General features: G+C 35.4%; 2 protein-coding genes and 1 long non-coding RNA gene across 7 annotated transcripts; 1 reads left to right on the plus strand and 2 right to left on the minus strand.

Annotated features, from left to right (window-relative positions):
* Positions 1-12,735: 12,735 nt before the first annotated feature.
* LOC113346209 (probable LRR receptor-like serine/threonine-protein kinase At1g07650) lies at positions 12,736-30,634 on the plus strand. Its single transcript, XM_026589779.1, has 19 exons — positions 12,736-12,858; positions 12,969-13,101; positions 25,450-25,521; positions 25,630-25,698; positions 25,812-25,883; positions 25,949-26,020; positions 26,142-26,213; positions 26,315-26,383; positions 26,471-26,542; positions 26,791-26,859; positions 26,953-27,024; positions 27,090-27,282; positions 27,365-27,563; positions 27,696-27,854; positions 28,386-28,504; positions 28,621-28,831; positions 28,924-29,161; positions 29,410-29,563; positions 29,816-30,634. Exons 1-19 carry the CDS (start codon positions 12,750-12,752, stop codon positions 30,218-30,220), a joined length of 2,559 nt encoding a protein of 852 aa, XP_026445564.1. The 5' UTR covers positions 12,736-12,749; the 3' UTR covers positions 30,221-30,634.
* Positions 30,635-32,543: 1,909 nt separating this feature from the next.
* LOC113346210 lies at positions 32,544-35,395 on the minus strand. Its single transcript, XM_026589780.1, has 6 exons — positions 35,081-35,395; positions 34,494-34,895; positions 33,990-34,376; positions 33,594-33,824; positions 33,296-33,456; positions 32,544-33,180 (listed from the first exon to the last, which is right to left on the minus strand). The coding sequence occupies exons 1-6, from the start codon at positions 35,393-35,395 to the stop codon at positions 32,544-32,546; spliced, it is 2,133 nt and encodes a 710-aa protein (XP_026445565.1).
* A 19-nt stretch (positions 35,396-35,414) lies between these two features.
* Positions 35,415-40,087, minus strand: LOC113346256. 5 transcript variants are annotated; one of them, XR_003358456.1, is made up of 5 exons: positions 39,876-40,087; positions 39,711-39,781; positions 39,527-39,588; positions 39,281-39,392; positions 35,415-35,631 (listed from the first exon to the last, which is right to left on the minus strand). It is a non-coding gene; the product is annotated as an uncharacterized LOC113346256 (long non-coding RNA). The 5 variants fall into 5 exon arrangements; XR_003358457.1 differs by lacking the exon at positions 35,415-35,631 and adding an exon at positions 36,993-37,394; XR_003358455.1 differs by lacking the exon at positions 35,415-35,631 and adding an exon at positions 36,993-37,488.
* Positions 40,088-72,089: the final 32,002 nt, after the last annotated feature.

A 72,089-nucleotide genomic window follows, 5' to 3' on the forward strand; every position in this document is an offset into this window, starting at 1 on the left:
CAGTGTAAATCCCATGCAATAGGTTTGTTTGTAGGGGTGTACATATTGACGCACCAGTGTATTTCCATGAAAAAGGTCTGTGTGTGGATAAGAATGATCGACTTTATGCATATGTTGGGGTGTACATATTGGTGCACATATGTAATTCCCATGAAAAAGTAGGTTTGCGTTTGATTATTAATAAACGATTTCATGCATGTTTTTTTAGGGGCGTACATATTGGTGCACTTGATGAAAAATAGGTTTGTGTGTGGTTATGAATGATCGATTTTATGCATGTTTTGCAGAGGTGTACATATTGGTGCACCTATGTGATTCCCATAAAAAGTAGGTTTGAGTGTCGTTATGAATAATCTATTTTATGTATGTTTTGTAGGGGTATACGTATTGGTCCACCTATGTAATTCCCATGAAAAATAAGTCTGTGTGTAGTTATGAATGATCGATTTTATGTATGTTTTGCAGGGGTGTACATATCGGTGCACATGTGTAATTCCCATGAAAAAAATAGGTTTGTGTGTTTATGATGATAGATTTTATGCATGTTTTGCAGAGGTTTACATATTGGTGCACCTATGTAATCCCATGAAAAAATAGGTTTGTACGTGGTTATGAACGATCGATTTTATGCGTGTTTTGCAGGGGTGTACATGCTGGTGCACCAACGTAATTCACATATAAAGAAGGTTTGGGTCTGGTTATGAATGATAAAATTTTATGCATGATTTGCAGGGGTGTACATATTAATGCACTAGTGTATTTTCCATGAAAAATATATTTGTGTATGGTTTTGAATAATTAGTTTTATGTATGTTTTGCAGGAGTGTACACATTGGTGTACCAGAGTAATTCCCATGAAAAAGTAGGTCTGAGTGTAGGTATGAGTGACTAATTTCATGCATATTTTGCAGATGTCTACATAGTTGTATACCATTGTTCCATCTCATGAACATATTGTATGTTTTATGAGTATTGAAGTTGGATTTTCTGGATTTTTGCAGATGTACATGGTTGTATACCATTGTCTCGTCTCTTGAACATGTTGAATTTCTTATGAGTCTAGATATTGGATCTGGATTTTTGCAGATGTGTACATAGTTATACACCAATATAAACTTAAAAAAATAAATAAAATGAAAATGATATAGTCATATGGGTACTCTTTTTGTAGATCTCGAAAAGAGCATTCCGAATATATAAAGTTTGCGAATTTTGGACAAATGGTTCGAAGGATAAATTGCTTTTTAAGTATTTTTATATTATTTAAAATTGCTGACATCATCATGAGTCACTTTGGACTAAATTGTAAATCAGGAAGGTTATTTGTGTATTTTCCATATTTTAAGTTACATTTGGACTAAAATGTACCTAATTAACTCGGATGGACTAATCCATACTTTTTAACGTGTATTTGGACTAAACCGTATTTTTCCAATGAAATCCTCTTAAATTTTCCCGGAAAATCTTAAAGGGTCTGCCGGATTTAAAACGAGAGATTTATATTATAAATTCTGAGTGAAATGTGAGTCTGGGGGATTCGGACAACTAAATAGTCCAAATGAAATGTAATGCTACCAAATCTCCTTGTCCCATCAATCCTACCTTGAGAATCCTGCAGCCAAACACACCAGAAATACTATCTAAATATTTGTATTACATCCCAAGTTTTTTGAATACTAAATTAATCAAATAAATTAACAAGCATGTATTTAACACAAAAAACAAATAAGTCGTATCGATACTTATTCAAATCTTAATAAGTTCTCGCAACATGATAGCAAGTCTTATATTAGAATCCAAGCTACTGAAAATATGAAGATTTGTAAATTAATTTTAGCGGGTTTTAAATTGCTTTTACGCGAGTTTTTCCAAACTATCTTCTAAGGTTTCGTGGATAACTATGGAAATTAGCTCCAGGGACTGAGCCACATGTGAGGTGGGTGGTTCCCTGGACCCACCCAAATATGTTCCTTTTTGACCGTCAATTTGTAACAAATATGAATGTTGCTGAACCTTTTTATGGCACTTATTATTATTACAAAGTCTGTTGCAGCAATAAATGTCACTAGTCTATTTGTAATGCGTATAAATTGTTAGAATTTTTGAAAGTAATAACCGGTTTTTGAATTTTATGATACAAAACGCTAATATGTCCCCACCCAGTCTAAATTTTTGTCTCCGTAACTGGTTAGTTCGGAATTAATTAATAATATCATGATTTCAGGTGAATTTTCTGAATTTTTTTTGTTGTGGTTAAAAACTAAACAAAATTCTCTCCGCTTCTGGCCCCATCGGAATGTTATTTCAACCAATAGGATTATCCTGTTTATTCACACCACCAGTATTCCCCGCTTTCCACATCACTTGGGACCTAAAACCTAGAAAATAACGAGACTTGGCTCAGTCATGTATAGTATACAATATTTGCTTTTCCCAATGTATTACGACCACCACCGTCCTGCACACAACTTGCAAATCTACTCTCTAATAACCTCCATTAGTCTCTGTCTTCTACGTCTAAATCCTTCTCTAAAGTCTTAAACCCTATTCAGTATCCTAATTCCTAAACTGTAACCCTGTTCCCTTTCTCTCTTCTCTGATTTTCAGAACCCTAATCTGATTAATTAACTCTTTTGTTTCGTTTGTTGCAGAAACTAATGCTAACTCACGGCGGGGTTTATCTAGAAAAAAGAAATCCCATCTAGACAAAGGTAATGTGAACCAAGATTTGTTACTAAACCCTATTTTATTTTTCCTTGCCTCGCTCTTCGTTTCTCTTTCTTCTCCCCACCTCACTGTTACATCTCCATTCTTTGTTGTTTTTTTCTTCTATCTTATGGCTTTTTTTGTGTCCCAGGTGATGATACACAGGTGATTGCTACTCATATTTCGAAACCTTTATTTTTCTTTCTCCCCTCTCTTCCTTCTGCTCGCCGTTTTTTTTTTATAAAAAAAAATTGGATTTTTTCTTTATGTCATAGGTTTGACTAGCCGTGTTTTAATTTACAGATGAGGGTCAACCAAATAGAACCAGGTAAGGATTTTTTAACAATGCCGACATTTTAATGATGTTAATGATTATTCATTTTATATTTTGTACATTCTAATTAGGGTTTTTATTATCACATTGTTTTGGGTTCTCTGACTGAGTTTTCGGGGTTGACAACATCAGAATGAAATTAGGTATTTGGTTTTAATGATTGTTTACATTCAAATCACGGTTCTAATTTTATGTTGTTTTGGGCTTTCAGACTTGATGATTTCAAGGATATCATATATGATTCACTGGAGCTGTTTCTAGAAATTGAATGAACAATGGCAGTTTGAGCTTGCCACAATTTAGAACTTTATGGGTAATATGGAAATGTACTTGATCCGTGACTGTGACACAGCAAAGAACTACTAACTCTACTGACAGGGACAGGGAAAGTCACCCGAATAGAAGTCCATCCTAGATTCTGACAAGTAAGTATCTCTCCTTCTTTAACAAGTAATAATCTCTCTAGAGAAGCAAGAAAATTATTTAACTGGCAAAGCAATAGAGAAAGAATAGTTTAAGCACATATAGGATGAAAAGGAAATCCTATTGCAGGTGACTACGGAAATCACTTAATAGGAAGGTGCAAAGAGCGGCATAACAAGTGGTGGGTGTGATTTTAGGTGAATATTATTATTTATTTATTTATTTATTAATGCAATACTCTAAATTTTGAATTAAAAAAAAGGGTGCAGCTTATATCTACTTGAATACATGGTATTTGGTGGGATGATATTGATCATTATCCCCAACTGACATTGATAATTATCCCCAAACCAGTATATTAAAGTGTGCTCCGAATTTGCCGAGCTTATCTAATCTATTTAGTTTAACCATTTCTGTAAATCCTTCGTTGTACATTAGTTTTGTTCTGGTTACTTATAGTTTTGGATCAATAAAGGATATTGGAATAGATAAAGCTAAATAGATTACAGTGGAATCAGTTGGAACATTGCATTGTTGTTGCTTTTTTTCTTAAAGCATGAATTTATTTGAGTTAGGCATCAGGCTTGGTTTCTTGATTTTGTTCTTCTGGACAAATTAGAAAAGCTTATCATGGAACATTACAAATGGAGTCATTTGGTAAAAATGGTAAGGTGAGCAAAACTTTATACGATTATGTTGTTGAGTTTTTTTTTTTGCTGAATCACAAATTTTTATTAATATAGAAACAAAAGCAGCCAAAGTACAGGACTGACCCGGTGGGAAAACAGGACAGACCCAACTAAAGTAAAGCTACAAAGAAAGAAAGCAGACTGGGACCAATAAGTACTGAGCCCAACAATTGAAAAAGCTAAAATACAATTTTAACAGCAAAAGAGAAAGAACTAAACACAATCATTTTAACTCAAACTCTGTGATATGTTGTATGAGGCATTTCAACTTGATCTAAAGAGGATGGCTTCCCATTATGAATAATAGTTACTCCTTGAGATAATCCTGCCCCATCTCTTGCTAAACTTTCAGCTGTAAAGTTTATTTCTTTATATCAATCTTCATACCAAATATCAGCCAGCCTGCTACTTTCCTTTAGCCATCTTGCCCTTACATACCAAGGAACCGCTCCTTTTCTGAAACTTTCCATTTCTGGATGGTTAGAGGATCTAACAATAATCTTGCTGCAATGCATTTTAGAAGCCCATTCAATGGCACAAATTACTGATACAACTGCTGCAATGAATTTTTTAGCTAAACCAACACCTCCAGAAATGGTACCCATAACCTGACATTGGTAATCTCAAGCAATTATGCCATAACCTGCAGCTCCAGGATTGCCATTTTCTAATCCTTCACAACACAATAGCATATATCCCAACTGTGGACCATTCCACTGACATGCTTTCAGTAAGACATTTTTAAAAAATTTCTGCTCCAGCTTGAAGAAGTTAAGAATATTGGTGTCATAATTTGTCAACCACTTTGTTCCATTCATTCTATAACTTCCATAAAACACTAGTTGCAGAATTCTTCTTTTAAAGCTCTCCAGATTGGGGTGAATTCCTTCATGAATCAATTTATCCATAATTCCCTTAATATGGCACATGATGCTATAATCCATACTTACTTAACAAATGTACTTTTATCTTTAGCAAATAGAAGGATATCAGCTAGTGAAGTTGGGATTTGGAAATTAAAGATTGGTACTAACCATTTCCATATATGAGTACTGAAATTGCAAAGCCAGAGAAGATGCTTCATATTATCTTTATCTTGTTGGCATATGCAGCATTTGGAAGCTAAGGAGTAACCCTTATTCACCATTTTTTCATCATCCATGTAAACTCCTTGTTGAATCTTCCAAATATTGCTGACAATTCCAGGATGCAGAAATGGTTTCCATATCAATTTAGGCTAATACATCTGAGGTTCCTTGATTCTAATTTTTTCAACAGCGGCAGTAGTGGTGAAAACACCCTTCACATCTCCACACCACACAATTATATCTTTATTTCCAATTACTGAAGGCAAAGGAGAAGGAATTAAACTTTGTAAGTCAGTGGGAATATTTCATTCTCCATTTACCAGTAAATCTTGAACCTTAAGATGAATTTTGTTCTGCACTATGACATTGTCACCTAACATTTCAATTAGGGGACTATCTCCAGTCCATGTGTCAAACCACACTGAAATCTTACTTACATCACCAATACACCATCTTATGTGATTTTTGAGTTCCATCCATGCCTATTTTAAACCTGGCCAAACTGAAGATAACTTCCACTGAGTACTCCAAACCCCATTTTTATCTTGATATTTAGCTTTAAAAAATCTACCCCAATCATCTTCTGAATTCAGCAGTTTCCACATCATTTTCATCAAAAGAGCTTTATTAATTACTATCAATCTCTTAATACCCAGACCTCCTTCATTATATGGAGTTCACACCTTATTCCAGTTTAAAGTATCATACTTTCTCTCTTCACTATCACCTGTCCATAAAAAATTTCTTATAATTCTTTCACATATCTTGATAATTGAGCTTGGCCACTTGTAGGCTGACATATTATAAATTGTAATGCTGCAGATAACAGATTTGATAAGAACCAACCTGTCATGGAAGGACAGTAATTTACCTTTACATGCTGCCAAATAACTTTGTATCATTTCCACCATTGGCCAGACTGTATCACTTTTAACTCTTCCAGGTTTTAGAATAACACCCAAATACTTGTCTGGAAAAGAAGTAAGTTCCATTTGAAGTAAACTTGAGATTTGAGTTTCCTTGTAGGTGTACAACCATCCACAAAGCACTTGATTTTTTGCTTATTAATCAATTGGCCTGAACTGTCTTGATAACTTTTAAGCAAGCTGAGAAGAGAATTCAAACTTTTTTTTGAACCATTGGTGAAGATGAATACATCATCTGCAAAAAACAAATGAGTGGGATATATCCCCTTTCTAATTACCATTGGTTGCAATTTTTTTGTTTCAACTAGTTTAGTTAATCCTCTACTTAAAACTTCTTCCATCAAGACAAACAAAATGGGTGATAGTGGGTCATCCTGTTTTAAGCCCCTCTCCATTGCAAAAAATCCTTGTGGACCCCCATTAACCATGACAGAAACTTTAGCTGAAGAGAATAGAACCTGAATCCATGAACACCAATCCTCTGAAAAACCATATTTTTGAAGAACTGAAAATAGAAATTTCCAATTTACAGAGTCATAAGCTTGTGATATACCAAGCTTAAGACCCATATTTCCACCCCTTCTGGTATGTTTCATCTCATTGACTAATTCTGAAGCTAGCATTACTTGCTCATGAATATTTCTACCCTTAATATAACTAGCTTGTTGAGTTGATACCAATTTTCCCATTAAATTACCCATTCTGGTTGCAATAATTTTAGTAAATACTTTAAAGCTGAAATTACTTAGACCTATAGGTCTAAATTGATTTGGCTTCTTAGCATTTTGAGTCTTGGGCAATAAAACTAAAAAATTTGAATTAAGACCTCTAGGTATATATTTCCTCCTGCAACAGTATTGTATAGCTTCCACAAAGTCATGTTGTATTATTTCCCAGCAAGATTTATAAAAAATACCTGAAAAGCTATCAGGACCTGGAGCACCATCTGCATTCATTTCCCAGACTGCTTTCTTGATTTCATTTGAGTCAGGTACCTTGTCAAGCTTGTTTTGGTCCTCATCAGTTACCAACTGAGGAATTATATCCAATAAAGACTCATCAACGTTAACATCTTGTAACTGAAATCTTTTATGAAAGAATTCAACTAATGTATCAGCAATTTTGTCTTGATCAACAACTAAATTTCCATCCTCATCTTCCAATTCACAAATCATGTTTTTTGTTTGCCTAATTTTAATATTTGTATGGAAAAATTTAGTATTAGCAGACCCTTCCTTCACCCATTGAATTCTTGATTTCTGCTTCATCATAACACTGTGTTGAACTTCTCTTGAATTTAATTCATTTTGAGTCATCACCAGATCAAGAAGAGCATTCTCATCATGAGGTTTTTCATCTGAAATTATCATTTTTTTCTTTAACCAAAGTTTCTGCTTCTTTAATCTTCTCATGAATATTACCAAAGACTTTCCAGTTCCATTCTTTTAATGCTATTTTGAGTCTCTTAAGTTTCTGCATAAAGACATAAGATGGATCTCCAAAAATTGGCTCTGCCCAACAATCAGTAACCATCTTCATAAAATCATGATGCTCCAACCACATTTTTTGAAACCTTAAAGGAGCATTTTTTGGCTTGGGAACATTAGCACAGCCACCCATTAAAGGAGAATGATCTGACACCACTCTAACACCTACTTTATACCCCCAATCTGCATACATTTGAATCCATCCCATATTAAAGAAAGCTCTATCTAAATTGCACAAGATTCTTTTACTGCCTTGTTGACAATTAGACCATGAATAGTCTAAACCAACATTAGGAGCTTGTATGAGTTCACAAGCATTTATACATTCATTGAAATCTAGAATTGATCTTCTTAAAGGAGAATTACCACCAATTTTTTCTTCCATTGTAAGTATTGCATTAAAATCTCCTATGATTAACCAAGGTTTATTTAATTCACTAATTAGCTGCATTTCAGATCATAAAAATCTCCTCTGCACTAACTTAACATGAGCATGAACCCCAAACACTAATACATTACCACTTTTACTGTTATCATTTGACTTGTGATTGAAACAACCGAGGGAGTTGCAATAGAGTTACTCCAAAACAACCATATATTGCTTTTGTGATCAACTGTAGCATTATGAATAACCATACTCTGCATACCAGGCAGATTTAACTTATTACAAAAAGAAGAAGAACATTTGATTTTTGGTTCTGCAATCCAAACTAAAGTGGGACTAAATTTCTTGACTAAATTAAACAATTTCTGCTGGGCGCTAGCTCTTCTAAGGCCCCTAATATTCCAGTAGAAAACTTTCATGGTTTTGGATGGAGGTTTGAACCCCCTTTTCCAACATTTTTCCTAAAGTTATACTTGGTTGGTGCTTGTTTAGAAGAAGTAACTGTAGAAATATTTTTGATTACTGAAGAAGAATTACTTGCTGCATTTACTGTATGATCTACTTTCTTTTTCCTAGAAGACTTCACCACTGAAGTCCATGTTGTGAATTGCACTGGTTATGTAGTAACTTTTCCTGTACCAGCATCTACAAACTTAACTTCACTTTTTTCTAGTCCAGTTACCTCAGCCATTTGAATAAGCTTATGATGTTCTATTTCTGCCATTATTTCTTCATCAACACTTAAACCATCATCTTCTTGATGCTCCATTTGATTTAGAACATTAAATCTACCACTGTTTAATTTTACTACTTCGGGAGTAATCTGAATATTAGGAGATATAATACTTTAAACTATTGTATCTTCTACCATAGAATTAAGAACAGAATTAGACTTACTTACTTGCATCACTTCCTTTTCTGCTTCAGAAAGACAAATATCAATAGGAATAATGGGGGTTTTTGGAGTTTGTTGTTGAATAGAAATATTTTCTGGTGTAGAAAGTTGTTGCTGAATAGGAGGCATTCTTTTTTTAGGAGCTTGCTGTTGACAAGAAGTATTACCAGTTTTAGGAGTTTGCTGCTGGCTAGAAGGATTGCCATTTTTAGGAGTTTGCTGCTGACTAGAAGTATTGCCAGTTTTGATATTACTCTGAGTATGAGCTTCACCAGCTGAATGATTTTTACCTTTTTCCATTCTACATTCAGTTATCAGATGTCCTAGGATTTTACATGTAGAACAAAACTTTGGACAATCTGGAATGAGAATATTTTGAAAGAAACCTCCATATTTAGTACCTATCCATATCTTGTTTGGAATAGATTTAGCAAAATCCACATCAACCAGAACATTTGCATAATAACCCACTTCACATTTCTCTGTTGCAGCATCTAGTTTCACAGGATTACCAAATTCTTTACATATTTTAAAGAGAATTTTCTTAGTCCAAAATTCAAGACCTAACCCTGGAAGTCTTACCCAAACCATAGCTCTAGATGTTCTTTGATTCTCTGGACGAAAGTTAGAGATCCAATTTCTTACCTGAAGAATTTGATTTGTAACGTCCCATTTACCTTCCTTGATATACTAGCGATCTACTGCGTTTGCTAATTTAATAGTGAAGAAACCTCTTCCTAATGGTATTAGTTTACATTCACCCTCTAACTTCCATTGACGATGTAGAATGATAACAACATCTACAAACTTGATTTGTTGTAGATTTAATCTTCCAATCAAAGAGAATCTCCATAGATTTAAACTTTCTTCAAATAAATCATCAGGCAATTCTATAGATGGAAATGTCTGAGAATTTATTTCATTACTAGAACTTGACATATTACCCTTATTTATTTTAACTTCAGTGATTTTTGGATCAAGATCCATGAAACCACCTGAATTAATAGTGATTAAACATGAAAGAGATGATTAAACACAAGATTGACTATTTTTTTCACCTGAAATTAATGAATCTGGACGCAGAAAACGAAAAAATTGAGATGAGAATTTTGCCGATTCAACCGCCCGAGTCGCAGAGCTCAAGTCGCCCGGTTTACATACATCTATACGAGTAAACTCTCTTCTTTATATTCCTTTCTGCTTACGAATCATTTGTGCCTTACTGTTCATTATTTGATCAAATCCCACCTACATGAGGAGATGGTACTCACTGTCTTATCTCAAATGGAAGAGCACATGGTTCTCAACCATGTAGTCGTGGGTTCGACTCCACATATAGCATTGAGATCCTTAGACGATGCACCAAAATGTATTGCGGACAAAAATGATCCAACATCTTACGGTATGTTGAACTGCACGATAAGATTGGTTCACTGGTGATGTGCATAGGGGGATCCTTAGACCATGCACCAAAATGTATTACGGACAAGAATGATGCAATATTTAATACGGTATGTTAAACTCCATGATAAGATTGGTTCACTGGTGATGTGCGCAGGGATATTTATTGTATTTGAACTTGAAGACAAGAATGATGCAACATTTTGATTTGTTTTATTAGGTTCCAGGGAAGTTTAATTTTGTTCCCTTTCTGATTAATCGAATTAAATTAGTTACCAGTCATTCACTTAAAGAGTAAAATTTTACAAGGTTGACTTTATTAGTTTTTGACACTTAATATGATCGAATTAGTTTGTCAAATTGTACCTGTGTTTAACTTGCGTGATAAACATGACTGCAAATCTGAGCCCGTACGTCGACTTCAGCTGAAATTGAGGTTCCAAGCTCAAAGATGTATATTGAGACAGGAGCATTGAAAACTCAGCTGCCGTAATTTGATCCTTACCTTAATTAGGGATGATGAATTTTAGCCCGTGCAAAGCACATGCCTGTCACCTAGTTCAACTTAAAGCATTAATTTTCTTGACCCCGTGCATAACGTCTTTTGATGCTTAGTCTGACGGTTTTAGAACGAAGCTGCTATGCTTCCCTCACTCTCTACCCCTATTAGGTGGTACTGTTTTTAATCATTGATTTCTTGGATATTGAATCCAATGATTAAAAACAGTGCCATCTAATGGGGAAAGGGAGTGGGGTAAAGAGTGGGGGATGGATATCATTTTCGTTTGGCAAGAGATGCAAAACTTTATCAGGTCAGTCAATTCCTTGAACGTGCAGTTCGGTTCCAATGCAATACAATTACACAAAGTACTTTCAACTTGGAGACTTGGAGTCAACAAAGTAAAACAGATTTCTGTCACTTTCTATCGGCCACACAAAATACCATCTATGTCCAATCTAATTGGACGTCTAAGATCGTTTCGTAGGTGAATTAAACGGCTACAGATTAGATAGTACTATTGTTCGAGTTATTATTAGCAATTTTTTTTCTTTTTTTTTTTTTGTAGCAGTTGCAAGTCACGGTCAGTAGTAGACTCAGTGCCAGTCGCACAACGGCACAAGACACAAACCCTTAGATGGGAATAAGAGAGATGTGTAGTTGTGTACCCTTGGATCTGATTGATAGAGTTCTCCACAAAGAAAAAGAACCACTTTTTAGGGACGGTGGTTTTTTTGGGACCACGGTTTTATTAAGTCAACCTCCCTATATTTATAAGGGGTGTTCTAAAATTAAGTAAATACACATTTATCCTTTATTTTAATTTAAATCAAAACTAACATAATAACTATATAAATCTAATCATATGTATCTAATCTAAATAAATCTATTAACCAAAATCAAAATCAAAATAAAAAAACAGGGGGAATCGAAAATTTTGAGTTTTGAAAAAAAAAATTATTCTCTTCTTCTTCTCTCTTTCCTTGACGTTCCTCGTTCGACTGAAAAATGCGTATTAACCATCAAAATGAGTTGAAAATGGAAGTTGCAGAGAGAACTTCAGGTAGGAATTATGTGAAAAACTTTGTCGAGCTAACCGAATCTAATGGAAATGATGAACATGAAGAACAATTTGGCTATTTTGCAAAAATAATTCCTAACCAAACCTTAGTTCGGTTACGTCGCAAAAAACATTTCCAACCGAACCCTAATAGTTCGGTTAGTTGCAAAAAACGTTTCCCAATCGAACCCTAATAGTGAGGTTAGTTGCAAAAACCATTTCCCAACTGAACTTTAGTTCGGTCATTTCGCAAAATATTTCCCAACAGAACATCAGTTCGGTTACGTTGCAAAAAATATTTCCTAACCGAACCCTAATTATTCGGTTACGTCGCAAAAAACATTTCCCAACCGAACCCTAAGTTCGGTTAGTTGCAAAAAAACATTTCCCAACCGAACTTTAGTTCGGTCATTTCGCAAAATATTTCCCAACCGAACATCAATTCGGTTACGTCGCAAAAAACATTTCCCAACCGAAATAGTTAATTATGTTAAGGGGTAATTTTAGTTAACCTAATGATACAACCTTTTTTTTTTTGATTATTTAGTTTTTTTATTTAACCTTGCACTAATCACTAATTGTGTTAATCTAATGATACATCTAATCATTACACTAACTTAATTGAAATGGATAATCTTGATATTAATATAAATATTTTGATAAAGGGTGACCTAGATTTACTTCTAATGTCATAATGGTCCCAAAAAAAAGGATGGTCCCCAAAAAATCGTTCAAGAAAAATCTCCCATATCTATTGGGAGGCCGCAGCCGCAGCCGCATCGTGTAGTCTTGCCTTATTCCAAGCCCATAAATAATATAGTGGTGTGCAATGGTTGGAGCACCCAAAGTGAATAGAATGTCGTCTGTCCGTCGTTCCCTTGATCCCCCTGTTTTGATATTTTTATTCATTTTTGAGTTCAGTTTTTATAGTTTTGCTCTCTCACAGCGATTACCAGATGCTGAAGGTATGTATATAGCTCCTCTTCTTTTCTGAATGCGGTTGCTTACCAGAGGATATCATGAATGATTTTTCGTAACTTTTTTTTTTTTAATGATACTCCATATTTAACTACAGTCGAAGCTCTAAAAGAAATAGCAAATACATTAGGAAAGAAGGACTGGGACTTCGCGGATCCATGTAATAATTCTCCGGGAGTTCAATGTACCTGCACTTTCTCTAACAACACCATCTGCCACATTACCAAAATGTAAGCTTGTTAATCTTCTTGTCTTCAACAAATCTCTGTATTCCGTTTTTCTTGTGGTAAGAAATTACATCAGAGCAAATTTGTTTGGGTATCAATAATTTATTCACCCCCCTCTTTATCAAATCCAGCCGGCAATTTTTCGTAAATGGTCGAGATTCAACATTTATGGTCACTCACTCGATGTCTAGCTATTCAGTTCATCACGATCATTCTTTTTCGTATATTACGTGGAAATGTCCGGGGAACACAAGTTCCTCTCTCTGGAAATATATATGTTGTCCAAATTATAGAATCTACGGTTAAAAATAGTAGTTTTAGATTAAATTTATGTTTCCATATTCCCCAGATGAAATAAGTTTTTTTTTTTTTGGTCAATCAACAAATATCAATTCGTTCAAATCAAAATAGTGATTATATGTTCGCTTATCAGATTAACAAAAATATCAAAATACATAAAACAAAAAATATCAAGATAATCAAGACCTTAACACAAGTAAGGATACCAATTATAAATAGATCGCTAAGAGAAAGAGAAATAAACTGCAGAGATACCCAATTTTTGATTATGTATAAGGGAGAAATGATGGTATTTTCCGGAAATAATTCCGACCATTTGATTTGATTGTATTCTTCCATGATAAGAGATGCTCCAAGGAAGGAGTATTTTACCCATAAACTTGTAGATCCAAACGAACTTGGATGCCCTGAATCCCTAGAGTATGTATTCGAAGCAATTTTGTGTTGAATCGTTGATGTTTTGAATCGAGAGTAGCAAGCTACGAACCAGCCATCAAAGATTGAAGAACTCGCCCCAAAAAATCACCTCAAAACGGCGAAGAAACATGTCGAAAGACACAAAAATTGATGTATTAACATCTTATTTGATAAATTGTTACCTAAAACTAGAAAAGAAAAGGAAGCCCTTGCTCAGTTCTGGTCCAAAAAGACCAAATCTGAGCAAGAAAGATGAAAAGGCTCTAGGATTTTTTTTTGAAGGGAAGAAAAAAAGAAAAAAAAAGTTAATATTAATTAGTTACGTTATTACTAACAACATTACATAAAAAAATATTAAAAAAAATCGTTGATTTGAATTATGGGCAACAAGTGGGGGTTTAAATAACAATTTATATTTTTCTTCTGATAAACATCAAAAAATTTCATTCATGATAAAATAGAGATTATCAGAAACATCAAGATCAAAGATCAAATTACAATTAAAAGGTACTAACAAAGAGTAATTCGTGAAGAAAAACAATGAACTACTAAGAAGAGCACCAAGCAATCCGAAAACTGAAAGAATGGTTTTGGAGATTATAATCCAACCATTTTGATAGGGTTTTATCTTATTCAAACAAAGATCTTCTCATAAAAATGTGAGAGTAATATGCCCGAAGTCTTCCCATGAAAATATGAGAGTAATATGAAAGATCTTCTCGTAAAAGAGGTTTTGAGTTTACCCCTCTAATTGAATTAATGATTTAGCTTTCCCTCCTTATTTGTTAATCCTCGCAACTTTCACCCCTAAACAAGTGTTTCTGACAAAATTACCCTTATTGTGCATGTGCGACTCAACGTCCGTGAGTTGACTATATTTTAACCCTAAGCTTTCCGTCCAGCCTCCGCTGAAAAATAATAATGGCGATTGAAGGTTTTACTTAAAAGAACTCTTCCCCTCTCCAGTGCATCATCATCTCCTTTTCAGAAATCTCTTCCGGAACCGGTTTGGCACAACGCCCCTTCCATGGGGGACATGGGATACTCGTGGGTATAGAAGTGCACTTCGAATTTCGTACCTCAACATCCTGCTGCTCATGGTGTTTCACGATCAGTATTGGAAATGAACGGAGAAGTAGTAGGACGTGCGGGTTTAAACTTTTTAACCAAAAAAAATTGAACGTGAAAAACTCTTCCAAAGTCAAAATATCCATTACCTTCATCTGTATTAAAGATCAACATCAACACTAATTTTAAATCATGTTCAAACCCATAATCCAATTTTTACCAATTCAATCTAAATATTATCGATTTAATTTCCCAAAATTTATACTCCTCAATCACCATGATAATTGCATACCTTCACACCAAGATGTCATTATTTTTTTAAAAAGAAAGGGAAAATGGCTCAAAGAGCCCAACAAAAATAAGGTTTTGAGGACTCCTATAGATTCAAGTGTCCCGAATGTGGATAAGAGGATATACCCATAACAAAAATAAAAAAATATTCTTTAATTATATTTGTTAATACCTTATTAGTTTAGTCAAAATCGCTCTTCAAGACCGATTACTCGCCAATAGCTAGACCGATTACCTTTTAAAAAGATAACTTTTACCCGTTGAAATTGAGCATAAGGCGTTTTGGGATATTAAGCAATGCAATATGGATATGGATGGGGATGGAAAGCAAAGGAAGTTACAACTCCAAGAGCTAGAGGAGCTTCGCAATGATGCATTTGAAAGCTCACGCATTTATAAGGAGAAAACGAAATCATTTCATGATAACATGATTTCTAGGAAACAATTTTGCATTGGGCAGAAAGTGCTTTTGTTTAATTCTCGCTTGCATTTATTTCCGGGTAAATTAAGATCACGTTGGATTGGACCTTTTATTGTTACTAATGTGTTTTATCATGGTGCGGTGGAAATTCGTAGCATAGCTATAGGCAAGGAACTTAAAGTTAATGGGCACCGGTTGAAACCATATTATGAGAATTTCACTTCCGAAGTGGTGGAAGGAGCTAACTTTGTGGATGCACTCCCTCTGGAGGAGGCATAGAAAGCAAGGAGATAGTCAGCATCGAGGCGATTTCCGATTCCAAACCATTTCTGATTTTTAGGGATTAAGGCAGACGTTTTTTTCGATTTGAACCGATTTTTGAGCAAAACGTGTTAACGTTTTTTCCGAGTTGGCCTTTCATGCACTAAAATAAGAAAGAGATTTTTTGTATCCCCTTATATGGGAGTTATCGAATAAAAAACCCTCTAAATACATGATAAATACGTTCAATATAACAATAATACACACTTAATTAAATGCTAGTGTTAAAATTTTAGTTTAAATTAGGTACAAATCATGATTCATGAGCAGCAATATATAAGTCTCTAATAAATAGATCCGAGTATTAGACCGAGTTTCAGCGATTTCCAAGTCTGAACTTATTGCTCCTCGCTCCAAGCTCCCCAACCGAGTAGGACCGAGGAATGATTTCAACTACTTTGCTTATTACCCTTAAATAATTAATCTAAAGCCAAAAACTAAACCTAAACCTAATCAATATTGACTATTCTTCTCTTCTTTTTCTCTATCGTCTCTTCTTCTTCATCCTTCTTTTTCTGTTGTTTATAACGACGATTAATCATTGATTCTCCGCAAGTAATTACTCCAGTTATGTAAGAATCGAAAACCCATCCCTTTTTGTTGCTTTTGATCGCATAAATTGGTTGGATCTAATCAAATTAGGGGTTTCGAAATAGTTTCAGAATTACATACGGTTGGGATCAATAATAAGGTTGGGAAAATATGAACTCCCAACCGTTTTTGAACATGGGTTTGTCTACGGTTGGGAGTTTCAACCGTACATAATAAGTACGATTGGGAAAATATAAACTCCCAACGTAATTTAACCTGGTTTTTGTTTTACGGTTGTAAGTCCCACCCGTATATGGTAGTTACGGTTGGTTATTCCCAATCGTGTGTTAAATAAAAAAAATGATTTTGATTTTCAAACCCTAACTATAAATTAGTCTAACTTAATCACTAATCATATTTAATTTAGTTAATATAATTATTAGCACTAACTAATGGAAGATATTACCATTAACAAAATTAATAGGTTAAGGGATTTTGTTGATTACTATTTCATGACTCTCTATTTTGTCATCTTGTGAGCCCTAAAAACCAAAAGTCTAGAGCCCATATAATAGGATTCAAAAATAATATTCCCTCCGTCCCACTATTAGTTGACCTATTTATTTTTTGATTTTGACCCATATTAGATGACCTATATCACTAAACAACGAGATATTTCTAAAATTATCCTTTTAATTGATTATTGTGTTAGTATAAAAAATATTCATAATTTGATAGGCATGTTTATATTCGCTATGTAAGTATTTTAAAATGCTTTTCAATGGTATAAAGTTTGCAGACATCCGTGGTGTAGTTTGAGAGATAGATCATTTCTAAATTTTACTAGTTATTATCCATAAGGATATAATTTTAAAAATTACTTAAAAATACTCTTTTCCCTTCCTTGCCATAAGAATTATGCAAACTTGAACTAGGTAATCTATTAGTGGGACGGAAAGAGTATCTAAATATAATGCGGAGGTGGTGATGGAGGAAGGGGCAGGGGGAGGAGTCAGAAAATGATAAAAGAAAGAGTTATTTTTGACAGAAATACTGGTTTAGGGGGAATGAGATCTTGTCCATATTTGGGACAAGACATGGCACAATCTGAGCAGTGGAGAGGGGAACGATTCTAGCATTGAGATTGGTAATAGGGTGAAAAGGGGAATGATCAAAGTCCTGGATTTGTTTTCCTAGTTTTCGGCTGGGTTTTCCTAGCCGTAACTGATTCTGGAAATCCAAAAAAATCAGAAAACTAATTTCGTTTGGGATAACCAAGCCGCAACATTTACTTTGGGCTTGGAATCTAAGAACTCCCAGCCGTAAACACATTCAAAAACTTCTTTTTTTTTACCCGAAATTCATAGAATCATATTTTTTACTTGGCTTGATTGGGTATACCCAGATTAATTGGGGTATACCCATTTTATTCACATCCAAACTAGTGTGCTAAGGGGTGTGTAAAAGGTGTTAAAAGATCAAATTGCCCATACTAAAAAAGCAGGATATTAATTTTTTTTCAAAAACTCTAACTATACACGATGAAATCAAAAAAAAGAATAAAAAACGAAGAATCAAAACGAATCGAAAGTCGGCAAGGTTTTTTTTTGTCGACCTTGCCGACTAAAATATAATCGGCAGGGTATGAGGTTAATACTTTGCCGACTTTTCATCTCTGAAATTACCATTTACAGGGTCGGCACGTTATTCATCCTTATACCTTATGAAATTAATACCTCGCCGACTAATCATGCATTTGTAACACCTTTCTCTGTATGTCAAAAATTCTATAGTCGGCATGGTATTTTTTTTATCGACCTTGCTGACTATAAGGTAGCCGGCAAGGTAAAAAATCAATAAGATGCCAACTAGTGAAGCATTTACAACAGTCTCATGTGTGTCAAAAATAATAAAGTCGGCATCTTCTCTATTCATCGACCTTGCCGGCCATAAGTTGTCGGCATGTTCTTCATCCGCATACCTTGCCGGCCAAAGTTAGTCGGCATGTTCTTCATTCGTCGAACTTGCCGACTTTTGATAGTTTCAAAACTGAAAGTGGTGATTTCTTCTTTAATTTTGAATATGATTTCATACATCAGCTTTGTAATCCCCTTTTTAGAAGTGTTTGGGTAGTATGTTTTCATTTCCGTTGCAAACAAAATATTCAAAACAAATTTTTTTCATCAAAAATCTTCCCACATGAGTTCAATCAAAAATAAAATTTCATAACTTAAATTCATAAGTTTTAATCTACTTAATTAATTCACTTAAACGCAATTAATTAACCTAATCAGAATTTTTAGTGTTAATTAAACAAGGGTATATTAACCATTTAGAAAATATATGGTTAAGGGGTGGCCTGTTTTACTTCTAAATGACTTGGGTTTTGTCTAATTAGGTATACCCCAATCAAGCAAGGATTTTTTAATCATTTAAAAGCAAAAATAAATAGTGGGTGTTCTTAGTTTTTTCTTTTTATGATGATCACCATCTTTACTATGATCTATGAATGAGAAGGAGAAAGAGAAGATAATAATTTGAGGCTTTCTTTACGATCATCGCTCTCATCGTGATGAAACTATGATCATCATCTTTGTCACAATTTATGAATGAGAAAAGAAGGATAAGGAGAGGATAATAGATTTTTAGTTTTTTTTTAATGATCTTCATCATGATTAAATCATGATCATCATGATTTGTAAATAAGAGGAGAAGGAGAAGGAGGAGATTATAGATTTAAGATTTCCTTTTTTGATGAATAGTGAAACTTAAGTAAGGGTATTTTTGACTTTTTCATATACCCTGAGTCCTCCTATCCATTTTTGCCTACACATAGCATTTTAGCCCCAACAGCCCCAATAATAGAGTTCAAAAATTAAAATAATAGAGCGAGTGAGTTTTGGTAGCGGATGTAAATTAAGTGCAGCAATGATACACCCCCGAAAGTTTACACCGCAAAGTGTACTTCGGTGGAATCCAACACCCCGCAGCGGCTCTGAACACTGGGATAAGGAGTGGGGCAAAAATGGACCCCATCCTATCTCTCACACGCAACTCCACGGTACAGGTCGCTGTGCAAATGTTCGGTGGGTTGAACATTTTTGAATGGGGAAATTAGGCTCAGGCCCAACCCATGGATAACCCATAATATGAGGCCCTTAATTAAAAAAAGTTTAAATCTAGGCCCAGAGTTTTTAAAAGACCTTGATACCCTTATGCATATTGTCAAGCCCATAATTAAATAAAATTTAAATCTAGGCCCAAAATTATTAAATCTAGGCCCGAAATTATTAAAGTACAGTGCGAAGGTGTAAACAGAAGTTACACATGCATATGGCATGTGTAACCAGAAGTTACACATCCTTATGATATGTGTAATGCAAAGTTACACTTGTATATATATGCAAATAAATAGACATCAAAAAAAAAACACAAAAAAAAAAGTTATTACTTTAATATTCATTTACAATAATTTCTTAGCATGTGTAACTAGAAGTTACACACGCATCTGTTTAGTGTAATTGAGAGTTACATATGTGTCTATCTAGTGTAACTGAGAGTTACACATGCATCTGACTTGTGTATTCAGCGTCAACTCCAGTTCCAGCGAGACCATTACCACGTTTAAGCAATTAGCTTTTATGAAGTTATCTAAAACCTGAAATATAACAACAAGCAATCAGTATTTATACGATTAAAATGAACAGTACATAAAATAATGTATATTTCAGTTTCACAAGCATCTGACTAGTGTAGCTAGCGGTTACACATGCATCTGAATTGTGTAACTGAGAGTTACACATGCATATAACATGTGTAACTAGGAGATACACATTCATCTGGCTAGTGTAGCTAGCAGTTACACATGCATATGACTAGTGTAACTAGGAGTTACACATACATATTGATATGTGTACCCAAAATCAGTATGTGTAAGTAAAAGTTACACATCTAATTAACATGTGTAACTTGCAGATACACATGCATCTGAATTATGTAACTAGGAGTTACACATGCATCTGACTTAGATATGTCAACATAAAATCAGCAAATCCATCTCTAAATGAATAACACTAGCAAAAACGAGAGGTGACTATCAAGCAATTACCAGTCATAAAATAATACAGTTAACCTTGCAAGTGAATGAGAAGCTCTTAATTAAGATATCACTGCTTCAACAGAAAGACGTTGTTAGCACTGTATTAACAGAAAGACGTTTTACAGCGCTAGTCTAGATGTACCTAAGCCATTTTCATATTATCGATGACGAAGGACATTTTAAGCAACAGAAAGTAAAGCTTCAGACAGTAATTATACTGGCAGAATAATACAAACACCTGGGAACCTTGTGCTAGCACATTAATATCGCAAAAAATGATCACACAACTGATTCAGCATGGTATAGATATGAACCCAGGAAAACAAAATGCATGTGTAATCAGTAGTTACACATGTAAACAATAGTTACACATGCATATTAGCATAAGTTACACATACAATCATCATGTGTAACTAGAAATTACACATCTAATTATTATGTGTAACTATAAGTATAACCTGCATCTAATTAGTCTAATCTGCATCCACTACTACTCCCTACTACTAGGACTTGATGTTCTTTTCTCAATTTCATAAATATAACCACTATAACATATCCCATCAAATTAGCATGTGTAACTATAAATTACATATGCATATCCCATCAAATTAGCATGTGTAACTATAAGTTACACATCTAATTTGCATGTGTAACTAGTAGATACACATTTATTTGGCTTGTGTACCTAGAAGTTACATATTTAATTAGCATGTGTAACTACTAGTTACACATCCATAGTCTGCCAATGCTAGTTAAACGTGCAAATTGCCATGCATATGGCTTGTGTGATGTGCAGTTAAACATGCATCCTAATTGTGTAATTAGGAGTTACACAAGCATATAACATGTGTAACCAGAAGTTACACATATAAATAACATGAGTTACATATATAAATAACTTGTGTATATCACAAGGTCTACTAGGAAACATCTAAATCGAATACGAGCTATAAATGTTTCCTAATTACTAAGGAAAGCATACGAGCTAAATACAATGGACTTCATTTAAGACAGGATACAGAAAGCAAAGTAGAAAGGACGCAGGTCACGAGATTTACCGGAGAGACAACATCACCGACAAAACGTGTCACCTGAAATCCACGAACATAGCTCTTATTAACAAAACTAGAATGACTAACAATTTACCATTTCCATTACTTGCATATAGGCAGACACAGGGTCATTTGGATTTGGCTCAAGGACTGCATTATAGTAAGACCAAAGTAACAAATCCATCATTAGGCTGCTATTACATCTACCAATCTAAAATGAAATTCACTAACTAAACACTCTTAAAACAAGCATGTATAATCAGCTGGTACACATAAAATGCATGTGTAATTTGGAGTTACACATGATATGAAATGTGTAACTGGGAGTTACATATGCAATATTAAGAAATGAACAAAAATGAAAAGAAAATCACACAATCAACAAATCCAAAATCCAGAGTAGTTTAGGAAGATGATTTAAATACTTACAACTATTTTCTCGGCTGCTTCACAGATTTTATCGACTTTGGCTTTTAATAATCCTTTAAAGACCATTTAAACTCTACAAAAAAAAAGAGAAAATCATTTAAAATTTTGAAAAAACCATGACATTCTCAAGAACTTAAGATTCAAAATCAAAAAGTGAGTTTTATCTTTTTGGTATGCATCGTCAATCTATTGCAGGTGTAAACTCCTGCTTCTTGAAGCTTCTTAATGTCTATCAGTTAGCATGTATAACTAGTAGCTACACATCCATTTAGTTAGTGTACCTAAAAGTTACACATCTAATTAGAATGTGTAACTAGTAGCTACACATACTTTTAACTTCCAAGTTAACACACTCAGCAATTGATATGTAAAAAACAGATCAATCTTAGCTTGCCAAGTTAGAATCACGCATACGTCCATTATAAACTCCAGCATTAATCTCATCAAGCGCACACCATGGTATCTTCAGTGGATTTAAAAGTTACAACAGCATACCGCCACTAACTGATCATACACTAGTAAAACAGATGAAAGATGCTTACATTGTTCCTAAACAACATGAACTATGAAATGTACCAACCAATCAATGAAATTTTTTTATTGAAAACTGACAAAAGGACATACCAGCAGTATTGCTCTAAGACCCTTATACATACAAAAATTCATATGTAATCATCAGTTACACATGCATATGGCATGTGTAATTGTTAGTTACATATGTAAGTCATTCGAATCTGCACAAGCCACGTCTGGATCCAATCCAATAACTACATGCCTAGCTTAAAACAAATCCAAAGGAAAGTATGTAACTACAAGGTGGAAGATTCATTCCATTCGGGAGCTACAAAATGGAATAACTTAACAAGATTAAACCATATCTGTATTTATACTTTTAAGATCAGAAATAAAATTGACGACACATTGATACCTGGTCACAATCTACTGGCGTAAGTGGTTGCTTCCCAAAATTTTCCTTTCACATAAAAAATGCCAATATCAATACAGTTAGACCATGAATAGCTGATAATACCACAAAATAACTAAGTGAAGGAAACATAATCAATCAAAAATATAACCATACCTTATGTAATCTGACCCGAGCAAGTGATTCCTTGATAGAATTTTCCATTATTGTTAGATCCTCTATATTGTTTATCTTATTTGGATCCTTCCAACAGCCGAAACAGTGCAGCCGACCGCAAACTTAATCATATAATTATCCAAATTTTGAATTTGTATAGCAAGCTGCAACAAGTAAGCAGTGTTGGATGACACAAATGGATAATTTTATAGTTCAAGAAGGCAGAGGGCCCTACATTCATTTAAACATCAGTTTGGGGGCTAGTGCAATGAGGTAAGTGAAATTCAAATAATTAAGTACATGACCGCTAATACAAACAACAACCAAATAATTGAGATGAGAAATATTTATGGAGTGACACCTCAGTCTATTACGCATTTCCGATAGTTGAGCTTGCAAGAGTCTCGACTGATTTGTCAGCACCTGTCAGTATTACATTTACTTATGACAACATGGAGTACATATTGAATTCCATAAAATAAAATAAAAATGAATGATATAGTTACTGTCATTCGTGAGGCATACCTCAACAGCTTGAGTACTGCAAAAATGGACCCTTCTCTCTTGTTTTCCTATTAAAAGGGTGATATCTGGTTTTTGGTCTGGTAAAGAAAAAATGGTGAATGGTGTTAAAAAAGACACTTGATGGTAAGTCTACAGAGTGTCTCTCGACAATGCTTAAAGTCATACATACCTTGTGCCAAAAAACTCTTGTATATTTACGTCATGGTCCAATTTCTTAAATGTGTTCTTTAGTGCCTGTCAAGGATGATGCTTAGAGTGTCAATCACCGAAACACATACGGCAAGTCAAAGTTATAAGAATCATAAAATCAGGAGGAAATATTAATACATCATGAGGAATTAGTTTACCTCAAGGCTCTCAAGCTTCTTGTTCCAACAAAATGTAAATGATTGAAGCTGTTATTGTTGCTTGAGTTCATTTTATTAATTTAAGATTAAACAAATCCAATAACTCATGGCAAAACAATTGCAGGAATAACACTTGCATAGAGACTCAACAAGAATCAGATGAGCTTGAAATAGTGAAGAAGAGCTCATTCATGCCTTTTCTCAAACATACGATGTGTACTGTCTTTGTTAATGGATAAACAACTTTTCCAGTAATTTTTGAACCTCTATGTATCACCTTCCCTGCAACAATTCCACATCCAACACAAAACACAACCATAAAATCATTCAAACACAACAAAACACGGTATAAAGTTCTAGTTTAAGCAACACCTGTATTAGTTTAAACCTACTAAGAATCATTTCAAAGATTCGTAACACCAAAAAATTGAAATCAAGCCTAAAATTAGATCGGAATTAAGAGAAAACTTAATATTACACATGTAGTCAATCAATTGAACCACAAATCCTTTACGAATATCGCCATTGAACACTTTCTCATTCAACTGAGTTGCTAAAACAGCATATTGAGACGAAACTGAGTCATAAACAAGTAATTGAAGCCGATCTTGTGATTTACCAGTAGATTTTCTATCTAAATACTCGAACTAGAGGTTTTAAGTTTGAATCGCCTCTAAGAATAGCAGAAATCGCATTATGAGTTAATTTCACAGACATTTCACTGAATTTTTATAGGTTTTGGATTACGAAATGGATGAATCTAAGCTTAAAATGATGATAAATCGATGAATAATTTCGAAATATGAGATTACGGAGATGAAATCGATGAAAAAAAATGAAGATCGGTGAAATTTGGAGACGACGAAGAAGTTTTCTAGGGTTTTTCCGCCGGAGCTGAAAGAGAAAATGAAAGGAGAAGAGAGAGAGAAAAAGAACAGATAAATGAAAATATCTACTGAGATTCCTCTTGTATATATAGTAAAGGGTAGTGTTATCATTATTAAAATTCATAATAATTAATTATGGGCCAGATCTGAAAAAAAATTGATTTTTTGGGCCTAGCAGTATCATTTTCCTAAAGTATGGAGTTGATAGTGAATGATCCATTTTGTGGGGCTTCTATATATTGAACCCATATAATAGGGTGTTCTAGTATTTTTCACTTTTTGAATTAAGTGTGCCATTATTTAGACGGTCGGTCGTGGGTTGTATTTAGTCGGTTCCAACATTCTTTGCGGTGTTGTTGATAAAACACCCCCTTCTTTCTTAACGACAAAACCAGAAGTGAGAGAGTAGAGGAGAAACTAGAGAAAAGTTGGGATACCGTGAGGCGAACCAATCTGCATTTCTTCCCAAAATTAATCACTAGTAATGGTTCTTTTAACTTAAGCTCTGAACCAGTGGAAATGGTATGCAACCTTTATTTTGATCTAACTGAATTGATGGTATTCTGGGGCTGGCTTGTGCAGAGATATTCAAGAGCAGAGTTTACCCGGCACATTACCGCCAGAGCTCGTAAAGCTTCCCCACCTCAAAATAATGTAAGGTTTCTTCTTCTTCTCTCGCCCATCTAAAGTAGAACTTAAATTGCAATATATTAGTCTTTATAATATCTTAACTAATTTTTGTAAGTGTTTTTACTTCATCAGTCAACTTAGTCGTAACTACCTTAATGGTACAATCCCTAAATCATGGGGTTCCATGAAATTGGAAGAAATGTAAGAATCCTTCATTTACTTTCTTTAATCAATTGCGTTTGTTACTATCATACAATAAAAATCAAATGCTTTTGTTTCCCAACACTGATAAAGACTGAAACAAACCAATGCAGCTATCTCACTGGAAATCGATTAATTGGTCCAATCCCAGACGAGATAGGAAACATCTCTACCCTAAGAAATATGTAAGTTTTCTTGTGAATTTAATAATGTATATATAGATGTATCTGATTGCAACTAAGTACTTTAGATGGGCGGGCTACAATCAATTTTCTGGACCTCTTCCACAAACATTTGGAGATATTTTAGGCATAAAAAGCATGTAAGTTTATCTGGTTTTTTACATTTCGCTTCTTGATGATAATTGAATTACTGTAACGTACAAGATTTTTTTTTTATAATGAATGGACGATGGTTGGGTTGATTGCTCTTTGTAATTGTAGAAGGTTTGTCGCGAGCAATCTAACTGGGGAATTTCCAGAGACATTTTCTAAGCTAACCAACTTGAATGACCTGTAAGATTTATAAAGATTTCTAAGTTTAATTGGTTAAACAACATTTAAATAGTTCTTTTTTTGTGTGGTATATGATAGTGCATTTATAATTTGTCATGCAGCTGGATAAGTGACAACCAGTTTACCGGAAAGATACCTAGTTTTAAGAATTGGAGGAACCTGACAAGACTGTAAGAATTTTAACCTTTTGAGACATACAAAGAATAATTCACCACTTTTCCTCATTTCCTTCCTTGTAATTTTTTTACTATTCGCAGAGAAATTCAAGCAAGCGGTTTAGAAGGGCCAATTCCATCTGACATCTCTGTCTTGGAAAAATTAGATATCTTGTTAGTTATTTCACTTAACTTTTTTCTCATTTCTAATATACATCCTACTTTTTCTTCAATGGGACTAGTTCATGCATCAAATGCTGCATTTTTTTTTCTTTCTTTCACAACAGTCCATCTGTGTGACTATGGATCTCTACTTTGAACTTAATAGTATCATTGTGAGTAAGTATGTGATTTAATTTCTTAAGGGTGCGAAGTACATGGAAATGATCCATTTACATGTCTTACTGAATGCCTTGATGCAGGATCATTAGTGATTTAGATGGTATAGAAGGTTCATTCCCACCACTTAATAACTTGAACTTGACGACACTGTGAGTAGACCATATGTAACTCCTTTACCTTTTAATATTCGTAAAGCTTTTATTTCTGATGATGTGAGTTAGCTTATATCTGATTGTGTTCAGTATTCTAAGGAATTGCAATATTAGTGGAACCTTACCTGCCTATCTTGGCAATATGACGAAACTTCGTACATTGTAAGTACAATTTGATGTTTTCTTTTTGTCCTTTTCAGTTTGAGAAGGAAAGGTTATATAGAGTGAAATCCATTACTCTCGATGGCCGACCCAGAGTTATACACGGCAGCGCGCATTTCTCCACTATCTCTAACTTACTATGGGTATTGTTTGATTAATGGAAATTATACTGTGAAACTCCACTTCGCGGAGATATTATTCCCAAATGATGAGTCATTCAGCAGTCTTTCGAGGCGCGTATTCAATGTCTACATTCAGGTAGCTTACCCTGTCACCTATAGAAGTTTTTCTTTCCTTGCAGTAACATGAAATTCTTTATTGAACATGCTAGTTATTGCAGGGAAAGCTAGTGTTGAAAGATTTTGATATTGTGAAATCAGCGGGTGGGGCTCGTAAGTCGGTTATTAAAATCTTTACTGCGGTTGTGACTAGTAATACCTTGGAAATTCGGTTCTACTGGGCAGGGAAAGGCACACAAAGGACCCCTGCTGCTGGATACTATGGTCCTCTTGTTTCAGCTATTTCTGTTATAAATCCGGGTACTGCACTCTGCTTATATCCTTGACGTAAAATAATCCCATCTCTGCACCCACTGGCTGTGCTAGTATGTTTAGACTCGCAAACGAAATGTTAATTCATTTGCAAGTAAATTAATGCTGTATCTTGCTTAGATGTTGTCCCTCGTTTAGTTGGTGTACCTCGTGGAAACAAAATCTCTGCAGGGGTGGTGGTGGGAATTGTCATCGCTTCTGTATTGTGCCTTGCGGCCACTACTTTGGGGGCTCTCTGGTGGAAGGGCTACTTTGGGAGGCAAAATGAGACCGATCAAGGTAATAAGCGCCAAATTACCTTAAGTTTATGATCCAAAGTTTCAGGGCTATTTTTGGGGCTAGTAGGTATCAGCTTAGCTTAATGGTCTTGAACTTGAAACTATCTAGTTTTTACTTTAGGCACGACGTTGACAGTTGACTCTTTTCGATTAAGATAAAAGTTGAGGCTATAGTGGAAAAGGTGAATCTGACTCATAATTAGATGTTTGTAGGCTGATTTTACATGTGGACAAATACTTGGCCCTGTTGATCATCCTAAAAGATAGGAGCATTAAGAAACTTTTGAACTGCAAAATATTGATATTATCATTAAGAGCTAAATTGAGATAATCAATTTATGTGAAATCAATGTTTAGGATCCTAACCAAAATTTCAGAGATTAGATTGGCGCGAAATTGAAATATCCATTTAGTTTACTGGCATCCTTTTGGTAAGAAAGACAGTTTTGAGAATTCTAAAGCATGGAATATCTGAAAGACACCAGAAAAGAATAGTTGCTAAACTCATTGCCATGTAAAATCTATCTGACAGGGCTTAGAGGTTTGGACATAAACACTACTTCCTTCACATTAAGGCAAATAAAAGCTGCCACAAACAACTTCGCTGCTGAAAACAAGATTGGTGAAGGTGGTTTTGGGCCTGTTTATAAGGTATTTACATCAGAAGCGTTGGTTGTACTTCACTATCTTGATATACTGGTACCATATGACATTTCAATGGGTAAGCAAGGGTAGTACCAATATTTTATTTTCATGTACAAATGCAGGGTCATCTTTTAGATGGTACAATAATTGCTGTGAAACAACTATCATCCAAATCCCAACAGGGAAATCGTGAATTTGTGAATGAGATAGGAATGATTTCTGCCCTACAACACCCTAATCTTGCAAGGCTTTTTGGATGCTGTATGGAAGGAAACCAGTTACTTGTGATTTATGAATACATGGAGAATAATAGTCTTGCCCGTGTTTTGTTCGGTACGTGTGTTGGCTCTTATTTGCCAATATCTACCACGCGGCATCACCAAAGACTTCATAACATTTTCTTTTTGTTGGTTGCAAATTTATAGGCGAAGAAGAGGTTCAGCTGAAGCTTGATTGGCCAACAAGGCACAAGATTTGTGTGGGTATAGCCAGAGGCCTAACTTATCTGCATGAAGAATCAAGGCTGAAGATTGTCCACAGAGACATTAAGGGTACTAATGTACTTCTTGATAAGCATCTTAACCCAAAGATTTCTGACTTTGGTTTGGCAAAACTTCACGAGGAAGATAAAACCCATATTAGCACTCGAATTGCGGGTACTCGGTGAGTTTACATATTTTTTGTCATTATTGATTACAATAGGATAACGTACCGTAACAGTTCATTTAGCATAACTATGTTTGGTATATATATCTTATATTCTCTAGGATTTAAGTAGGCATACTTTCATTCCGCCTGCACTTGAATGCTTAGCATAGATCGCTTTTGGCTCTTCATGTGATTATTGATTGCTAACTTGTACTCTAATCCTAATAATAAACATAATGGTTGTGTAATGGCCAACATTTCAGTGGCTATATGGCACCAGAGTATGCATTGAGGGGATATCTGACTGACAAAGCAGACGTTTACAGTTTTGGCGTTGTCGCATTAGAAATAGTCAGCGGGAAGAGCAATACAAGTTACTTGCTAAAAGAAGCAGACTGTGTTTATCTTCTTGACTGGGTAATTAAATCTTTTAAAGTTATAGTTTTTGTAATATTTGTTGTTTTTTTGTTTAGTGTATCAGATTTTACTTGATTTTTGTTTTTGTAAGTCTATTAGTTAATGGCTGATATCCCCAGTAGGACCATCAGAAAGAGCATCCAATCCAATACCGATTGGCTATTGCACTCAGGCCTAATATTGATTTTACTTGATTTCTTAAAGGCCTAGTCATGAAACCCTCGTTGTTGATTAATATGCTATTGCACTCAGGCTTTATTTCTTCAGAAGAATGGATGTTTGATGGAGTTGGTCGATCCAAAGTTGGAATCCATATTCGACGAGGAGGAAGTTCTACGGACGGTTAATATAGCTCTTGCATGCACGAACGCATCTCCAGCACAAAGACCTAGGATGTCTTTGGTAGTCAGCATGCTTGAAGGTCAAACTGCTTTTGAAGAATTTGTTTCAAATCCAGTAAGTGAGCCTAGCAATGATTTGAAATTCCAAGCTATTAGCGACAATCTTGAACAGAACCTGATAGATCATAGCCAAGCACAGAGTATTTTGAAAGATGTTCAACGTTCAGAGTCATCAACTTCTGCTATTGATCTTTATCCACTCGTTATGGATTCAGAGTACTGGAGTAACAGAGTGTCAGAGAGTAGAGAAGTTTGAACCTATGCATATAATCCACATGAAACAATCGTGTCTGTTGTTTTTACTTGATCAGGGATCCAGGGTCACATTTCTGTTAATTTGATGGAATTATGTGCACAATGCATGACAGTATGTTTTCTTTGAATCACTAGATTTTAAATTCTTGAGTTCCTCCTTTTTGCTCGTGGAATTTAAATTCCTGGAAGGGAGAAATAGAAGGGTTTTTGGTGGCAGGGCCATGGAGGTTATTGAGCTTACTACGGTTATTAAACAGATCATTGGTTTTGGTGGCAGGGCCATGGATGTTTTTAGGATTTTTACTATTAGTCAAGTTCCTTTTCAATGGGACACAGTTAATATGTAGTTGTTTTTGTGGAACCGTCCCTTTGCTTGTAAATACTTCTTTTTTCTTTAAAATAACCTGTTCTCTCTTCTTCTTCTTTGATAAACAAGGAACTTTTTCTTTTTCTTCTTCTTCGAAAAACAAAGAACTTTTTTATTAATACAAATTCGAGGTTACAGTGATTTTAAATTCGAAAATAAAAGAATACAAAGTAACAAGGACATAACGTAAAAGTATAATACCGAGAAATCCGATAAGAGAAAGAGAAGGATTATCGGAGTAAGACAGATATCAGTACAAAGATATGATTAAATCGGAAGAAAAATGGTTTTTCTCGGAATTAAATTCCAACCATTTAATTTACTTTCTTCTTCAGAAAGACTAGTTGGTCACCCGTGCTATGCACGGGTCAATGTCTCGCTTAAGAAAATTTAAGAAATTAACGAAAATTCAACAAACTCGTGACTCTAAAAATTAATAAAACATTTATAAAAATTGAATTCTGGTGCAAACGTGAATGGAATTCAAAATATTCTCATTGATTTGTTAGAGAAGTAGGCATGACCTTATATACAGAGAGTTACAAAAGATTACAAAAGATGTCGACATTCAGCGTAAAATAAGTAAGAAAATATTGCAAAGTAAACAAAAATATGTTATAAATATACTTTAATCCCAATACCCCCCTCAAGTTGGAGCACGAAGATTGGAAATTCCCAACTTGGCAAGAAGAGATTGATGTTGACGACCCAAGGCTTTAGTAAGAATATCAGCAAGCTGCACAGTAGTATGAACGTACGCAGGAGCAATAGTACCTTTGAGAATCTCATGACCTACAAAATGACAATCTATTTCAATGTATTTCGTACGTTCATGAAAGACTGGATTATTTGCAATATGTAGAGCAGCTTGACTGTCACAATGAAGAGATACGGGCGCAGCATGCTCAACACCAAGACTCTGAAGCAAATTCTTCAACCAAATAATTTCACAAGTGGCTGAGGCCATGGCACGATATTCCGCTTCCGCAGAGGAGCGGGAAACAGTTGCTTGTTTCTTTGTTTTCCAAGAGATAGGAGAGTTCCCAAGGAATACAAAATAAGCAGTAAGAGAACGTCTACTGATTGGACAACTAGCCCAATCTGCATCACAATAAACATCAAGAACTAGAGTGGAATCAGCACGAAGTAATATACCTTGGCCAGGACTGTATTTCAAATAACGAACAACTCTCAAAGCCGCATCCCATTGAGATTGCTTTGGATGCTTCATAAATTGAGATAATATATGAACCGCATAAGAAAGCTCAGGGCGAGTAATGGTAAGATAAATTAGACGCCCCACGAGTCGTCTATAACGAGCAGGATCTGTCATAGGTGTGTCCGATGCAAGAGCTAGGCGATGATTTTATCCCATTGGAACACTAGCCGGTTTAGAAACTATAAGACCTGTTTCAGACAATATATCAAGAGCATATTTGCGTTGACAAAGAAAAATCCCTTTCGAACTTCTAGCTACTTCAATGCCAAGAAAATACTTCAATTTTCCCAAGTCCTTCATATGAAAACAATCACCAAGATATGATTTCAGTTTGCGAATAACATCGCTATTATTCCCAGCAATAACAAGATCATCCACATAAACAAGGATATTCAATATCACGCCCTTTTTACGATAAACAAATAATGAATGATCAGATTTGCTTGCGGAAAAACCATATGCACGCAAGGCTGTGTCTAACTTGGCATACCAACATCTAGGGGCCTGTCGCAAACCATACAGAGACTTACGTAGCCTACATACCTTGCCAGTCACGCCATTACTAAAACCGGGAGGAAGGCGCATATATACCTCTACATCCAAGTCACCATGAAGAAAAGTATTATGAACGTCCATTTGAACTAACTCCCAATTCTGAATAGCGGCAACAGTTAAAAAAGTACGCACAGTAACCATTTTTACAGTAGGAGCAAAAGTTTCACTGAAATCTATTCCCTCTTATTGATGATTACCGAAGACAACCAGTCGTGCCTTGTATCGTTCAACAGTGCCATCAGAACGACGCTTGACATGAAACACCCACATGCATCCAATAGCCAATTTTCCCGGAGGTAAGTCTTGAATTGTCCAAGTTCCATTGGCATAAAGAGCCGCAATTTCTTCCTCCATCGATTTTCTCCAGCGAGGATCATTCATTGCTTCCTTAAAGGATGTAGGCTCCTTATCAGACGAAAGAGCTGCAAGAAAATGTTGATGCACAACAGAAAACGCATTGCAATTTACATAATATGTCATAGGATACGGGGTACCTGAGGAATGGATTGGTATGTGTGAAGTGTGAGGGGGAACCAAAGTCGTGTTAGTCTTCGGCTCCAAACTTTGCCATTTTACAAAATCTTTGTGTCGCACATTTTCGAATCTGGTACGTTTGCCACGACCAAGATTCACATCAACCAATTCCGTGCTTTCAGCACTACAAGTATCATCAACCAAAATATTTCCATCAGCATCTGCCAGGACACTTTCATTTTCAACCAAACTTCCACTGGAAAGATCTCCCAAAACAGACAAATTTTCAGATGTTGCTGGTAACAACACTGTCACTGGATGAAGGTTGGGTGTCACTGGGCAGTGCCTGTGTATGAAGTGGAATAAGAGTCGGCAGATCCTCAGAAGACGTGTCTGAAGGTGCATCATAAATTGACGTGCTAGCTGGAATTATGGGAGCGTATGGAGGACCTTGCTGCTACTGTTCAGGGACAGATGACTGTGTACATTTCTCAAAAAAATATCCACAGTCCGCAGAATTATGTGAGTCACCAAATTCTGTTGCATATAATGAGTGAAGACGATCCATTTCGTCGGGATCAGCTAGAGGGTAAACATCTTCAACAAAACTAACATCACGAGGCTGAAAATAATCCCCCGTCGCAAGGTCAAATAGATGCCATCCTTTCTTCCCAAAAGGATATCCAAGAAAGATACACCGACGACTTCGACTATATCACAAGGATTAATATTTTTCGCATAACATAAACATCCAAAAACTCTAAGCAGATCGAGAGTAGGAGAACGACTATAAAGCATTTCAAAAGGTATCTTAGAATCAAGCACACGAGAAGGAGTGCGATTAATCAGATATGCAGCGGTTAGAACACATTCACCCCAAAAATCAATAGGTAAACAAGCTTGAAAACGTAAAGCACGAGCAACATTAAGAATATGACGATTTTTACGTTCTACTCTAGCATTTCTCTGAGGTGTTTTAACCATGGATGTCTGGTGAATTATCTCATTCGTACGAAAATAAGTACCAAGACCCTTAAATTCTGTCCCATTATCACTTCACAAAACTTTTACTCTTTTGGTGAATTGACGATCAACCAAGGTGAAAAAGTTTATTAATAAACGTGGAACCTCGTCCTTTGTTTTCATCAAATATACCCACACACATCTAGAAAAATCATCCACAACGGTCAAAAAATGCCGAGAATTGCAAGCACGATTTGCACGATAAGGACCCCAAACGTCGCAATGAATTAAATCAAACAAATCGACTGCTTTATTTTCACTTAACGGAAAGATACTACGAGTTTGTTTAGCCCGATAAAAAATATCACAAGCTTTAAACTCCAGCTTATTATTATTACTACGACAAACTTGAGGTAGTAGCTCCATTACTTGTCGAGAAGGATGTCCGAGCCGTTTATGACATAAATCTGCCATGTCTTTCCCATGAACAACATTAACACGAGTTGGTTTCCTCATCGGCAAATGATAAAGACCCCTAATATGCTCACCCATACCAATCTTCATCCTCGAGACAAGGTCCTGTACAACACAGTAAGAGAATGTAAATTGTATGCTTAACTTTCGAGAAGACAGAAGTTGCGAGACAGAGAGTGAGTTACAAGTGAATGAAGGGACGAATAACACATTTTTCAAGACCAAAGAATTGGTTAAAGTAACTTCCCTTATTCTGGTGGCCTTTATAGTAGCACCATTAGGCAACCCAACGTGAATAGGAGTTATGGCACGAGAGAAATCAAACAGATTTTCATCACAACAAACGTGATTCGAAGCACCAGTGTCAACAATCCAAGTATAAAATCCCTTACTAATTAATCGAATAAGATTGGTAGGTGCAGACATTTCACCCAAGACAACATTCACTTTGGGTGTAGCAGGGGTATTCATGCTCTGTTTTTCACGACATGTGGCTTGCGGACGCCTAGGTTCACGGCCAGGTGGATAACCATGTTTCTCCCAGCATCGTTCCTCAAGATGTCCATGATAGCCACAAAACTGCACTTCAACGGTGATCGGCCAGATTTCAGACCTTGTGGCATACTACCACGAACATCAAAGGCCATTGGAGATGCTTCCTCAGTCCTTCATTGGGTATAAAGGTGAACCTCTTCCTCTTGTGCAATTCTTGAGTACACAGAGTGAAGAGATGGCAATGGCTCGATGGATAAAATATTGGAATGTGCGTTAGCATAATAAGATTCAAGACCCATTAGAAATTCACGCACCTGATCCGTTTCACGTCTTTTACGAAGGATTTGATTCAAACCACATTTGCAACCAGAACAAGAACAAGAAAGCAAAGCATCAAATTCATTGATATCATCCCATAATTTCTTTAACCGTCCATAATAGGCCATAATCGACTCACCAGATTTTTGTTTACAAGCAGCAACATCAGAATTTAATTGAAATTTTTTAATACCGTTTCCAACAGAAAAATGTAAACGAATATCTTCCCACAACTCATACGACGTATCACGATAAGAAATAGTGTAACGAATATTCGGATCAATAGTATTAAAAATCCAAGCTACAATCATATAGTTAACCGTCCACCAATCCTCAAGATCATCATAATCAGTTGTAGGTTTAAGTATTTTATCATTAATGAAACCGAGTTTGCGTTTTGCTCCCGACGAAACCCGAATCGCTTTAGCCCATTCTTCGTAGTTGGATCCCTTAAGAACAACGTGCGTGATGACTGTCCCTGGACCATCATTCGAAGCTAGAGAATACAAAGGATTGGAAGTACGTGAAGAAGGTGATGGTGGGATCTCTGCAACCGAAGAAGGTGTTCTCATTGTTACTCAAAAAAAATAAAAATTTGGAAAAAATATTCTGGCTCTAAAATATTATGGTGTAAACGTGAATGGAATTCAAAATATTCTCATTGATTTGTTAGAGAATTAGGCATGGCCTTATATACAGAGAGTTATAAAAGATGTCGATATACATTGTAAAGAAAGATGTCGACATTCAGCGTAAAAGAAGTAAGAAAATATTGCAAAGTAAACAAGAATATGTTACAAATATACTTTAATCCCAATAAATTCAATAGAAAAAACTGATTACAAACCGTGAGCTTGCATTTCAACATCTTCACAACTTACGGGCTTCTATTGCTTCACAAACTAACTAATTAAAACTTATGTGAGTTTAGTTTTCTCCGATTTTTAATATTTTTTAAAATTTTGGAGCTTATGCTATTGGATTTTATATACTCTTGCCTCTTTTTGTTCATCATCTAATCATTTCACGCCATGCGACGTCGGGATTGTGATGTATTATATTCTTAAAAAATTATCATCATTCTCTAGATTTTCAAAGATTCCTTTGTTTCAAATAGAATGAACTCATCGAAAAGTTACATAGAGATACTCAAATAGAATGAACTCATCGAAAAGTTACATAGAGATACTTAATGAGAATTTACCTACATAGTGCAATGAAATATTCTCTAATTCGATAAAATCAAATTTACGCAATGGAATGTTTTCGTCGTCTTTGGCAACCGCAATAATACGTGTTTGATCGGCAAAGTAGAATCTTATATTTCTCGAGACATACATATAATTATTGCTAAAAATCGAACCACAAAATCTTCCATTATATTTTGATACTAAAAATTTTTCGTTATGATTTTCATAGTGACCTTTTTGGGATAACTAAACGTATTTTTTTCAATGTTACTGTTTATTGATTGGTTTTCCTCCGAAAGAACCACAAAAAATAGTAGTAGCTAGTTACATATTCGTGGAGTAAAATTATGTTGACTGGAAGTGCACTTCTTTGTTCAATCTTGTTTCCTGCTTTCTAAGTACTCTTACCTTTTGAGAAGCTATAGTTGATCTTCGTGCGATGTCTGTTGCAAATGGACTTTGCAGTCACTCGAATAAAAATGCATTATAAAATTGAAAGTTATTATCAAGATTAAATAATTATTATTATGGAGTACCTTACATATAATATCTGATTTTCTCTATTTAAATTTTTGTTAAGGCCCATGATAAATTTGAACTATGTCAAAAAAATCACAAACTAAGGTTACTAATGTGTTATAAAATAATATATTATTTTCATAGATAATAATATACTTATAAAAAATTTCACTGATTACAGATCTATCTGATCCTAGTTAAAAAAAAATAAAAAAATTTCATAGTTTAAGAGCAACTTAAAGTATAAAAATACTTATAAGGTGCAACGAAAAAAGAATGTAAAATACACTAATGTTCATTCTCAGACCACTATTGCATTAATTTCATTTATGCTAGTATACTCGTGTCCTCTTTAGCATGTTGTTATCCCTTACTTCGTAAGCAATTTTTTTTTCTTCCATCAGAGAATTTGGAATTTGTTAAATCCGTGAATTATATAGATGTACCCGTGTGAATTATTACATTATGCCAATGAGTATATGTGTTCCCGTGAATTCAGTGGATATTATGAACTATATTTAAAGGGAACGTATGTTTCATTTGGGAGTCCTGATATTAGGTGGGAAGAAGCCCATATGCAGAGGGAAAGATTTTGGCCAAACTGCAGTCAATACATGGTCAAAGTCAGACACTTATTTTAAACACTTATTGTTCTCAATCCACCCAAAGATCCTTCATGTTTATCTATTCCGTCCCTAAAAAAACGAAAAAAACAAAAAAACCATTCTTTATTAGCTACTCATTGGTGTGATTAGATTACTAATGTCTATTTGCGTCGGATGATTAAGAATCTCTGTCTTTATCAGTTTTACTAAGTTCTAATTTGGCTTTATCAGTTTTATACGGTCATCTGAGTTTTAATTTGGATTGAAAGGGTTAGGTAATGTTTACATAAAATTAATTAAACAGTTTTGGTATTATGGGACCATTAATTCTTATTTGATCACTCCTTGCTCTGCGTCTATCTGTTTGGAGTCATGTGATCACAAACAGGAAATGCAGAGGTGCCTATTGTGTAGATCTGTAACAATGGTCGATATGAGGAAGAAGGCCAAGCCTATTTCATTTTTAGTTGGGTCTTGTTTGGTTTGTAAACCTAATTATAATTAAGGATATAATAGACATTTTATTATTTATCATCTTCTTAAAAGAGTCAAGCTTTCCTCAAAAGTTTTAGTCCCTCCCCTTAGTCCTTCCCTTCTCGAATCATAAGATCAAACAAAACGCTATAAGAACCTCATGGATTTATCGTTGTGAGTACCTCTTGTGTAGAATAGTTGTAGAAAAACAGAGAACGGTGGTCAGTAAAAGTGGAGAATCTGAGCGAGAAAAAAACACTCGTGAACTATGAAAAATACGGTCGTAAGAACATCATCTTTCCATTTGTCTTAATTAAAGCATAGAGTAAACCACCACGCTTGTGGTAGACCTCAAGTGAGTCACAATCAGAAACAATATATCTCTGCAAAATAAGATTACTCTATAGGGACTATACCCAAATGTAATGTCCAGAAATGTATATTATAGGGATTATATTTGTACATGTAAATTATGTAATGCTGATTTGACGCTTTCTGTTTGCTCATTACGCGAAGATAGACTCTAAAGTAGTCAAAAGGGTTATGCGGATCAGCTTTCAGCATCACCATTTCAGTAACCTTAAATAAACACTACTGATCTGCATCGCCAAGTTTATGTACGTAAAAATTATGTACGTAACAATCAAGTAAGTGAAATTTCGACATCTTTTACTTGGACTACGACTATCTAAAAAGATAACTGGTAAAATATATTCTGCAAACTATGGTATGTGGCCAACATAAAAAAAAATGGCATGGCATGCATTTGATTTCAAATGAAAATGACATGCACATTCATGGAAGCTCTATGCTGCTCCATTTTGACATGCTTTACGAAGTTGTACATTCATGGAAGTTCTATACTGCTCCATTTTGATATGCTTTACAAAATTGTGTTGTAAGCTTACTTTTTTTTTTTTGATCGGTTACTGTAAGCTTGCATTGCATCAGTGCTTTCTTTACCAAAAATATCAGTCAACAAAAACAGACTTTAATACGCACATTGAACGTTCTAACATTTTAACTTATATAGATAAGTATAGACCTCAGTTCCTTCTTGAGATACAATGTGTTTCATTTGAGACAACGGGAAGTATCAGATCGCAGCAAACCAGTATCAATATATATATATATATATATATATAGATGACAGATAGAAGAAGGATAGATAAGTATGACATTATTAACGGAGTGGAATAATTTGAGAGTGAATTGGAAAGAATATAAAGTTAGTTAATCTATCTTTAGCATAAAGTTTTGCTATTAATTTTTCTTATACAAATTTTATTATTATATTATCATCGAATGCCTATATATTATATTATCATTGAATGAATATACAGATTCCATTAAAGTAAATTTTTTATATAAGATAAAACTTGAGTTTGGAGAGTTTTAGATTGCTCACCAAATAGTGATCGCATGAAATGTCAAACTGTTTCATTGCTAGATTCTTCGTTCTTTTTAACAGAAGCCTTCTCATCAACCTATTGCGTCTTTTGATTTCATACCAAGATCCCCTTAATAGAGAAATAAATAAACAAAATATTGATTTCAAAAACTTACGTAAACAATAATAAGAATTTTATGCATCAATAAGCCCGTAGTAAAATTAAATAAATCATAAGTTATTGACTGAATAATTTTTACAGACCATAGTGTTTCTTCACGATTTCGTACACCGGCCGATTCTCCCATTATATAGATACTTTGTTTCTTTTTAAAAAACAAAGGAAAGAGAAGTCGTCAGAAAACGAGTAAAAGAAAAGAGAGATCCAGAATAAAGAGATGTGGAACGGCCGTAAAAATAAAAATATAGGGTTGAGAGAAAAACCTACATTATCTTAATTCTTAATATTTGTTTTCATTATGTGCTTGATCATATTCACTTTATTTCGATTTATTATATCTTCAAAAAAAAAAAAAACAGCAAATATCAAATCAATATCAAGAAAAAAATTCAAGATTACAAGAAAAAAAAACAGGATTTCACGATTCCATACCTCTCATGACTTTACTATCAAGGCCACAAATCTACAAAATAACGGTTTCAATAGTCATGAGCTCCCACTGCCACACCCATTGATCACATTCTTGATCTTTATACAAAACAAAAAATGAATTGGTTAGACAATAAAACTGTAAAGCGGAAGAGAAAGAAAAACAAAAGCAACTGAACCCTAGCAAAATAAATCGCAAGATGCAAACAATCGGATTTGTTATTGGCTAGATCCCTTTATATAGAGAGCGACCAAGGTCTGAAATTCCAAAAAAGAAAAAAAATATTTTGGAAATAATATTATCAACGTACAAAATTTTATAGAATTTTCTACAATTTTATATGGCGAATATATTTTTTGATAGCCTTATTAACCAAGAAAATATTTGCGGACAAAAAAAATATGGCGCATTTTTTGTATTCTAAGAATAGAAAAAAAATTAATTTTCTTTTGAAATGTAAAAAGAACTATTTATTTGGAAATAATATCCGTATAATTATATTTTGATATCCACATTTATTTCGATATGTATCGGCATCATATTCCAATATTATTTATTTTTGTTATATTTTGATATCCACATTTATTCTGATATCTTAGATATCCTATACCATTTTTTTTGGTCGCTTGAGTTTTATTTCTTTTTTCCCCTCTTTGCAAGATTTATTATTTGGCGATTCTTACTCCTAATGATGTTGTATAATTTTTATTTGTACAGGATTAACATACCTTTTTTAATCCCTCGAAAGAAGATTTCTTGATTCATGTGTGATCTCCACAAATAAGGTATTTTCTTTTAATCATCAATCTAAATTTTGTATTTTTTTTAATTAATAGTTAATCCAAATTTTATCAATAGTCAAGTTATTTAATACCAACAGAAAGTATAATTGCAAGTATTTGTTTTACCCGTTGTTTGGAGTTGTAATTAGGCGGATTTTATTACAAAAACTGTAAGTGAACATTGGACATTGGATTTTTTTCTTTTTAATTCATGTGATTGATCTAATTTTATGATGATGTCATGATGAATATTGCATATTTAATTTTATTTAAGTTGTTTATATTTGTTTTGTTATGTTTCCAAAATTAATAAAATTTAGTAATTTCAGTTAATTATTTGTTTTGTTATGTTTCCAAGATTAATAAGATTTAGTAATTTTAGGTAATTATTTTATAAAATGTGATTGGCTAAATAAAATTCCGCGGGCCCAAAAGATTCTGCTGAAATTCTATTGGTTGAAATTTAAAATGGTGGGGCCAGAATCAACCAGAAGCTCCGATTAACCACGTCGCTCGAAAAAACTCTATTTTTATATAGAGAATGTGCTCCAAAAGTAGGAGTGATTTGCTCAAATCTCTTGTAACTAGTGATGAAGCTTCCGTCGTCAAAGAAATCATCGATGAAGGTTCCCTTGCCTGATAAGTTGATGACGAAGATTTCGTCGTTGGAGACCATGACTATTAATCTTAAAATCCAACCTAATAATCAAGAGTAGATAAATATTAAAGCGAAGATAAACAGATAAACACTAAAAGAGTAGATAAGACCACTATAATGGTGTAGATAAGTAGAAAGCATAATACAAAAACTAAGCTAAAACTACTAACTATCCTAGAAAGCAAAAAGTAGTGAATGATCCGAGCAAAAGAGGGCAGAAGTGAGAGAGGGAGAGGAGAGATTATGGCCTAGCAAAACAACCTTCTTTTTAGCATCTTGAAGACAGTCACCACCATGGTCGCATTCTATTTTTTGGAAAAAACATATCCTGTAAGACTCCAAATTGCAACAGTACACAATGTTGCAAGATTAGGTTCAAATACTTATGTCATAAAAAATTACATATCATAAGTGCATCTTTTTTTTTATTAACTACTTTGTTTATGGATCTTTGGTGTATAGATTCGGTTAGATATTTATATATCAGCATCAATAACATAAATCATGTTTGTACCATATTATGTGGGCGCCAATGTCGACTGATGCAAGCCTTATTAGCAAGATCAGTTTTGGCTCCTGCCCAGCAATCCGTTTCATCGATTCGTTTCCTTCAATCCGTATCCACGATCCAAAAAAAAGATTCTCGAAGATCCAGATTACTTGGAATGCAAGTTGGCACAATTGTATAAATATAGGGAATCTTAACCCTAATAAAAATGAAAGAATACACTAAGAAAAATCCTAGAAGGAAAACCATTATAATATAATCGATAAAATAACTCTCCTCAGGGAGATTCATCCGTGGACGTAGGCAAAATGCCGAACCACGTTAAATTTTTTATTTTTCTTGTTTTCCTTCAATTCATTTTAACCATAATTTTAGCCTAATTTTCAATAATCATCATCAAATCATCGTGTTTGTGCCTAAAAGTAATTTTGGGTACAAACAAATCAGTTTCTGAGAAAATGTCTTTCTAACTCTATCATTATCCTATACCAAGCAAAATCAGGATTCTATATCTACCAAGCATATGACGACAAGGAACTCCGATGGCCTTCATTATCCTACAATTACCAGGAATTCTCATGTCATCGTACTTTTAATACAACTTGTGATGTTTCATCATAAAATGTATTGGCTAATGTGAGACGTTGTAATGTATACCCACAAACAACCAATTATCCCCAGGATAGCTCTTCAACTTTCAGTGCCTACTTTCTTCGAATTGCTTATTTATCTTATTCGGATCATTATCAGTGTACACATGGATATCATGTTGTACCGCCACAATCTCATTTGACTCGTGAAAACTAGACATTTTAGTCTCCCATGAGCATACACGAACCTCTCTTTGTGTCGCCTCACCCATTTTCTCTTGCAATATGCCACTATTTTAGGATAATTAGTGCCCCAATCATCCTCAAACTCCTTCAAATTTCTCTCACAGTTTTCCACGGTCATCGACCAAACCAATTTATCCATGCTTTCATGAATAACCCAAATTTAATCTCACCTTCTTTCCATTCTCCGTCTTATTTCTTTTTCTCCCCCTCTTTCTCCTCTTGAATTAGTTTGCTAAGACGTTCATCTTCCTTTTTACACGTTTACTACCTTTCTTTGCCTTTGTATTTTGGATATGATGCCTGTAATTTTTCCTAAGATTGTATTGTATGTGCCACGTGCAAAGCAAATTTTGTGCCTTAGGAAAAACTATCCTCACGATGTTTATTAGTGCTTGCTTATTGTCGGTCACTATAATCCCGGGAGTTTCATCTTCGTGGTAGAGAAGCTTCAAGGTTTCCAATTCCAAATATAAATTTCATCCTTCTCACGATACATAAAACGCCATGCTACCATGAATGATTCCTTGTTCAAGGTTTGTCCAACAATGTTCAATAAAGGCATGTTATACCTATTCATCTTCAAAGTGTTAGAGCATAGCTCGGTTGAACTCACCAAGCTTTAGTATGTCAAGTTTGGTTATCATAATTTAGTATCAAAACTCATCTAGAGTCGCTTGATTAAATACTAGAGTCAACTTCGTTTAGGTTAGACTAGAAAATCTATGAATGTTGAGACATACAAGTATTACTACGAAGACCCGAAGAATGTGAAAAAGTAGCAAACTACAAAGACGACATCATCCTTCGACTTGAGGTTAGTAATATTGACTTGAAATGTTTCATTCCTAACATATCTTTCAAGTCGTGCTATATTGAAAACATAACTGCGAATCTGTATATACTGTACATATTGTATACTACTCTAATGATGTGACATGATCATAATAGTATGATCATAGCATTAGGGAATTAGACTACGAAGTATAAATCTTATCTTTTGAACTTCGTAGATATGACATCGACATAATCTTGTGTATATTGTTATGATTATGTGAATGGGTTATGGTGAAGATTTCATCATAGGAAACAATGTTTTACATTTTTTTTAAAGGAAGTACTTTCATGAACTTGTTTCGTGCATCGAAAGGGAAATCATTAGGCCTATTGGTCTGGCTATTCATTGCAAATCTTTGGATGACCAATATGTGGGAGATGGTAGAACCGATCTTAACTTAGGTTATGTATCTTCGTATAACTAATCACAATGCCTGACTTACGATTTGGTATGTTAATTAGTATAACCGATCCTAAGTAATTACCATGTGATGGTATGATCGATCCTTGTAATTGGTGTGACTGATCCTAGTAATTGGTGTGGACGATCACGAGTGTTGTGTGACCGATCCTTGTAATTGGTAACCGGTCCTGGTAACTGGTGTGACCAATCACAAGTAATACCATGTGTAGATGGAACCGATCATTGTAACTGGTGTAACCGATCCTAGTGACTGGTGTGACCAACACAAGTGTTTCCATATTTAGGTATAACCGATCCTAGTGATTGGTAGAACCGATTGAACCCATGTATGTGATTTGGTATTTTATCAATCACATAGTAGTCTTGAAATACAAGTGAATCAATTCTAAACTTGTTTGGAAGTGTGGTATAACCGAGTCCAAGAATGCAAATCCATGTAAATATGAAATAAGGATTTGCAGTGAAAAGGTGTCAACATACTTTGAACACGAGCAGTAACTCTTATCATTTATTGTTCAAAGATATTCCTTAGTACTCAAGGTGATACTGTGCCGAAATAAATTAAGAATATTTTTAATTAAGGTTTTTGATTTTATATACATTAATTACCAGCAATTAATGTGTAGCTCTAGAAATTAAAAATTAGTAATGTACATTTACTAGTCAGAGATTTTCTATTGAGAGATTTCAGAAATATTGGACAAGTATTTATTGGAATTATGAAAATCGAATTTTGCCATTCATTACATATCTTGAGAGTATTTTCGGTTTTGGAAATTCCTTGGTGTCCAAACATCCTTGGTCTATAAATACCTAAGTTTGCATTTCTAAAAAACTATCCTAAGAGCCAGGCAAACTTCATTTCTTGTTATTTCTGGTGGAGCCGTCTATTCGGAGAGGAAAGTATCTTAATTAGGTAAAATCTCTTACGACTGCTCGTTTAAAGACTTTTGTGGGATCAAGAAGCTCTACGAGTACCATTAGTGGGAAATTAGATAATTGCATTGTTATTAGTTTTCGATTGATTTGATTGACTAATAATTGTTGAAACTTTGATTGCATCTAATTTGTTTATTTTTGAGAATCTTCTCTTCTGATATAAAATTCACTCATACTAGATCGAAGTATCGACGGTATCGTTAGAACTGTTTTTAGATCTAAAGACATCTTGTGATAATCTATTGTTAACATAATCCGTTTTGTGCGTGATTGATCACAAGAGAGTAGAGTGGCGTTGTATAGGTTATTGAAGATTAAAGAAGATTTGAAGACGAAGAAGATTTCTTATTGAATTTTATATCTTGTGAATTTATGTGCACAAAATTTGATCGACTGGGATCCAACTAGAATCATATTTATTCGATTGATTAGTTGAGTGAGATCGACATTCTCAATATATCTCTTTGAGATTTATTTTGATTGAGTGTGAATCTAAACTTGACTACTTTGGTAGTTATTGGATAGATTGATCTAACCAGAAAAAGGAGTTTATTAGATTAAATGGAAGAGCCTTTGTCAACAACTCATCTAAATCTTTAGCAAGATTGATTAGAGTGGTTACCAAACAGATTCTTCCTTTTGTATTTGGAATACGATCCAAAGGACTTGTTATTCACATGCGTGACTCTAGAAGTCGAAGGCGCAGGGATACTAACGGAACTAAGTAGCTAGGGGTAGTCTGCTCGGTCTCAACTATACGAAGTTGGTTTAGATTTTTTTATAGCGGCTTAATTTTGGGAGTACTCAAAACTGGACCAGGTCCTGGGGTTTTTCTGCATTTGCGGTTTTCCTCGTTAATATAATCTTGTTGTTCCATTTACTTTACTTTTCCGCATTATAATTTTATTATTATAATTAAAGTAAATTGCACTATATGTTAACTCGACACTTGATATTGATCCTATAAGGTTTCGGTTATTAACGTACCTATTATCAAGTGAACACTTTGTTGTCATATTATCTCGATTTCGTATCCATAGACGATCACACAAAGTGTATTGGATTTCTCCACTTGACTTTGATATATATTCACGTGTTAGGCTAACTCGGACTAACCCTGTCTCAAGTGGACACCGTGTTGAAATATTCCTTTAGTGATTGTTCAAGAGGTTTGTACACGGTGGGTCTTGTATAGGTTGTAATTAAAAGTAAAATATTGTGGTGTATTTGGGTACCCTCGTCTTTTCAATTGGTATCAGAGTAGGAAAACACGAAAAGATTTAACAGTCCGTGTATAGTGCGATCCAACCTATAATATCTGAATCTATGGCTGATTCAGTTAACGTACTATCAAGATTATATGACTCAAGGTTGTTTGAAATGAATACAAACATTGAAATTGTTGAGTCTCTTCGTTCCAAAGAAATTTGGACATTTGACGAATGTCATCTATCTTAGTCTCACAGAATATGCTTCTAGCAAAATTAATAGAAAAATCTCATAATTTGCTGAAATGGAAAAACAACTTTTAATTTAACTAATGAGATTAATATATATGAACAAAAGAAAGATGAGTCTTTGTCTAAAACGCTCAAGATCTTGGATAATTGTTGTAAGGTTCAGAATGAGGTTGATGAGTTGAGTTTCTCAAAGATCTAGAAAACTCAAAAGAAACTAATAGTTCTAAAGGAAATCAACTTATTCATGAGTACTTGATGAATTATATCTCTGAAGAAATTGATACTTGTAAAGAAAATGATCTTTATAACTCTTTTGAAGAATTTTATTGAAGATTATAATGTCTCAAATATCAATTGTCAAGCTACTAAAATTTCTTTTGGTTTGACGAAAACAAATGAAGTTTTATTGACTGAAAAATTCAGGTCAATACCTGAAAAATCCAATTCGTCAAGATTTGAACAATTTGGCATTTGTCAAAGGCTCGCTAATAGGTTTCCCATAACTAAGAATCTGTGCTCATAGTTCGGTCTTATTTGGATCCGAATTCATATCCGAATATAAGATGAATTAGACGATAAAACCAAAGAGATATGGGTCATTATCTTCCTCATCTTCCTCTCTCGGTTTCGAAGAAACCCAAACAACACACTAGGATTCAAAATTACTTCACTTCTAATTCTTGCATGTACAAATCAAGAACATAAATTTGTATCTACTTATCCTAGGATTCAAAAGGAGCAAAGGGTATCTCTCAATTCATTCCAACAAAGTTCAATCAAGGAGATTCAATACTCAACCGACCATATCGATTGTAAGTGGGTTTTCACTCTTCTTGTTGCTTCAATGGAAAATAGAGGAAGAAATACTAGAAATTTTGTTAGTAGTGAAAGCTCGACTAGGAAGTAGGAACATGATGCTCTACTCTACTATTGATGTCAATTATGATAACATTCCTAGTCTCACTTATGAAATTGCATCTCAAAATTACTTTTGTGAATTATTAATGTCTCACCAAATTCGGTTCAATCAAAGAACCCATTATGGAAATGATCTATATGGAAGTATCAGATAATAAGTATATAAATTTTGTGAATGAAATAGAATGGGGTATTATTCATGAATGCTCATTCAAGGCTACTCCGTACCATGTCAAACTATTTTATGCAAATACGCATGAAATGGACTTTGAAGGATGCACCTTCCGTACCATGATCGGTACAAAATCTTTTGAGGTTAACAAGTAGGTCATATTGGAATTGATTCTCTATCCTTAGAAGAATACCTTCTTACCATATGCGGGTCAGAGATATCGGGTCGACAACAACACCATTTCTTCCGTAATAAGTGGAGTATGGTCAGGTAATTCACTTCTCATACATAATGTTGAATTTCATCTCAAGGTGTTTGGAAAACTGGCTTATGCAAATCTTTGTCGTAGCAATATGCATAAGTCAAGATGGAAAAGAGATGTTGCTGAACTTGTATATCATCTTATCAGAGGAATCAAAAACTTTGATTTCAGTGGTCTAATAATTAGACAGATGATTACAATTCAAAGAAGTGGAAGGAGAACTCTTGGATTTGCGTGTTTGATTAAAATTATATGTATCTCTTTTGGAATTGTTTGGCCAAACTCCAGGGTAAAGATTCTAAAAAAACTGGGGGAAGGAATTCTCAACAAGATGAGAGGACAAGTGTACAATGCTTCTGCTCCTATAAGAGTTGAAGGTGACTCCCAAACACTCAAGAGAAGTCTACATAGAAAGAAAAATTGTATCATTGCCTTAATTGATCATTCTATAGACAAATATCCATACCTCACTGGTGCACTGTATGCCATCTCTGACAAGTATCAAGACACTGCATCGTAGGAAGATACTGATTTGGACATCTTCCTAATATGTAATATTATGTATATTATTGTAGTTCTGTCTTGTGAACAACTTTTAATGTTTTATGTACTTGTTAAAAACTTGTTGTAGTCACTCTGTCTATATGAGTGCTTGTTTTATGAGATGTCTGATTTCGGTTTTTCATTAACCTTAATATTCGATCTCATATGATGTAACCCTTATGATTCAGGTGGCTTTTTGTTTTCTAGCCCAAATTGGTAGGTTTTAACAAAGGTTCATGAGGTGTTCCGATTGAAACTCATATGTGAAAAGTCACAATATGTTGAATCGATTTGTGTTTACATGAGTTGTGTTTAGCATAACATATGTGTTTCGGGTTTTCAACTTTTGCTATTGAAACGCAGTAGTTAAAACCATTTCAATCTTCCTCTTGTAAAGGTTGCCTTTGTTGTTGTTCTTGCGAGAGGATGACAACATACTGGAGGAGAGTTCTTATTTGAACTTGCGCTTAATGATATATCTTTCTGGGGAGAAGAGGCTGCGGAATTTGAGGTAAAATTTTTTTTAGTTAATCGTTTTCCTGTTTAAGAAAAGCCTGTTTATATTGCATATATTTTGCTTTTGCTTAACAAAATTTCGGTACAATTGATATATTCCATTATATTGTGTATGGATATGTGTATGGTTTGATTGTTTCCGGTTAACATAAACTGGGTCCATTTATTAAGCTTATTGTTTGGTATCTTATTTATTGTTGGGTATCAAGTGCTTTTGCTTAACGAAGTTCGGTGCAATTGCGGTGCTATAATGTTTATGTTTGTTTCAATTGCTTCTGGTTAAGAAAATAATTGTGCAAGTCAATTTATTTTGGTTTTTATGTATTGTTTAGGCTTAAAAAATATATAGGATCATTTGTTTAGTCCAATTGATTCCGGATAAGAGAAACTAAGTTAATTCTGATCTTAGTTAGACGTATCAAATTGGAGGATTCGGTTATTCAAGTCTAATCGAATGCCTTGAAAAGAAAAACTAGTTAACTGACCTAGTGTTTGTCTTGTCTAAAGGGAAAGGTCTAAGTTATTATCTGAATAGTTAGAGCGTGATGAGAGAAATAAAGTTAATTTTGATCTTTATTTTGGTCTTATCGAAATAAGCGATTATACATACACAATCGCATTAACAAGAGAATTAAGTTTCTTAATCGATTTGTTAAACTATAAGGGAAAATTTCTTCGGTTAATTGTGTTAGAGCATAGCTCAGTTGAACCCACCAAGCGTTGGTATGTCAAGGTTGGTTGTCATATTTTAGTGAATCAAAACTCATGTTAAGAGTCGCTTGATTATGTACTAGAGTCAACTTCCTATAGGTTAGCTTGAAAGTATTAGGATATGAGACATTACAAGTATTGCGAAGACTTGAAGATGTGAAGAAGCAAGGAGATACAACGAAAACAATCATCCTTCCGCTTGAGGTTAGTGATATTTGACTTGAACTGTTTCATTCCCTAATGTATCTTTTAAGTCGTGCATATTGAAAACATAACTGCGAAGCATATTGAACTCTAGATAGACATAGTATTAAGGAATATAATAAGAGGTTTATTGCTTAACCATTAAACTTTGTAGATAAGACATAGCCATAATCATTTGAATGCTATTGTGATTATGTTTGGGTATGAGGTGAGGATTTCATCCTAGGGAACAATTTTTTACATGTGTTCTAAGGAAGTAAGTTCATAAACTTGTTTGTGAACCGAAAAGGAAATTTCCAGGTGTTATTGGTTTTGTTATTCATTACATATCTTATGAACAACCAATATGTGTGATTGAGTATAACCGCTCACAACTTGTTTGTGTTCTTGGTAGAACTATTCACAAAGGCCTGACTTATGTATTGGTATGACTTTTATTAGTGAAACCGATTTTAAGTAATCACCTGAGATGGTATTATCGGGTTTGTGTTTTGTCTGACCAATTTTGGGAAAGGGGAATCAATCCTAGTAAGAGGTGCATTACATCACAAAGGGCAACCGATCCTTGTATGGGGTGTATCAAGGTTTATAGCAGAAAGGGAAACCGATCCTATGGACATGTGCAACACATTTTTAGGCAAAGGGTAACCGATCCTATGGACATGTACAACACATATAAGTTAGATACCATATACATGTGGGGAACCGATCCTAGTACCTAGTCAACCGAATTTTGGAAAGCTAGTGTGACTATGCACAATACTCACATGGAGGTGGAACCGAAACTTGTTCTAGTAGAACCGTTAAACCCATGATTGTTTGTTTGATCAATCACATAGTTCTTGAAAGTCAGACGAACCAATTCTAAACTTGTTTGGAAGTGTGGCAAATCGGTTTCAAGGTTGCAAGTGTGAAAGAGAACTTACAAAGATAGGATGTCCACATACTTTGAATATGTGCTGTGAATGTTTATCATTAATTGTTCAAAGAAATTCCTTAACAGCTAAGGGAAGAGAATCCCAGGATCGAAACATAAGTAAGTTAAGAATCTTTTAATTAAGGTTATTAATTTCATTTTGTAGGGAAATTCCAGAATTAGTAATGTGCATTTACTAATTAGATTTTCCGAGAGATTTCGATCATTATTTTTGGACAGAGCATTTCCAAGAATTATGAAAACCGAATTTGCTCTTTAATGAATATCTTGAGAATATTTTCGGTTTTGGAAATTCCTTGGTGTCCACACTTCCTTGTCTATAAATACTTGAAGTTTGCCTTTCTAGCAAACTAATCCTCATAACAACAGACTTCCTCTTTTATTGTTGTTACTTGTGTAGCCGCCTATTCGGAGAGGAGAGTAACCTAATTAGGTGAAATCTCTTACGACCGCTCAGTTTAAACTCTTCTTGGGGATTGAGAAGCTATAGCGTGTACCGTTGGTGGGAAACTAGATAATTGCGGTTTATCTTTTGTTTTTGATTGATTTGATTGACTAACGGTGGTTGAAATCTGATTGCACCTAGTTTGTTTATGCTTGAGGATCTTCTCTTATGATATAAGATTCACTCAAACTATTTCAGAGTTTCGACATGGATCTTTAGACTGTTTTTAGTTCTAAAGACGATCTTGTGATAATCCATTGTTAAAAGACCCCGTTCTGTGCGTGATTGATCACAACAGATTCAAGTGATTGTGTGCAGGTTTTTATTGAAGATTTAAGAAGATTTGAAGACAAAGAAGATATTGAAGATCTGACTTGGGTTTATAATCTTTGGTGTGCACAATACTTGTTTTGGTAAAAGAGGATCCAATTAATAATCGGTTTATCCTTGTGGTAGATTGGATTGATTAATTGAGTATATCGGCATCAACACAATTCTTTGGATTAAGAGTGTTGTTGGCTTAATCTTAAATGATTACTTCGATAGTTGAACATAATATATATCTAAGGACCTGACGAAGGAGTTTATGTTAAGATAAACGGAAGAGCCTTTGTCCGAGAGTTGATACCAAACAGATTTGTTGTTCCTTTACTGTTTCGAATACGAACCAAAGGAATTGTTCCAAGTACGTGACTTATTTATAAGTTGGAGGCGTGGGAATACAGACGGAACTAGGTGAACTATAGGTTTAGTTGCTTGGTTTCAACTATACGAAGTTAGGTGTAATTTTGTGTAGCGTCTTAATCCCGAGAGTATCCAATTCTGGACAAGGTCCCGGGGTTTTTCTGCATTTGAGGTTTCCTCGTTAACAAAATCTTGCTGTGTCATTTACTTTATATTTCTGCATTATAATTGTTTAATTATAATTAAAGTAAATTACACAAACGTTAATTCCTATTTACTTGATAAGCGAATCCGATTGTGTTTGGTTAAGTCCGAACCTTTTTATCAATTAACATACTTCGTTGTTGTATTGTCTCAATCTCGTATCCATAGACGATCACAGGAAGTGTGAACCGATTAGTTGTATTGTCTCGATTCAGTCCATAGACAATCACTTTCGGAGAAAGGACTTATAGGTAGGAAAAGTTTTAGCTTGAGGTATATTTAGGTACCCTCGCCTTTTCAATTGGTATCAGAGCAGGCAAACACGAAAAGATCTAACAATCCGTGTTTGGTGCGATCCAACCTATAAGAATGAACTCGAGTTCTCATGAATCGACTTCAATTAATGTACCGCCAAGATTTGACGGAACAAACTATCTATGGTGGAAATCTTCTATGAGATCTTTCTTCAATCACGAGACTTTAATACTTGGTTATTAGTCGACGATGGTTTTATTCATCCAAAGATAGAAAATTCGGAAACTGAGTTTAAATGCTTAGTAGATTTTTCAAACGAAGAAAAGACACCTGCAAAGTAGAATTCGGATGGTTTGAATATTATTATTCATGATGTAAGTCGTGATTTACGACATCATGTGTCAACATGTCAAACTTCGAAAGAAGCTTGGGATAATCTTCAGATCGTGTTCGAAGGAAATACATCAGAAAAAGAAGCTAGACTTCAAACTCTCACTTCCGAGCGGGAAAACCTTCGAATGGATGAAAAGGACACTGTTAAAGAGTTTCATATTAAACTCTCTGAGATAATTAATGCTTCTTTCTCGTTAGGAAAGACTATTTCTGAAAAAGATATAGTATGCAAGATTCTCAGATCGTTGTCATCTAGATACGATTCTAAGAAGCATGCAATCATAGAAGCAAACGATCCCTCAACTCCCTCATGAAGCACACTCATTGGAAAGTTAAAGATCCTTGATCATGAATCACAGTTTATTCAAGGTAAAGGAGTCGCTTTTAAAGCTGCAAGAATTCTGAAAGATCGAATGGAAAAGAATAGACAGATGGATGATTCAGATGAACAGATTACAGAAATTTCTGATGATGAGATTGAACAATCATTGTCATTAATTACTAGACAGTTTATAGATCTCTTAAACAAAAGAAACAAGAGATTCGTTAAAGATACTCATCGATCATCTCGCCCACATGATCGAGTCTCTGTCAAGAAGGATCAGGAAGATGATGATGAATATCAGCCGCAGTGCTCCAAGTGTAAAGGTTTTGGCCATATTGCTAAAGACTTTCCTAATCTTAATAAATACACTGGAATTAAGGCATTGGCTGTGACTCTAGATGAGACCTCTGATTCATACGATTTTGAAGAAGAGGAAACAACTAATATTGCATTAGTTGTCAATCTTATTTCTTATTCCTCCATTAGTGATTTACCCATTTTATGAATGTACATGTCTTCTGGTATTATTAAATCATATAATGGAAAGGAAAAATAAGACAAGATGCAAAAACTGTCTTAAAAACAGAATTGCTAAGAGTTGCATATGCAATTCCAGTCAATCTCAAGATACTTCGTTAGTTCGGGGTAACAAAAGAAGAACTTTTCATACTATACTAGATCAAGAACACTCTGGTTGTTCAAAATTCCATAATGAGAGAAAATCTCATACTAATGCCACCTGATCGGATTAGAGTTCTTTCCTCACCACGTGTGCCAAATCTTTGAGTGAGGAAGAAGAAAAATCAAGGCACTTTTGTGTAGATTATGAAAATGATATCTAGTATTTGAAGATATTCGATATATTCGTATTTTTAGGAATTATTATATTTTCAGTAGTATGAAAAATATAAAAAGATTTTTCTCCTATTTTGATCATTCCTTGTCCGAACTATGGGTCGGAGGTTTCTCTAGAGAAGATGCAAGATCAGAAAGATCATCTTAAAACTAAGTCTGGATTGTCTCTTGATATTAAGGGAAAAATCAGAAAGGGAGATTGGCTTAGCAAGAAGGAAAGAGAGAATACTCTGAAGAAAGATCAGTGTATTGAGGCATTGACATACTTTTGTGTTCAATCAACGACAGAATTACATGCTCTTGCAAAATCCTTCACGAAAATTTCTCATATGCAAGAGATTTTGGTCAAGCAACAAAGTTTTCTACTTTAAGAAATTCAAAAGCTGAAGAGTAGTAATCCACCTTCATTCAGCTCTGATATGAAGGACTAAGTTGCTAGGAAAATAGAAATCAATTTTTTATTTCTTTCATTGATTGTATTGGTCTATTATGAATAAAATTATTTGATTGGTAATTTTTCTTGTGATATTTTTCGGTTTACATAGCCTGTGCTTGAATGCTTTTATATTATTGCTATGTATGTTTATGGGATGTTTGATTTTGGTTTTACTACCTTAATATTCAATCTCATATATTGTGAACCCTTGTGGTTTGGGTGACTTTTTGGTATAACAGGATTAAGTTCTATCCCATGTTGGTAGGCTTTATCAAAGAATAATGAGGGGTTCTGGTAGAAATAATATGTGAAAAAGTCATAATATGTTGAATCGGTTTTGATTTAGCATAAAAGCATATGTGTTTCGACGGTTTTTAACTTTTGCTTGCAATTGTTCAAACCGGTTTTTAACCTTTCTCTGGTAAAGGTTGAGGGTTGTTGTTATTCTTTTGTTTTGGCATAAGGATGACAACATGATGATATTTCGATATCAATTCTCCCTGGACGAAGATGCAAACATATTGGAGAAGAGGATGCGAAATTTGAGGTAACAATCTTGTTAGTTAATTGTTTTCCTGTTTAAGAAAAGCCTGAGTTTATATTATATATATTTATTGCATTTGCTTAACAAAATTTAGGTTCAATTGATGTTTATTCCATGATGTGTTTTATTCAATTGGTTCCGGTTAAAAAAAACTATTGTTATCTTGCTTTATTGTGTGGTATCAATTGTTTAAGCGTACAAAATTTCGGTGCAATTACGGTGCTTTTAATGTCTATGTTGTCTCAATTGCTTCCGGTTGAGGTGAATAATTATGCAAGTTGATTTATGTTGGTTTGTATGAATTATTTATGGCTTAGCGAAATAAAAGGTGTACGGGATGAGTTGTGTAGTCCAATTCTATTCTGGATAAGAGAAACTAAGTTAATTCCGATCTTAGTTAGACTTATCGAAGTGAGGTTTCGGTTGTTCAAGTCTAATCGAATGCCTTAACAAGAAATGCTAGTTAACTAACCTAGTACTTATCTTGTTTAAAATTGAAAGGTCTAAGTTTATGGATAATTAGAACCTGATGAGAAAAATAGAGTTTTCTTTATTTTGGTCTTATCGATTAAGCGGTTGTTTTTGAACAATCGGTTTAGCAAAGGGACTAAGGTGCTTAGTTGATTTTTATTTTTCCAAACTAAATTGGAAAAATGGTTTCGGACAATTATTTCCTTGGTAACATATCAAAATAAAACTACTTGTAGTTTCATCTTTGGTATTTGTTATCAAAACATGATGTGTGGAACCCTCGTGCCTAACTCTACAGGTTGCAAGTCTATTAGATTTGTAAGATTCTTTTCTTGTTGTCCTTTATTTTTTCTTTTCTTTGTCATTTTGTGACAAAAAGGTGGGAGACATATATGGAGTAAACAAGTGATACTGGCATTGATTTTATATTGATTGGTATTGCTAAGGAAAAGAACATTGGTGCTTGAACATTTATCTAACGAAAGAGTGAAAGCACAGACTAAGGGGGAGTAACATGTCATATGAATTGGTATATCAAAGACGTGCGGATTGAATATATACCTATCTTCCTTAAAGGGAGCATTTGCTTTGTTATTATAATGTCAACAACGACATTTTCAAGGATTAAATGTAAGCAGTTTACTGTGCTGTTGAATTCGGGAATCAAGCGTATATGTAATGAATTCTTGTAATTTGTTTATCCATATGATGTAAGAGTTTTATCACTAAAATTTACAAAAGGGGAGATTGTTAGAGCATAGATCGGTTGAACCCATCAAGCGTTGGTATGTCAAGTTTGGTTGTCATATTTTAGTGAATCAAAACTCATGTTAAGAGTCGCTTGATTATGTTCTAGAGTCAACTTCGTATAGGTTAGCTTGAAAGTATTAGGATATGAGACATTACAAGTATTGCGAAGACTTGAATATGTGAAGAAGCAAGGAGCTACAATGACAACAATCATCCTTCCACTTGAGGTTAGTGATATTTAACTTGAACTGTTTCATTCCCTAACTTATCTTTCAAGTCGTGCATATTGAAAACATAACTGCGAAGCATATTTGAACTCTAGATAGACATAACATTAAGGAATACAATACGAGGTTTATTGCTTAACCATTAAACTTTGTAGATAATACATCGCCATAATCATTTGAATTTTATTGTGATTATGTATGGGTATGAGGTGAGGATTTCATCCTAGGGAACAATGTTTTACATGTGTTCTAAGGAAGTATGTTCATAAACTTGTTTGTGAACCGAAAAGGAAATTGCCAGGTGTTATTAGTTTTGTTATTCCTTGCATATCTTATAAACAACCAATATGTGTGATTGAGTATAACCGCTCACAACTTGTTTTTGTTCTTGGTAGAACTATTCACAAAGGCCTGACTTATGTATTGGTATGACTTTTATTAGTGAAACCGATTTTAAGTAATCACCTGAGATGGTATCATCGGGTTTGTGTTTTGTCTGACCAATTTTGGGGAAAGGGTAACCGATCCTAGTAAGAGGTGCAGTACATCACAAAGGGGAACCGATCCTTGTACGGGGTGCAGCAAGGTTCATAGCAGAAAGTGGAAATGATCCTATGGACATGTGCAACACGATTTTAGACAAAGGGGAACCGATCCTATGGACATGTGCAACACATATAAGTTAGATACCATATATATGTGGGGAACCGATCCTAGTACCTAGTCAACCGAATTTTGGAAGCTAGTGTGACTATGCACAATACTCACATGGAGGTAGAATCGAAAGTTGTTTTGTAGAACTGTTAAACCCATGATTGTGATTGAATGTTTGTTTGATCAATCACATAGTTCTTGAAAGTCAGATGAACCAACTCTAAACTTTTTTATAAGTGTGGCAAATCAGTTTCAAGGATGTAAGTGTGAAAGAGAACTTATAAAGATAGGATGTCGACATACTTTGAACATATGTTGTGAATGTTTATCATTAATTGTTCAAAGATATTCCTTAACAGCAAAGGGAAGAGAATCCCAGGATCGAAACATAAGTAAGTTAAGAATCTTTTAATTAAGGTTATTAATTTCATTTTGTAGGGAAATTCCATAATTAGTAATGTGCATGTACTAATTAGATTTTCCGAGAGATTTCGATCATTATTTTTGGAAAGAGCACAATACTTTTTTTGGTAAAATAGGATCCAATTAATAATCGGTTTATCCTTGTGGTAAATTGGATTGATTAATTGAGTATATAGGCATCAACACAATTCTTTGGATTAAGAGTGTTGTTGGCTTAATCTTAAACGATTACTTCGGTAGTTGAACATAAGATAGATCCAAGGACCTGACGAAGGAGTTTATGTTAAGATAAACGGAATAGCCTTTGTCCGAATCATATCACTTGGTTGAAGAGAGTTGATACCAAACAGATTTGTTGTTCCTTTACTGTTTGGAATACGAACCAAAGGAATTGTTCCAAGTACGTGACTTATTTATAAGTTGGAGGCATGAGAATACAGACGGAACTAAGTGAACTATAGGTTTAGTTGCTTGGTCTCAACTATACAAAGTTAGGTGTAATTTTGTGTAGCGGCTTAATCCTGAGATTATTCAATTCTGGACAAGGTCCCGGGGTTTTTCTGCATTTGCGGTTTCCTCGTTAACAAAATCTTGTTGTGTCATTTACTTTATATTTCAGCATTATAATTGTTTTATTATAATTAAAGTAAATTACACAAACGTTAATTCCTATTTACTTGATAAGAAAATCTTATTGTGTTTGGTTAAGTCCGAACCTTTTTATCAAGTAACATACTTCATTGTTGTATTGTCTCGATCTCGTATCCATAGGCGATCACACGAAGTGTGAATCGATTAGTTGTATTGTCTCGACTTAGTCCATAGACAATCACTTTCGGAGAAAGGACTTATAGGTAGGAAAAGTTTTAGCTTGAGGTATATTTGGTACCCTCGCCTTTTCAAATTGTTTCCTTGATAAATTACTTTCTAGTTTTAGTTTTAATATTTGTTATCTAAAGTGGTTTGTGAAACCTTCGTGCTTAACTCTTATAGGTTGATTACAAGTCTTTTAGATTTGTAAGATCCTTTCGGTTTGTCCTTTATTTGCTCGAACCTTTGTCATTTTGTGACAAAAAGTGGGAGAAATATATGGAGTAAACAAGTAATTTTTTATCACTAAGGAAAGGACAATTGTGCTTAAACGTGATATCTAACAAAAGAGTAAATCGTTCAATGATGGGGTGAAACATATCATATAGCTGGGTAGTAATTCTTACTACAAAAGGGGAATAACAAAGATGTTCGGATTGAATATTTACCTAGCTTACTTTTAGAGGGAGTAAAATATTTTGCTATTCAAATGTCAACAACGATGGTGTGAAAATGGAAAACACACAAAAACTTGCAAGTATACAAGGTCAAGTTTTAGTATAGAAAGTAAGAATGGGATCAGTCCACAGGGAGTGGGAGCATACAAGAAATTATCCTAAGCTATCAATGGGTGCAAAGCACTATGGCAGTGAGCAAGGCAAGGTAATATGGCAGATGCAAAGAACCAAAACAGTTAACAAACCAAAGCAGTTAACACAAGATGGCAAAACAGCAAAGATTAAATGGCAGAGGATATAAAATAAAAATAGCAGGGAACCAAGGCTGTAAGCCAAGGGCAGGGGGAGTTTGTGCACTGATTTCAGTGCAAAACAGCTACAAATTGCAAGGAATTAAACAAGCAAAACAGGTAAGGAGATAAACTGAACAAGAAGCAAAGCAGAACTGAATTTAAGTGACTGTAAAAAGGGATTGTGGCTAAGCTAAGGCTTAGTATCCACCTTGTGTCCTAATCAAACAACATATTTCTAGGTTGAGTTGAAAATCCTATGCATACATCTAGAATGGGAGGAAAACTAATTTGCTCACTAGTTTGCCCCTAGCATTGACTGTCTTTTGACAGAACAATCAATCACAGGCACTATGAGCATTAACCTCTTCCCATTGCTCAAGCAAAACAGGGCAAGGAGTTAACTATCCTAGCAACTTGTCATTTGACAGTGCATAAGGCTTCAACTGAGCCTTAACTTAATGCTACTTAGCTCATGCTCAACATATTACATACACAAGCATTCATCATACAAGATAATTCAAATAACATACACATAACATTCAACTGTCAACTATGATAAAGGGACTGAATTTGAAATTGTAATGAAAATTTCTTCAAAATGTCTACTGGCTAGTCCAGAGATCCCCCTCTATTACACACCCACCCATCTATTTATACAAACAATAAATTTTAACCTAAAATCCCCCAAAACAGTGAACTAGGGTTCTGACAAAAAGTGAGATTAAATCACCTCATACATTGAAAACTACTCGAGAACTTTCACCCATGCTTCCTTGTCGTCTGCTGATGCTACCCATGCCTTCGATTTATCCTCTAACCTCACCTATTTCATCAACTCCTAACCTAGGGTTCCTGTGAGATGAAACGATTAGGAGGTGATGTAATAAGTGGCTAGAAAAGTAGGTCTAAGTGATGATGGCTCGAGTGGTGATGGTTGAATGATTTGGGGGGAGAAGATGGTGGAGTGATTTGGGGGGAGAGATGGTGGAGTGATTTGGGGGAGCGTCGCTGTTGCAGAAGAGGGGAAGAAGGAGATGGCTCGATGGGTTTTGGTTAGGGTGCGTTTGGTGTGGGTAATAGGATTAGGTTGCTTAGGTGTTAAACGGGATCATCAAATTTGATGTTTTGTGAAGGGAATCCGTGGGATGATAACTTCTGAAACGGATCTAACGGCGAGATGGAGACAAATTATGAGCGACCGTTAGATGCAAAAATACAACGAAACTAACGGCTCAAGATGGAGTTAGGTGCTGTAGTGTTGGTACGGTGCGTCGAAATCTGATGCATGATGACGCAGCGACCGTTGGATGATGGAATGGATCCAATCTTACGGTTAAGAAGGAAAACGGGTTTGGGTATTGAATTTTGGGTTTAGGATATGGATTTGGGTTTAGGAATTGGATTTGGGCTTAGGTAATCTTGAGCCCACTTCTTCTTTAAGAACAATTTCTTCCTTTTTAAGCCCATTTTTATCCTTGAGTCTTCCATAACACATTCTTCACTTCTTTTCCGCTAGAGATTCCACCGGCTTTCTCCCGTGTCTTTGCTCTTTTGGCTCCGCAACTCATCTAATCTTTATTTGGTACCTAAAAATACAAAATTAATTAAAAAAAATATTTATTCTTGAAAACAATGAAAATACAGAATATGGGATAAAATGTAGAATTAATGCACAAAAGATGAGTTAAATGCCAAGAAAAATATATAGAAATATGCACTTTTTAGCACTCATCAAATACCCCCAAACCTGAATTTTACTTGTCCTCAAGTAAAACAAAACTAAGGAAATCCTACCTATACCACTGTCGCTGGTCTCTCGAATGCATTTAGCGTATGCACTAAGCCTTTTAAACCACTAAGTGTCCCTAGTGGACGAGTGAAGTCTCGTGAAGGTTTGCTTAGAACGTACCTACAAAGTTCTAGGTCAAAATATAAGCTCATATTCCATCAAATGTGACATGTGCAAAACAGTTTAAGCTCACAGCAAAATGGAGATGTCAATCTAGCTATGTAAGGCACAATCCTAGCACTGATAACAAATAAAGACATGTGATAAGAGTGTAAAGTGTATCTACACATGTGTAAAGAAAGATCGGATGTTATGACTACTAATCACCAAGAGATAGTTTCTCAGGCTAAGAACCTAGGTCGAAATCTAGCTAGCTGTCCGGACTTTACGAGAATTGTGAATGAGTTGGAGGTATTTCACAATTACTCGCGTTGTACATCAATGGCATACACCCTCCTTGCTTATTACAATGAAACAACAAAATGACTCTTTACATGACTCTTATTTACATTGACTACTCTCTTTTATTTTTGGAACAAGAGAGGATGGAATTGATAAATACTTGATTTTTTTGTATTTTTCTGATATTTTTTTCTGAATATATACATCGTTTTTTTTTTTTTTTTACAAGGAAACACTTTTGATACATAAACAAAAACAAAAAAATTACATGACACTTGGCAAGAGGTAGCCCTTTTTGATGCACCCAGTTAAATTCGATGGTTGTCTTTCTTAATGTAACCTCCACCTTCTATCCCAACCAACCAAAGAACAAGCTAATCAAGTTTCGTTCAGTATTCTAAAGTGATTGGCAATCGTGACTTCCTATCAAACACCTTGAAGATCGAGGCTATACATGTATTGGTAGATCGTGCGCGTGCAAATTTCTTATCACTATGTGAATTGTGCTAGAATCAGGGTGCCTAAATATCTAGACTAAGACTCCTAATAATTACATATTTGCACAAGAGTCAACATTTCAAGGTAAATGAGCTCCATTTTTATGATTTTTTTAATTTTTTAATTTTTTATTTTGATTTTTCAATTTTTTTTTCAAAAAGATGGAGTTTTGTTTTCAATTATGGCATATTATCGTGGTATCTACTCTATACCCCCAAACCTAAACTAAACATTGTCCTCAATGTTTCAAAATATGGAAAGAATTATAAAACAATATATGAAGAGGAACATGCTGAGTAGAGTAAAAGGAGAGAGAATACCCGATTGTACGACGAAAGCTCGATTAAAACTCCGTTATTCAAGGCAAAAATCCATCATATTAGGAGTCACAATGGATGAGCACAAAATATATACACAAGGAAATAAAATATTCGACTAACATATTATCTACAAGAAAATTTGGTGTTTAATGGGATTGGACTTTTTGGGAAAAATTTGGTTTTGTCGGGAGACATTTGGTTTTGATGGGAAAAAAGAAAAATTTTGGTTTTTAGGGAAAGATTTGGAAAATTTTTTGGTTATTTAGGGAAAGAGTGGACTAGTTTAGTCCACATAGACCGGGTCCTCCAGGTTGGTTGTTTCAATGTCGGGTGGAAATGGCTCAAGGAATGGCTTTAATCTCTGCCCGTTGACTTTGAAAACGTTCTTGTTGGAAACATCCTCCAGCTCTACAGCTCCATGAGGAAAAACTGTGCGTACTAGGTACGGACCCTTCCATCTGGAACGTAGTTTTCCTGGAAAAAGATGTAATCGGGAGTCATACAGCAAGACTTTCTGACCAGGAGTGAAAGACTTTCTTAGGATACGCTTGTCATGAAACAGCTTCATCTTCTGCTTATATAACCTGGCACTGTCATAAGCCTCATTTCTCAATTCTTCCAACTCGTTGAGTTGAAGTTTCCGTTGAATTCCAGCTTCGTCCAGAGAAAAGTTCAGTTGCTTAATTGCCCAATAAGCTCGATGTTCTAACTCCACAGGAAGATGGCACGGCTTTCCATACACTAAACGATAGGGGGACATGCCAATTGGTGTCTTATACGCTGTTCTATAGGCCCACAAAGCATCATTCAATCTTATTGACCAATCTTTCCTAGACGGGTTAACCGTCTTTTCTAGAATGTGCTTGATTTCCCTATTAGATACTTCCACTTGTCCACTGGTCTGAGGGTGGTACGGAGTAGCAACCTTGTGAGTTATTCCATACTTGCGTACTAAAAACTCGAAGTGCCTATTGCAGAAATGTGAGCCACCGTCACTGATGATAGCTCTCGGGGTACCAAAACGTGAAAATATGTTTTCCTTTAAAAAGGAAAGTACCGCCTTGTGGTCATTTGTTCTGGTTGCGATGGCTTCTACCCACTTGGAGACGTAGTCAACGGCGACTAAGATGTACAACTTGCTGTCAGACATGGGAAATGGACCCATGAAGTCGATCCCCCAAACATCAAAAATCTCAACAATCAGAATAGGATTCAATGGCATCATGTTTCTCCTTGAGATACTTCCTAGTTTCTGACAGCGCTCACAAGCAATACAATACTCATAACAGTCTCTAAACAGCGATGGCCAGTAAAACCCACACTGCAAGATCTTCGCAGCGGTTTTCTTGGCACTAAAATGCCCTCCACATGCTTGGTCATGACAGAAAGATATCACATCTTTCTGTTCGGTGTTGGGGACACATTTCCTAATGATTTGGTCTGGGCAGTACTTAAACAAATATGGGTCATCCCAAAGGAAATGTTTAACTTCAGCCAGGAATTTAGAGCGGTCTTGTCTCGACCAACGTGAGGGCATCCTACCTGTAGCGAGGTAGTTAACAATATCAGCTGTTCATCTGGGAATGATTCTCTAATCAGCTCAAATTCATCAATAGTCTCTAAAGTTAATCTAGACAAATGATCAACAACCACATTCTCACAACCTTTCTTATCACGGATTTCGAGATCGAATTCCTGTAATAATAGTATCCATCGAATAAGGCGAGCTTTAGCATCCTTCTTGGAAAGAAGATACTTCAAAGCCGCATGGTCTGTGTATATGATGATCTTAGACCCTATCAGATAAGATCTAAACTTGTCTAATGCGAAAACGACGACAAGCAATTCCTTCTCGGTAGTTGAATAATTGAGTTGGGCATCATTAAGGGTTTTGCTAGCATAGTATATCACATATGGTAGTCTATCAACTCGCTGTCCTAAAACAACACCAACAGTATAATCAGAGGCATCACACATAAGTTCGAACGGAAGCTTCCAATCGGGTGGTCGGACTAAAGGAGCGGTGGTGAGAAGGGTTTTTAATTCCTCCCATGCCTTCACACAAGCAGCATCGAAATTGAAGGCAACATCTTTGGAGAGAAGACTGCACAGAGGTCTGGAGATTTTGCTGAAATCTTTGATGAATCGCCGGTAAAAACCAGCATGACCTAGAAATGATCTGATCTCCTTCACAGAGCGAGGTTGTGGTAGATGTTGAATGAGGTCAACTTTAGCTTTATCCACTTCAATTCCTTTTTCTGAGATGATGTGTCCTAGAACTATTCCTGAATTCACCATAAAATGGCATTTTTCCCAATTTAGAACAAGGTTCTTTTCTTTACATCTGGATATCACGAGGACAAGATGCTTCAAACATTCGTCAAACGAGGAACCAAAAACAGAGAAATCATCCATAAAGATCTCGAGAAAACTATCTATCATGTCAGAAAAAATGCTCATCATGCAACGCTGAAAAGTAGCAGGTGCATTACACAACCCGAAGGGCATACGTCTATAAGCAAACGTCCCAAATGGACACGTGAATGTAGTTTTTCCTGATCTTCCGGAGCAATGTGAATTTGGTTATAACCGGAAAAGCCATCTAGAAAACAGTAGTGACTGTGTCCAGATACACGTTCTAGCATTTGGTCAATGAAAGGGAGCGGGAAGTGATCCTTCCTTGTTACTGTGTTCAACTTCCTGTAGTCGATGCATACTCGCCATCCTGTGGTTGTACGAGTAGGGACTAATTCATTCTTGTCGTTCTGAACTACAGTAATGCCTGACTTCTTAGGCACAACTTGAATGGGACTAACCCATTTGCTATCAGGTATTGGGTATATGATACCCGCATCAAGTAGTTTCAGGATCTCTCCTTTGACTACATCTCTCATGTTAGGATTAAGTCTCCTTTGCATTTCCCTCGATGGTTTGGCATTCTCTTCAAGGTTAATGTGGTGCATGCAAATGGTGGGACTAATTCCTTTGAGATATGAGATGGTCCATCCTAAGGCCTCTTTGTGTTCCTTAAGTACTTCTAAAAGCTTACTTTCCTGTTCCGTGTCTAAACATGATGAAATAATGACAGGTAAAGTATCAGAAGAACCTAGGAATGCGTACTTCAACGTACTAGGCAATGTTTTCAATTCAAGCTTGGGTGGCTCAACAATGGATGGAATGAGCTTGGAATCAGAGAGTAAGGGTGGTTCCACTTCATATTTCATTTCAGTGACGTCCATTTGAGGTACATATTCGAGCAGAGATAGGACGTCACTACAGTATGCATCATCATAGGAATCTGAGTTAAAGTTCTCCATACACGCTTGAAAGGGATCGACGGATAGAATGTTAGTCAACGAATCTTGTATTAATCCTTCAATCATATTAACTTCATGCACATCATCATCATCAAGATTCACAGGTTGTTGACTAATATCGAACACATTCAATTCTATCGTCATGTTGCCAAAAGACAGTTTCAACATTCCGTTACAACAATTAATAATCGCGTTGGACGTAGCCAAGAAAGGACGTCCTAAGATGACAGGAATGTGACAGTCTGGTTTTTGTACAGGTTGAGTGTCTAAGACAATGAAGTCTACGGGAAAATAGAATTTGTCAACCTTGATCAAAACGTCTTCGACCATTCCACGAGGAATCTTGACAGATCGGTCTGCCAGTTGTAGAGTGATAGATGTTGGATTCAACTCCCCAAGACCTAACTGCTCATAAACAGAATATGGCAGTAGGTTAACACTTGCACCTAGGTCTAATAACGCTTTATTGACCGTGTGTTCTCCTATAGTGCAAGAAATTGTTGGACATCCTGGATCCCTAAACTTGGGTGGAGTTTTGTTCAGAATGATGGAACTCACCTGCTCAGCTAAGAAAGCACGTTTGTGCACATTGAGCTTGCGCTTTTGAGTACACAAGTCTTTGACGAATTTGGCATAAGCAGGGATTTGCTTGATTGCTTCAAGAAAAGGAATGTTGATGTTGACTCTCTTGAACAGATCTAACATCTCATTGTAATGGGTACTTTTCTGTTGATAGATCAATCTTTGAGGAAATGGGGCAACAGGAGAATGAGTTGGCAAAGGGACATTCACAGCAGTAGAATTGTCAGGCTTTCCAACTTGCTCAGATTCTTTGGTTTTATGGGGTTGTGGAGACAGTGTGGATTTTGTATCAGATTCATTAGGTTCGCCCACTTTGTTCTCGATGACTTTACCACTTCGGAGGGTGGTAATGGCATGGACTTGATCTGGAGAGGTTTCCTTGCAGGATGAAGAGCCTGTTTGAAATACACTCCTTGGATTTTGTTGGGGTTGGCTCGGAAGTTTACCCTTTTCTCTCTCACCTATGGAATCACAGATTTGACCCATCTTTTGATCAAGACTTTTCTGACTTTGCACCAGACTCTGGAACATTTCCTCTAGGGCGGATAATCTCTTGTCGGTATTGTGTTGAGGATATGATTGTTGTTGAGAGTTTGATTGTTGTTGAGGGTTTCTCGGGTGTTGATAACCTTGATTGTTCTGATATCCCTGATTGTTTTGATAGCTCTGATTGGGTTGAGATGGTCCTCCCTGAGTGGGTCCTTTTGACCATGAAAAGTTAGGGTGGTTTCTCCATCCTGGATTGTAGGTCTGTGAATAGGGGTTATGTTCTTGTTTTTGAAACATGGCATGTGCCTGTTCAAGCCTAGATTCCTGGACTGCAAGCAAATCGGGACAATTTTGGAATTGATGGTTGGGATCGTTACAAGCGGCACATACAGACGAAGCGACATGTTCTCGGAGAGTAGTGGTGGAAGGTTTTGAATTTTTATGTAGTTCTAACTCTTCTAATCTCCTAACTATTGATGCCATGTTTGCTCTTCCCTCGAAATCTTCTTCAATCCTAAAAGCCTTCGCTTCGGATGTAGTCTTTCTGGGTTCACGGATGGATTCCCACTGTTGCGTCTTTTCAGCTACTTCAATCAAGAAGTCCCAAGACGCATCAGCAGTTTTGTCTACGAATAGACCATTACACATCGACTCAACCGTTGTTCGGGTGGACACATCTAGACCTTCATACAAAATTTGCACAAGTCTCCATTTTTCAAAACCATGATGGGGACATTGGAGCAATAATTCATTGAATCTCTGCAAGTATCTAGCTAAGGTCTCACCCTCTAATTGCACAAAGCTATTTAGACTTTGACGAATTGTCGCAGTCTTGTGATTTGGGAAAAACTTTTTGAAAAACTCCTTTATGAGGTCATCCCATGTCATGATGGATTGAGGTTGTAAAGCATAAAGCCAGGCCTTTGCCTTATCTTTCAGGGAGAAAGGAAAGAGCCTTAACTTTAGGGTTTCGTCGGACATTTGAGTGAAACGCAGAGTTCCACAAATTTCCTCGAATTCTCTCACGTGGTGGTACGGGTTTTCATTCTCAACACCTCTAAAAATAGGAAGCATCTGTATTGTGCTCGATTTCAGCTCATAATGGCCATTATCCTCGGGTAGCACAATACAAGAAGGTTGACTGGCTCTAGTTGGGTACATATAATCCTTGAGGGTACGGGGTTCTCCCATTGTTTCGGTTTGATCTGGGCTGTCTACCTCAGAACTCAGAATTTCGATAGGTTCTTCTTGATTAATTCTAACAAGTCTGTTTGTTTGGTCTCTATAGGTCACAATCATGTCCTTGTAGGTACTCAACTAACATTTTAGTCAGAGCAATCGGAAACAATTTTGGTTTAAAATGGGTTTTGATGATTTGGTTTTGAGTGGGTTTTGGTTTTAATAAGGGATTTTGTTTTTGGTTTAAAATTGGGCTTTGGAAAAAATTTTGAACTAAACCTAGCATAAATTAGCACAACCCATAAAAGAAAATAAAAACAATAATAATAATTAAGACAAGCCCATAAAAGAAAAAGAAAAAGAAAAAGAAAAATAAAAGAAAAATAAAGACAAAAAATAATTACAGTCCCAAATAAAAAAAAAAAGAAAAAAATAAAAATAAAGGAAAATAAAAATTATTACAATCCCAAATAAATAATTAAAATAATTATTACAAGCCCGAATTTGAATTTAAATGAGGCCCAAGTGGGTTAACTCATGGGTTAGGCTTACTTGATTTTTGGAGGGAAGCCCAAAAATAGGCTTTTGGTCCCCTTTTAGTTGCACAGCCCAGTTGGGCTTTAGGATCGTCCTTAGCAGCTTCGCGCTCAAGCCCAGCAACAACAGGTGGAACAGAGCCCAGCAACATGTTGAGATGCAACAGCCCAGGAGCAACAGCAGCACAGCCCAGCGACAGAGATGCACTAGCTTTGGGCTTGGTCTGGCAGCAGCAACAGCTTCCTTGGCCAGGTTCAACAGCAGCAGAAACTCACCAGTCCCAGCTGCAGCAACAACAACAGTCCAGAAATTGGCTGCAAAGATTGTGTGCAATGATTGTGTGCAATGATAGCAGGATACAAGTGCAATGATTGCAGGGCAGGAATGAATGGCATGCAGTGATCTTGACAGATATGCAATGGTAGATGAAAGACAGCAAAGGAAATCAACAGATGGCAGCACCACTCCCCGGCAGCGGCGCCAAAAACTTGGTGTGAAAATGGAAAACACACAAAAACTTGCAAGTATACAAGGTCAAGTTTTAGTATAGAAAGTAAGAATGGGATCAGTCCACAGGGAGTGGGAGCATACAAGAAATTATCCTAAGCTATCAATGGGTGCAAAGCACTATGGCAGTGAGCAAGGCAAGGTAATATGGCAGATGCAAAGAACCAAAACAGTTAACAAACCAAAGCAGTTAACACAAGATAGCAAAACAACAAAGATTAAATGGCAGAGGATATAAAATAAAAATAGCAGGGAACCAAGGCTGTAAGCCAAGGGCAGGGGGAGTTTGTGCACTGATTTCAGTGCACAACAGCTACAAATTTCAAGGAATTAAACAAGCAAAACAGGTAAGGAGATAAACTGAACAAGAAGCAAAACAGAACTGAATTTAAGTGACTGTAAAAAGGGATTGTGGCTAAGCTAAGGCTTAGTATCCACCTTGTGTCCTAATCAAACAACATATTTCTAGGTTGAGTTGAAAATCCTATGCATACATCTAGAATGGGAGGAAAACTAATTTGCTCACTAGTTTGCCCCTAGCATTGACTGTCTTTTGACAGAACAATCAATCACAGGCACTATGAGCATTAACCTCTTCCCATTGCTCAAGCAAAACAGGGCAAGGAGTTAACTATCCTAGCAACTTGTCATTTGACAGTGCATAAGGCTTCAACTGAGCCTTAACTTAATGCTACTTAGCTCATGCTCAACATATTACATACACAAGCATTCATCATACAAGATAATTCAAATAACATACACATAACATTCAACTGTCAACTATGATAAAGGGACTGAATTTGAAATTGTAATGAAAATTTCTTCAAAATGTCTACTGGCTAGTCCAGAGATCCCCCTCTATTACACACCCACCCATCTATTTATACAAACAATAAATTTTAACCTAAAATCCCCCAAAACAGTGAACTAGGGTTCTGACAAAAAGTGAGATTAAATCACCTCATACATTGAAAACTACTCGAGAACTTTCACCCATGCTTCCTTGTCGTCTGCTGATGCTACCCATGCCTTCGATTTATCCTCTAACCTCACCTATTTCATCAACTCCTAACCTAGGGTTCCTGTGAGATGAAACGATTAGGAGGTGATGTAATAAGTGGCTAGAAAAGTAGGTCTAAGTGATGATGGCTCGAGTGGTGATGGTTGAATGATTTGGGGGGAGAAGATGGTGGAGTGATTTCGGGGGAGAAGATGGTGGAGTGATTTGGGGGAGCGTCGCTGTTGCAGAAGAGGGGAAGAAGGAGATGGCTCGATGGGTTTTGGTTAGGGTGTGTTTGGTGTGGGTAATAGGATTAGGTTGCTTAGGTGTTAAGCGGGATCATCAAATTTGATGTTTTGTGAAGGGAATCCGTGGGATGATAACTTCTGAAACGGATCTAACGGCGAGATGGAGACAAATTATGAGCGACCGTTGGATGCAAAAATACAACGAAACTAACGGCTCAAGATGGAGTTAGGTGCTGTAGTGTTGGTACGGTGCGTCGAAATCTGATGCATGATGACGCAGCGACCGCTGGATGATGGAATGGATCCAATCTTACGGTTAAGAAGGAAAACGGGTTTGGGTATTGAATTTTGGGTTTAGGATATGGATTTGGGTTTAGGAATTGGATTTGGGCTTAGGTAATCTTGAGCCCACTTCTTCTTTAAGAACAATTTCTTCCTTTTTAAGCCCATTTTTATCCTTGAGTCTTCCATAACACATTCTTCACTTCTTTTCCGCTAGAGATTCCACCGGCTTTCTCCCGTGTCTTTGCTCTTTTGGCTCCGCAACTCATCTAATCTTTATTTGGTACCTAAAAATACAAAATTAATTAATAAAAATATTTATTCTTGAAAACAATGAAAATACAGAATATGGGATAAAATGTAGAATTAATGCACAAAAGATGAGTTAAATGCCAAGAAAAATATATAGAAATATGCACTTTTTAGCACTCATCAAACGACATTTAGTGATAGAATATATGCAGATTATTGTGCTGTTCGAACTTGGAATCAAGCGTATGTAAAATGAATTATTTTGTAATTAATTTGTTTATCCATATGTAATAAGAGTTTTGTCACTAAAATTGACAAAGGGTGAGATTGTTAGAGCATATCTCGGTTGAACTCACCAACCGTTGGTATGTCAAGTTTGGTTGTCCTATTTTAGTATCAAAACTCATTTAGAGTCGCTTGGTTAAATACTAGAGTCAACTTCGTTTAGGTTAGATTAGAAAATCTATGAATGTTGAGACATACAAGTATTACTCCGAAGACCCGAAGAATGTGAAAAAGTAGCGAACTACAAAGACGACATCATCCTTCCACTTGAGGTTAGTAATATTGACTTGAAATGTTTCATTCCTAACATATCTTTCAAGTCGTGCTATATTGAAAACGTAACTGCGAAGCTGTATATACTGTACATATTGTATAATACTCTAATGATTTGACATGATCATAATAGTATGATCATAGCATTAGGGAATTAGACTACGAAGTATAACGCTTATCTTTTGAACTTCGTAGATATGACGACATAATCTTGTATATATTGTTATGATTATGTGAACGGGTTATGGTGAATATTTCATCCTAGGTTACAATATTTTAATTTGTTTAAAGGAAGTACATTAATGAACTGGTTTCGTGAATCGAAAAAGAAATCATTAGGCTTATTGGTACGGCTATTCATTTCAAATCTTTGGATGACCAATATGTGTGAGATGGTAGAACCGATCTTAACTTAGGTTATGTATCTTGGTATAATGATAGACGCATTTATGTGTCTAATTTGTCCTCAATGTTTCGTATTGTTGGTACTCGTTTTCGTCCTTATTATGGTGTTTTGTGTATTTTTAGGTATTTTTGGAAAATAAATATTGTTGGAAAAATCGGCTCGAAAAATCACTCGGAACACCCCCGGAGGACACTTGCTATACGGATCCCAGATTTGGCTAAGGGGCACCCCAAAAAGGAAGCTGTTATTCGCACCCCATAGCTGGTTAGGGGGACACTATCTTCTTCATTTGAAACTTAAAAATTGGTGGGAAAAATGTGGCAGCTCTCTGAGAATGTTTCGGTCGAGATTTGAAGATGTTCTAGGTGGACTAAAGGGCTGAAACTTCATGGGTAGTTGTGATATGTCATAAAAGAGCTGGTATGGGTGTTTGTTTCGATCAAATTTGGCTGGAAAATCCGTGAAAAGGAATCAGGGCAGCCCGTGCATGAGAAGAATAGTTCACGGGTTTTGGAAGATTTATGCGTGTTCTGCTCGTGTATGATGACTCTAGCAACACTCTGGACCGTGAAGAAGATAAATGAGGAGATTTTGCAGATGTAGAAACACGTGAGAAGCTAAAACAGGGAAGAAAATATTCCTAGAATATTTTTCTTCACTGCCGAGTTTAATGAAAATTTGTCAGAGTTATGGCGTGATATTCTGCTGCTGTTGAGTATATATATGGTGAGGGGATCATAGAGAAGTGAGAGGGAGAGATTGGGAGAAGTTTAGAGCACCACAGAGTCAAAAAAAGTCGAATTTGCAGAGAGACCACCTGCTGCTGCTGCTGCCATTGAAGAACACGAAGAACAGACTCGCCACAACCGTCGTTTTTAAACAGTGTCAGCGACTCATACTGTTGGTCGCAGATAAGAGA

Source organism: Papaver somniferum, unplaced genomic scaffold, assembly GCF_003573695.1.
Source record: "Papaver somniferum cultivar HN1 unplaced genomic scaffold, ASM357369v1 unplaced-scaffold_99, whole genome shotgun sequence".
Classification (NCBI taxonomy): Eukaryota; Viridiplantae; Streptophyta; class Magnoliopsida; order Ranunculales; family Papaveraceae; genus Papaver; species Papaver somniferum.

Bases quoted from the DNA above. Each gene is read 5' to 3' on its own strand.
- LOC113346209 (XM_026589779.1), top strand. From the start codon at position 12,750: ATGTCGTCTGTCCGTCGTTCCCTTGATCCCCCTGTTTTGATATTTTTA. The intron at 26,384-26,470 runs GTAAGAATTTTA...TACTATTCGCAG, and splicing joins TGGAGGAACCTGACAAGACT to AGAAATTCAAGCAAGCGGTT. The intron at 27,025-27,089 runs GTAAGTACAATT...TTATATAGAGTG, and splicing joins ATGACGAAACTTCGTACATT to AAATCCATTACTCTCGATGG.
- LOC113346210 (XM_026589780.1), bottom strand. From the start codon at position 35,395: ATGATTGTAGCTTGGATTTTTAATACTATTGATCCGAATATTCGTTAC. The intron at 34,377-34,493 runs GTCTTGAAAAAT...TGTGTTGTACAG, and splicing joins TTACTTTAACCAATTCTTTG to GACCTTGTCTCGAGGATGAA. The intron at 33,457-33,593 runs GTTTTTGGATGT...GATTATTTTCAG, and splicing joins CTACTCTCGATCTGCTTAGA to CCTCGTGATGTTAGTTTTGT.